This window comes from Indicator indicator, chromosome 12 (assembly GCF_027791375.1).
Source record: "Indicator indicator isolate 239-I01 chromosome 12, UM_Iind_1.1, whole genome shotgun sequence".
Classification (NCBI taxonomy): domain Eukaryota; kingdom Metazoa; phylum Chordata; class Aves; order Piciformes; family Indicatoridae; genus Indicator; species Indicator indicator.
Window position 1 is genome coordinate 7,884,557 of NC_072021.1, and position 71,329 is coordinate 7,955,885.

General features: G+C 47.4%; 1 protein-coding gene across 1 annotated transcript; it reads right to left on the minus strand.

The window, feature by feature from the left end:
- Positions 1 to 5,962: 5,962 nt before the first annotated feature.
- Positions 5,963 to 54,699, minus strand: NIPAL2 (NIPA like domain containing 2). Its single transcript, XM_054385276.1, has 11 exons — positions 54,595 to 54,699; positions 45,443 to 45,511; positions 44,035 to 44,206; positions 30,658 to 30,717; positions 26,274 to 26,395; positions 21,221 to 21,317; positions 14,601 to 14,736; positions 10,259 to 10,347; positions 7,873 to 7,936; positions 6,453 to 6,547; positions 5,963 to 6,084 (listed from the first exon to the last, which is right to left on the minus strand). The coding sequence occupies exons 1-11, from the start codon at positions 54,697 to 54,699 to the stop codon at positions 5,963 to 5,965; spliced, it is 1,131 nt and encodes a 376-aa protein (XP_054241251.1).
- Positions 54,700 to 71,329: the final 16,630 nt, after the last annotated feature.

Here is a 71,329-nt window from a genome sequence, read left to right on the forward strand (position 1 = left end):
GTTCACACAAAAGTACTTGGAGGAAGTTGCCTTCCTGGAGGAGGTGCAGGAGGCCAGGCCAGATGACATTGAGCTGCCTTCTCACATTAGCAGCCTGCTGATCCTCAGGCTGCTGCATCGAATCCTTGCAACAATTCCATGCACCCAGTGTCCAGTCAGTGCTGTCAGGATGTGCCTGGTGGGTAGCTGCTAAATACTGCCTGTAAAAAATAAACACATAGGTAGCTGTGATTCTTGCTAATAATAAATCATATTTCTCAGCTCCCTTCCCTTGTAAAACACAGAACAGCTGTTCTTGGAAAACTGACTAGAAGCTGCAGTGCTTTGTTGTTGTAGGATGTGTTGTTTGATGTGTAACCAGCAGAAGCCTTCGGTGGCAGGTAGGAGCTGCCTCATCAGCAGTCTCTCTGCCTCTCTCCCTCTCTTGGCTGAGGCCATCAGCATTAGACAGCATAAAACACTCGGCACACATGCTGCTGAAAGTCAAGAAAAGAGAGAGAAGAGTCCTGATCTCTCTCTCATGCTGCTCTGGATGTGTGCCTGCCAGCTATCAAGCAGAAGACAAATGACAGCGCTGCTCTTTCAACCACTTTAATGATTCTTGGCTAAAGACCTGCCAGCAGACTCCAAAGATTTCATCTAGGCAAGGCAGTGCCTATTCCAAAAGTGGAAATGTCCAACTGGAGAGCTGGCAAGAGGTGTTTGTACTGGAGGCTTAAATCAGTCACTTAGATTTTCCCCACTGTGATCTAGAAAAGTACCAAAGTTACTCCCTGCTAGATTGCTGCAGGCCACTTCTCATGGGTGAGGTATCAGTGCCATTGGCTGCAGTGAGGCAGTGACACCGTGAAACAGTCACTGTTAGAGCCACCTGCTTCATCATTCCCCTGCAGTAGCTCTGCTTTGGAAGCTGTCAACAAATGCCTTGTTGACACTGCCATCAAGGAGTCCAGGAGACAGCTGTGTGTCAGTGGTCCCCTGGGTTCATTCTTCTGTGTTCATGGGGGAGTGTGGCCAGCAGGTCAAGAGAGGGGATTCTGTCCCTTGACTCTGCTCTGCTGAGATCCCACCTCCAACACTGCCTCCAGTTCTGGTGTCCCCAGCAGAAGAAGGACACAGAGCTGCTGCAGAGAGTCCAGAGGAAGCCACAAAGATGATCCAAGGGCTGGAGCACCTCTGCTCTGAGGACAGGCTGAGGGAGCTGGGGTTGTTCAGAGAAGACTCCAGGGGGACCTTAGAGTTGCCTACCAATAGCTGAAGGGCTCCTAGAGGAAGGCTGCCTTGTGAAGTGACACAGATTCCCCTGGCACTGATACCTGAGTCCATTACCAATCCAGGTGCTACTGCAGATTTATCCTACTAAATGCACTCCCTCTCACAAAGGCTTAGACACACCTTAGGGGCCAGCTGGGATTTAGAGTAAATAAGAAACCTATTCAGCAGCCACCTAACTATTTAGGGTCTGATCTATTGTGCCTGGAAGTTCCTGAGATGCCAACAATTCCTTTCGTATGGATACTCAAAACTGCCCTTGCTTACTTTGGTGGCAATCACAAAGTAAAGGGAACATAGAATGATAGAGTGGCTCAGGTTGGAAGGGATCTCAGAGCTCATCTCCTCCAACCTCCCCACCATGGGCAGGGACACCTCTCAGCTAGACTCAGCTGCTCAAGGCCTCATCCAGCGTGGCCTTCAACATCCCCAGGGAGGAGGCAGCCACAACTTCCCTGGGAAGACTGTTCCAGAGTGTCACCTGTAGGTTTGCACAGTTTCCTTGTAGGGTAGCACTCAGTAGACACTCCCAAAGTGCTGGGAATGCCCTGGCAGTGCTGTAGCCTCTTAGCAGAGTCAGCCTGCGGTATGTACGCACCAGAAGGGAGGACATGACATGAGATGTGCTTGGCAGACAGGACATGCCAAAGAGACAATGATGTGATGTTCAAGATATCCCTTTTAGCTTCAAAAATATGTTTATGTGCAGTCTTAGGGGCTAGACCAGCTAGATGTGCTCTGAACACGTTTAATACATGCCAAGAGGACAAAGATCCTTTCTAAACTGGTCATGACTGCTTAATATGTAGCAAGGTGTTTGCCAGTGCTGCCTCCTCTTGTGTTATAACTCAATGGTTACTTCAGCCAGGGTGCTTGGAAGGTGCCTCCACACATCTCTCAGCTTCAAAAGGATGAAAAATCTCCCATCTGCCAAAGGAATGTCTTATTTCCTCTCTGCTTCTCTAGGCAGGGAAGAGTCATGCTTCACTTCTAAATCAATTAAAACAAAAGAAAAGAAAAAAAAGAAAAAGAAATAGAAAAGGAAAGAGAAAAGGAGAAAGAAAAGGAAAAAGAAAAGGAAAAAGAAAGGGAAAGAGAAAAGGAAAAAAGAAAAGGATAAAGAAAAGGATAAAGAAAAGGATAAAGATAGATAAAGGAAGATAGAAAAAGAAAGAAGGAGGAGAAAAAGAAAAAGAAAAAGAAAAAGAAAAAGAAAAAGAAAAAGAAAAAGAAAAAGAAAAAGAAAAAGAAAAAGAAAAAGAAAAAGAAAAAGAAAAAGAAAAAGAAAAAGAAAAAGAAAAAGAAAAGAAAAGAAAAAGAAAAAGGAAGAAAGAAAAAGAAAAAGCCAAACTGAAACCACATAAAAATACATGTGGAATCACTGTTTATTCATTTGTGTCCCTAATTATATCCCAGAACCCAGGAACACTGCAAACAGAAGATTTCTCAAACTCCTGAGAAGCCAGAGTGTTAAACCTTTCTCTGTCTTTGGCTCCTGAGTTGGCCTCAGGTTGTATTCTCCCAGGAACATTCTGGTAATTGGCCTCTCTGTCCCTTGGGCCAGTTGCTAACACAGCCCAGCTGATTTTTCCAGAAGGAGTAAACAAATAAATTTAAACAAGGCAAAGGCCAAGTCTCAGAGGGCAGCACCAAAAGGGCAAACTGAAAGACAGCTCAGTCTAATTCTCTGCACCTCACCCTTACCAGAGGCAACATTTTCTGCAGACAGCTAATGATCCTGCACTAAGCTGGTTGGAAGGAGAGGTGTAAAAGAGAGACCATTTTGAGCTCAGAAGACTTTTCAGTCTGTCCTTCCAGCACCTTACAGCAAGCAGTCCTTAGAACAAGTTATAGCCACACACATGTTGGGGCTTCTAGCTGACCTTAGGGCACCCTAGGTGACATGAGCTCCACATCTGAGCCCCACATGGAGCCACTCAATGCTCAAGAAGCACAACTCAGTGAGTTTGACTTAGGGTTTTCTATAAGAGTCAGACACTTAAAAGTGCTTCAAGAAGCTCACAACTGCTACGTTTGAGGCAGGGTGGTAAATGAAGAGTGTGCTTGGCAGGATGCTTGCTTTGTAGTGAAGTTCCTCTAGAGGAGAGAAATAATGTAAGGGTAAAGAGCTCTCACTTTCTGCCCTCCTTTCCTCCTCCTTCTCCCTTCAAGGCCCTAGTCAGCCCAGTAGGCTCAGCTCAGGGAGCCAGCCCAGCAAGGAAAAGCAAGTAGATGTCTTCTGCAGGCTGAATGAGTCACAAGGGTCACCAGGCATCACAGCCTGGAAAAGGAAGATGAGACTTTTAGCAGCACTGAACCACTCAACCAGCTTACCAGCTGCCTGAAACCACAGCTTCAATGCACAGAGGCTCAAGCACCTCCAGTGTCCAACCTCTCTCCTTTGGCTTTTGGTGACCAGTGGCCTCCCTTACATGCAAGTCATGAGGCCACCAAAAGCTGGGCTGTGGCACAGGGCAGGCAAGAAGCCTGCCAGGTGAATGCCAGTCTCCTTCCATGGGCAGGAATGGAACTGGACAAATCCAGTCCAAAATGCCTTCCCCCCCCCCCCCCCCCCCCTTTCCCCCAGCTGAAGCCATTTGGTGAATGCCTCCTGCTACTTTCCAGCACAACCTGAACATCCTTACCCTACTACAGAGCTCCTATTTCCAGGCCCAGGGCCAGTTAATGCTTCATCTCTCCCTGCAGCATGACCAGCAGTGGAACAAAGGCTAAATGAGTCCTGCTGGTGCTGCTCTGCAAAAATCCCAAGCTGGAGCCTGGGGGACCACATGAGCTGCTGCCTGCCCACCACACCTTGCCATGGTTTGGTCTCTTCAGGCTCCTTGGAGGATCTGTTGAAGAAAGTTCAGCCTGCAGGTGCAAGTTCTGCAGCTTGTATCTGGCACATGTTTTGGATGTCAGGAAAAACCATTGCAAGAAAAGAGAGAAGGGCTCCAGAGGCTTTTTTTTTTGTATTCCAGTGGCAAGGCTTTTCTTTTGGTAGGCATTTATCTGTGGTGCTTGCAACCCAAATATCACAAGCAGAACCTGAAAATGGCACTGATTAGAAACTGCTTCTTGAAACAAATCATGCCCCTTCCTTGGCAGAGCAGGAATGAATTCCTTTCACTGAGCTTTTACAGTCTTGTAACACATTCATTAATTGGAAAGTGTTCCCATCTCAAAAAAAAACCCTCAAAACCCAAAACATGTCAAATCACAACTTTTAATTGCACATGATTCCTACCAGTGTTTTGCTACATAAATTAATTTCACAGAAGCACAGAATGTTAGGGGTTGGAAGGGACCTCGAAAGAGCACAGAATCACAGAATTGTCAAAGTTGGAAGGGACCTCAAGGCTCATCCAGTTCCAACCCCCCTGCCATGGGCAGGGACACCTCACACTAGAGCAGGTTGCTCAGAGCCACATCCAGCCTGGCTGCAAAAACCTCCAGGGATCATCAAGTCCAACACCCCTGCCAGGGCAGGATCACCTTAGAGTAGGTGACACAGGACATTCCATGACATTCAAGTTGAAAGAAGATATTTTAACCCTTATAATTTTTCATATGAGCTCAGAAGAAGAAGAAGTGTTGTTCAAGAAGAAATACAGTAGTTTAAAATAAAGACTAACTTCTGCCACAGATGTGTTTACATTGGATCTCTTGCTTTAAAGAGAAAATCCTCTACCTGGTAACCCTCCTCCAGCTCTCCTGAGGCATGGAAACAGATTTTTGGCAAGCTGCCCAAGGCCAATCATTTAGAAAAGAGACAACCCCAAATCCTTTCACCCCTGTGTTTCCCAGGTCACAGAATGAAAACCTGTAGGCCTCCTTTTTCCATCTCTAGCACACGCTCTCACTTGGGACTTACACAGCAGCTCACATTTGACTTGCAAGAGAAAGCTAGAGGCATGCTTTTACTCCCTGGAGAGAGCATATGAAAAGAATGTGCTGCTTTTTTTTTTTTTTTTTTAGTTATTATTATTATTATTGTAAACTTTAGAAACTTGAACTCAAGCAGTAAGAGGGGAAAGGAAGAGCACAGCCTGGCAGCTGGTAGCAGTAAGGTGCAGGCACAGCCTTGCCCAGTGCCAGCTGGAAAGGATCCACACTGAAAAAGAGCTTGTGAAGCCCTCCCTGCACCCTGGCTCCCAGCACATTGCTGCTTACAAGCAGCCACACTTCTGCTGCTGCAGCCCAGGCTGCCATGGTGTGGCCATAGTTGGGTATCCTGCACACATGCCCCCAAGTTTGACTGCTGAACAGGGAAGTTCAGGTTTGTAAAGGTCTTACAAAGCAGAATACTTTGAAGTTGGTTATGAAAATGATCCCCGTGTCCCACCTCGGTCTCTAAAGATCCACACAGATCTGAGGGGCTTCAGAGGGGAATTTTTATAATCCTGTTCTACGCCTATTTGCATTTCAAAGCAATTAAGACTCTAAAAATACCCTCCAGAGGCTTCAATCCAAGGAATAAAGGTCCTGTTTCATCAGTGCTTATTAAGTTTTTCTCAGGGCTTCCTTTATCTTCAGAAGACATTTGGCACAAGTATAAGATAAAGGAAGTAGGAATAAAAATAATTCCTATGACTCATCAGCATAAAGGGGTTCAATATATACTTAAAGATGTCCAAAAAAAAACCCCAAAAAGCTGCTGCTGGCCCTTGTGCCAGTGGTGTTCCTCCTGTCATTTGGCATGTAAGGTGTTTTCTCCTTTCAGATCTGACTTCACCACATCATCTTCATTATTCCAAGTGCCATAGCCTGGACTGGGAGAATCTGGTTGTATTTTGCCTATCAATTTTTGCCCTAAGAAAATGGGGGTGAGAGAATGAAAAAACACAAAACAACTCTGTGAATAATTTTAATAATACATTCCCCACCCAACACCCCCTCCCCTTCCCCAGTCCATCATTTAAACATTCTTTGCCCCAGGAATCATTGCTTTCCTTCAACTGGTTGTAACAATATCTTGGAAGAGCCCTGAAAATTTCTCTGGGAAAAAAAAAAATCTGTTTGGGAACAGGAAATAGAAATGAAGGGGAGAGTGGATTTATTAAATCTGACTAGAGCACATTTATGACTCAATTTTCCTAGGTCCTCCCATTATCTGGTATTTCATTTTTAAACAGATACATGGGGGGAAAAAAGGGGAAAAAAAAAAAAGCCCTACTTACCAGGAATACTTCCACAGTCAATAAAAGGAATTTGTAACTCTTCCTCTCTTTGATTTCTTGCAATCACAAACACACCAAGGAAAGCCAGGAGACATCTGCAAAACAGCAGTGGCATAGCATCATTAGAAACAGTTCAGTGCACCTGGGAGGAGAAGTTCTTCCCTTGTTCCCCTTTCAAGGACTTCCCAACCCAAGCTGCTCAGTTTATTAAAGGAACTTTTCTTCTTGGTAGCTCTCTAAATTCATCTTGGGCTGCCTTTCAGTTGAGTTTTTTGCCTCCTGAAGCTTTATTATCAGTTCCAAGATTGCCCTTTCAGCAATCCACACCTAATCAAATGCCTGTGAGTGTGAGACCACAACATTTGAGTCCCTGAGCACAGAGTGTCTAAAGCTAACCTTCTAGCATTTGCTATTCCATTAACAGCCTGGCTGATGACAATTAACATCTCTGTTGTTTTTCTCCTTTGCCTGTGTGTCTCAGGGGCAATCTGTAAGCCAGGAGCAATGAAGAACTGTTCTGCTTGGATGAATCTTCTATCTGCTCCGTGTTGGACACACACCACCAGCAATTCCTGCCTGCCAAACCCATGAGTTGGATTTGCTCATCTCCATTTTCTGTCACTTTTCCTGCAGTCAGACAAGATAGCAGTTGTGTGCACTTCCCCCAGTCCCACTGCAGAGGATGAAGATGTCTGGAACTATCAGCCCCATTGGCTTATTTGACAGCACTGTGGCAAGACACCTCCAGCAGTTCTGAGAGCTGCTTTTAACCATCTCATGCCCATTGCCAAGTAACTGTCACTCGCCCCCCTGAGTTTTTGACCATGCTGGTAGCCAGTAGAAGATTTCTGCTCTCACAAGCCCTAGGGCTGTCTTTAAACATTTATTGTTAACAGCTTCTTAGCATGCTCTGAACTTTTCTGTGGGCACAAGAAGGTAAGGCAAGGCTATTATGGTACTGCCTTGTAGGCAAGCAACTCACATCATCACCCAGACCCAGTGGCACCAAAGACCAGCTGGACACATGACAGGGAAGGTACAACGGGAGAAGATTTCTCCCAGGTGTAGAAGCACCCTCTAGAACATGATCTTTGGTGGAGAGCAGTGATTTCTCCTTCCTGCTGAAGGAAGCACATGCTGCTGCTGCTTTTTCATTCCATCAGGAGATCAGTGTAGTTGATAAGTGTCTCACAGTTTTACCTATTTGCATTCCAACCCAGGCCTCCAAACTCCCAAAGCACAGACATCAATCTTGCCTTTAATGTGTTGGGTTTTTTTTCCTCTACCATCCTCTAATGGCTATTCCATAATCCTTTAATAACAAGGGAGGTTTCTTCTTACTGAGCAACGAGAGGAGGGCGGGAGGCAGCGCCGCTGCTGCAGCAGAAGGCTTGGGCAGGCTTCAGGCTGATCCACTTACCCCAGCAGAAACATGAAGAGGCTCAGCGGAGCTCCACTTTGGAATTCCCGATAAAATACGGCCCCTGGAACGCGACAGAAACAAGAGCTGCAGGTCTTGACTGGCTTCCAAGCGATATGAATTACAGCTGGGAGGGTCAGGAGAAGTGTCATGCTCAGGGGGAGCAAAGCAGTCCCCGGTCAGATATGAATACCTGTCGTGAAGGGTTGTCTCTCTGCCTGGATTCCATTGTCCAGGCTTTCTCAGGGTGCTGCCTGGGCCTGAAGCAGATTGAGTCTGTCAGGCTGGAGCACATGCTATGGTAGTAACTCCACAGATGCAGCTATTTTGTGCATTGTCAGCAACAGTTTTTCTGCAGGTCAAACTCGAGGGCTTATTCACAAGCAAACTCATACCAGCATAGCTAACAGGTTCCTCGTGGATTTAGCTAAGACGGTGTGGACATCCTAACTCCAGCTGGGAACAGGTTTTCAATAACTAGCTGTGGCCCTGATGTTTACACCGAGTTAAGGGCTCCAGCAGGCAAGTGTGCTAAATCTTTCTGGCTGAAGGGATCACCAGCTCTTTCTGGTCACCCCTCTCCCAGGAATTAGCACTTCTGCAGTGGAGGGGACAGAACCAGATGTGTATCTGGAGCACAGCTGCCCTAATTCACAGCCATGTATATTATCTTTACACCACTAATGAGCACCCTTTCACTCAGCAAGACCAGGGTGTGAAGCAGCACAGCTGAAGGGTGACTGTTCCCTCCAAGGCTGTAACTGGGAGTGACGGAATTATGCGACAGGTCCCTTCCACAAGCACCCCAGCAAGAGAGTCAGCAGAGATTGCTCTTCTAAGCCCTGGTTAAACAATGCTTTAACTAACCTGATGCAAATGCATGTGCCCCCAGTCTCAGAGCTATTAAGCCATTCCTGAATAACTACTTGATCTTTTCAGGAGGCACAAGGCCAAGTTCCCCATATGGCCACAAGAATGCACTTCCCTTTTTGGCACAGGTCTTTTCTCAGTCACAAAGTGTAGGTCTCTTCTGACACAGGTGCTGAGGCAATCTGTGCTTGAAACTAACTCCCTTTCCCATTAATGGCAGCTCTGCATGAGAAACTCCTGCATAACAATGACAGGAAAGCCCCCAGTGAGCATTAAAATGAGTCATAAATGTTCTAACAACAGGATCATTCGGGCTGGCTGCTGATGCAGCATCCCAGTCACCCTCCCTGCTCATGTTCTTACGCCCTGCACCCCGTCCAAGATTTGCAGCCCCTCTTGAACAGCGCCCGAGTTCAAAGTTCTCACCCAGAAGAAAATGTTAAATGCTTTAAAAGTCTTTGGAGTCATCTTATTTCCTTCACTTAACCTAGAATTCCACCTTCTGAAACAGAATACACACGAGCTGCTCCGAAACACAGCTGGTTGTCATTTGAGTAGTTTGCCAGGCTGTCCAAATTGCTCTACCAGTTCCGACAGGGAGAGGCTGGCGTGCACATGGTAAAGGCATTTACTGGGTGTCAGGATGAGGCTAGGATACATGCAGGTCCTTCTAGCAAGCCATCAAGGCACAGTAAAATGCAGCTATCAGTTCTGGAAGCACCAACATTTTATTATTTTCATTTTGCTTCAAAATTTGTGAACTTATTGTTTTTTCTTTTTTTTTTTCCTTTTCCTTTCAGAACTTAAACACCTGTCACTTAGGAAACACTTTTGGTTTCCTGGTGAAGACAAACATGCCTGCTCCTTATTGCTATTCACAGACAGCAATTCTGTACAGTCTGATGTTTAGAAACCCATTCACAGAATCATAGAATCAACCAGGTTGGAAAAGACCTCCAAGATCATCCAATCCAACCTATCACCCAGCCCTAGCCAATCAACCAGACCATGGCACTAAGTGCCCCCTCCAAGCTTTTCTGGAACATCTCCAGGGATGATGACAACACCACCTCCCTGGACAGCCCATCCCAATGGCAAGTCTCTCTCTCTGTGAAGAACTTCCTCCTAACATCCAGCCTATACCTCCCCTGGCACAGCTTGAGACTGTGTCCTCTTGTTCTGCTGCTGGTTGCCTGGGAGAAGAGACCAACCCCCACCTGGCTACAGCCTCCCTTCAGGTAGTTGTAGACAGCAATGAGATCACCCCTGAGCCTCCTCTTGAATACTTCAGGCTAAACAACCCAAGTTCCCTCAGCCTCTCCTCACAGGGCTGTGTTCCTGGCCATTCTCTCTAGGGGCAGAAGAATCACAGAATGTTAGGGGCTGGAATGGATCTCAAAAGTTCATCTAGTCCAACCCCCCTGCCAGAGCAGGATCACCTGTACCAGATCACACAGGAACTCATCCAGGTGGACAGAATCACAGAATGCTAGGGGCTGGAAGGCCAGAAACATACCTGAAATGATGGCACTAATGGTGAAGAGCACAAAATTAATGGGCACAACTGCTGGCAAGTCATACAGATGAGTTGCTTGATTCAGGAACCTGGAAGACAAACATTATTGCACCTTATTCCTGCAGGTGGTTCATTGCCCTTTAGCTCAGTTGAAGCCACTTTACATCAATTTAAGTCACTTCACATCAGTTTTACAATATTTAACAATAAATGCAACCAGTTTTCATTTACCACAAGCAGCAGGTAGCCCTGGACAGATGTGTATTGAACTTACCTTCTAGTTCCGACTATGCAGAGCACAAGCAAGCAGGCAAAAGCTAGAAGATAGGCATGGATTCTTCTGACCATAGACTGTCACTGGAGAGTCCTTTGAAGCACTGTTGGAAAACTTTTGTCTGCCACAGGTAAGGGAGGAATTCTTGGGTATTCCTGCTCATGGTCTGCACTGGCTCTTGGAAGCAATGCTGCCTGCAAGCAGCCAGAGACAAGTGGCTCTAATTTAAACAGGTTGTGTGAGGGTCTGTGTCCAGCACAGACATGAACCTGAGAGTTCTCATAGGAACTGTTTCACTTTGCTTAAGCCCACTTTGTTCTGCTGCTCAACCCAAATTGGCTACAGCATCTGTTTGTATGTTTATCCATGCAATAAATACCCCAGACACACGCTGGGAAAGTCCAGGAAGGGGATTCCAAGCCTGTGCTTTCTGGCTTAGAAAGTCTGCTGTGCTCTTTACAAAGTCAACACAAAACCCATCAGGATAATCATCATCACAGGAGCATCCACAGAGCTGCAGGGCTGAGACACTGCCTGTGGAGCAGCCTGCACCACTGCATGAAGAAAGCACAGCAATTAGTGCATTCGTGGAGAGAGCACATCTATCAATACATCAGGTGATGAATCATGAGGATGAACTCTCAGATGCACCAGCAAATATTTTGTTATGTGAAGGGTGCATTTCAGATGGAAAGAGGGAAAAAAAATAATCAGGAGACTGAAGAACGTGTTCATAACCACACTTAAATGTTTCACTGCTGCAGTATATGTGCACAGTAAAAAAATCCAAGCTTGGATCTGGTTTAGCCATTAAAGTAATTGCATGGTAATTTTAGCAACTGCTGAGCAGTCTCCATGGTGCTCTAAAAAATAAAGAAATCCTACATATCCACAGGATAGTCAGGATTTTAAAGTTGTTGAAAACACCTCATTATTTTCTCCCATTTGCAACAAATTTGGTCACAGGGACTGAAACAATGATACCAAGGCCCAGCCTTGAATCCAGGAGGATGTTCCAACACAGGCTGTTCTGAGCTATCCCATGACAGTCAAACAAAATCAGAGAGGAAACAAAGAGAATGAAACATCTGGGCTGACAGCACTGTCTCTTGTAGAAAATGTGTCCAAGAGAGGAGAGATAAAGAGACACTGAGCTCAGGGAATGACATGGGCACATTTTCACTTCTATTTTAAATTTGACCCAGCAAAAAGAAAGGAAGAAAAGCTTGGCAAGAAGAAGGAGAAAAAGGAGAAGAAGAAGAAAAGGGAGAAGAAGAGAAAGGAGGAGAAGAAGAGAAAGGAGGAGAAGAAGAGAAAGGAGGAGAAGAAGAGAAAGGAGGAGAAGAGAAAGAAGAAGAAGAAAAAGATGGAGAAAAAGAAGAAAAAAGCAGAAAAAGAAAAAAATAAAGAGAAGAAAAAGAAAAAGCAGAAGAAAAAGAAGAGGAAAAGGAAGAGGAAGAAGGAAAGGAGGAAGGAAAGGAGGAAGGAAAGGAGGAAGGAAAGGAGGAAGGAAAGGAGGAAGGAAAGGAGGAAGGAAAGGAGGAAGGAAAGGAGGAAGGAAAGGAGGAAGGAAAGGAGGAAGGAAAGGAGGAAGGAAAGGAGGAAGGAAAGGAGGAAGGAAAGGAGGAAGGAAAGGAGGGAGGAAAGGAGGGAGGAAAGGAGGGAGGAAAGGAGGGAGGAAAGGAGGGAGGAAAGGAGGGAGGAAAGGAGGGAGGAAAGGAGGGAGGAAAGGAGGGAGGAAAGGAGGGAGGAAAGGAGGAAGGAAAGGAGGAAGGAAAGGAGGAAGGAAAGGAGGAAGGAAAGGAGGAAGGAAAGGAAGAAGGAAAGGAAGAAGGAAAGGAAGAAGGAAAGGAAGAAGGAAAGGAAGAAGGAAAGGAAGAAGGAAAGGAAGAAGAAGAAGAAGAGGAAGAGGAAGAAGAAGAAGAGGAAGAAGAAGAAGAAGAGGAAGAAGAAGAAGAAGAGGAAGAAGAAGAAGATGACCAGCACAGAGGGAATGGACTTTCGGTTCAGCTGCAAGCCATGTTTTACCATGCTGCCACCCCCAGCAATCTGCAAAGGCAGCAGAAAACAGGCACTGAGCAGGCCAGTGGGTAACACTTGGGTGTCCCCTGCCCAGCAGAAGTTAACTGTTTCCTAAAAAGGTGCAGACATACAGGGCAGCAAAGTGCAAGGTGCAGATTAACACCTTGCGGGGAGAAAGCTGAGATAAACTCTCTTCTTTGGTCTGAACAGTGACATAAGCTGAGGGGTTTGATGGGTGGACCACTAGATGGATAGAGAACTGGCTTGATGGCCACACCCAAAGAGTGGCTGTCAATGGCTCCACGTCCCAGTGGAGGCCAGGGACAAGCAGAGTCCCTCAGGGATCAGTCCTGGGACCAGTCTTGTTCAACATCTTTGTTGGTGACATGGACAGAGGCATTGAGTGCACCCTCAGCAGGTTTGCTGATGACACCAAGCTGTGTGGTGCAGCAGACACACTGGAGGGAAGGGATCCATCCAGAGGGACCTGGACAGGCTGGAGAGGTGGGCACAAGCCAACCTCATGAGGTTCAACAAGACCAAGTGCAAGGTCCTGCATCTGGGTCGAGGCAATCCCAAGCACAAATCCAGGCTGGGCAGGGACTGGCTGGAAAGCAGCCCTGAGGAGAGGGACTTGGGGGTGCTGGTGGATGAGAAGCTCAACATGAGCTGTCAGTGTGCACTTGCAGCCCAGAAAGCCAACCAGAGCCTGGGCTGCATCTGGAGAAGTGTGGCCAGCAGGTCAAGGGAGGTGATTCTCCCCCTATGCTCAGCTCTGGTGAGACCCCACCTGGAGTACTGTGTCCAGTTCTGGAGCCCCTGTTACAAGAGGGATATGGACATGCTGGAAGGTGTCCAGAGAAGGGCCACCAGGATGAGCAGAGGGCTGGAGCTCCTCTCCTATGAGGACAGACTGAAAGAGTTGGGGCTGTTCAGTCTGGAGAAGAGAAGGCTCCAAGGAGACCTTCTTGTGGCCTTCCAGTATCTGAAGGGGGCTCCAAGAAAGCTGGGGAGGGACTTTTGAGGCTATCAGGTAGTGGTAGGACTGGGGGGAATGGAATAAAGCTGGAAGTGGGGAGATTCAGACTGGATGTGAGGAAGAAGTTGTTCACCATGAGAGTGGTGAGAGCCTGGAATGGGTTGTCCAGGGAGGTGGTTGAGGCCCCATCCCTGGAGGTGTTTAAGGCCAGGCTGAATGAGGCTCTGGCCAGCCTGCTCTAGTGTGAGGTGTCCCTGCCCATGGCAGGGGGGTTGGAACTGGATGATCCTTGTGGTCCCTTCCAACCTTGACTGATCCTATGATTCTATGAAAAGAGATGCACAGTAAGGATTAACATGGCTATTTGATTATGTTGAGCAATGAAGGCACTTTTCAATATCTGAAGGGGACCTGCAGGAAGGCTGGGTAGGGTCTTGTAGGTCTAGGACAAGGGGCAATATTTTGAAACTGGAGCAGGATAGATTTAGGCTGGACATCAGGAGGAAGTTCTGCACAATGGGAGTGGAGAAACAATGGAACAGGCTGCCCAGGGATGTGACTGAGGCCCTGTCCCTGGAGACATTCAAAGTTTCTGAAAGTAACCCCCAAAAATTTACATAAACACAAATTTCACTTAATGAATTTAAGACTGTGGTAAAACTAGAAGTAAATTTAGGAAGCCCTCCTGTTAGGGGATCACAACAGGAGGTAGCAGCCCTCATAATAAATTGTAAACTGAGAAATAAAGCCCAAATATTCCACACAATCAACTGCAGGCAATTCATGCATCAAATAAAGCCTAAATAATCAATACAATCAACTGCAAGTAATTCATGCATCAAATAAAGCCTAAATAATCAACACAATCAACTGCAGGCAATTCATGCATCAAATGAAGCCTAAATAATCAATACAACCAACTGCAGGCAATTCATGCACCTGTCAAGGCTCTGCCAGGAGTTTCTTGCCTTTAAGTGCAATTTGTGTCTGGAGCTGACAATATTACAGACTCAAACTGCTGGACAAAACATGCCTGAAAGTTAGGAGATGAATAGAATTTCACTTACTTGACTTGGAAAGCACAAGAAGTCACCATTAAGACAATCATGATGTAGAAGACAGGGTATGTCAGCTGCATTTTCCCTCTCACAGAGAGAGCTATCATGCTGGCCACAGCCTTCACAGCAATGACAGTCAAGGATGCTGAAAGGGAACAGGAGACATCAGTAGGGCACGATTCACAACAGTGGCTTCAAAGCAGTGGGGAGGGAGGATGGGGTTAGAATCACAGAATCAACCAGGTTGGAAGAGACCTCCAAGATCATCAAGTTTTAGGCTATGCCTAGAAAATTTCCCCCCCAGATCTTGAGCAAAACATGGTAGAATGCAAATAAATTACCATTGGATGTAAAAAGGGAAAACAATGATGAGGTCTAAATAATCCCATAAAGTTAGTTGTGTAACCCTGCTCCTCCTCTTTTCAGTTTTCTTTGCTCTAGCTGACACTAGCTGGTAGCTCCTCTGCTGGCTTGCTGACCTTAGCTGCATTTCTTTGTTATGGCTAAACACTAACAGCTACTCTCTGCTCTTCTCTCTCTTTTACCTTGTTTAGAGTGGGGGAAAGGAGCAGGGAGGGGGAAGCTGTTGGCAACCCCCTGGTTTTGTCCAGAGGGTTTATAAATTGTAAATATATGTAAATACTGTAGATTTTGTAGCTATTCCTTGCATTCCACATTCCTAGACTGCAGTTTTGCTTGTAAATATAGCTTCATTTGCTTCCACCTGAGCTAGCCTGGCAATTTTATTTTGGGGGGTAACTCCAACCCACCACAGAGGACAAGGTGGCAGGTCAGAGCCACAGATCTGATCATCTGAAAAGGCACTGAGGTAGGGTTTGGTGACCTAAAATCAGATGTGTGATTTTATAAATGTTTGCTAAGCTCCTGCTCAAACCCAGAGCGGCCTCAGCTCCCTGTCTGCTTTGTGTTTTGCTTTACACTTTTGTAGCACTGATGTAGCCCTTGCATCTTCCCAACTTTTCTTCCCTTTTGACAAGGTAGCTGAAGTTAGAGTGGGATAAAATCTTGCAGGCATGTGTGAGTGCACATGTGCCAGAGGCTGAGCTCAGGGTGAAGAAAGAACTGGAACCATTTCCCACAGCAGTCAGAGGTGGCACAAATACCTCCCTCTCTTCCAGATGTACTTTATTTAGCTCCAGCTGCTAATTTGGAGCCTGTGTTGCATTATTCAGGAGAGGTCTAGGAGATCTCCTTATCTGTTTGAAGCAGCCAGCCTGTGACACTGGCAGCCTAAAATAACTCCTCCCTCCCCCCCTTGGGTTTCTCAGCTGAGGTGGGAGCTAGCCAAGGCTGGCCAAAGCACCTACCTCTCCTCATGGGCTGTACAGAGAGCAGCCAGCCCAGGGGGTCTGTGTTTTGTTTCATGGGCCAGGCTCTTCCAACCTTGTACTGGCTGTAGACCACAGAAGAGGCTGTTTCAGTGGTGTGGTTTCAGGGCATTTAGTCCCTGTCATTGCATCACCACAAACAAATCTCAGAGAGCAGGAGATGGTTTCAGTACCATTCAGTACATTTACCATGCCCCAGCTCAGAGAAGTCTTGCAACATACATCTCACAGAACAAGGCAGGCAGCTCAGCTAAGATTTCCTTTTGCAGGGCACTCTTGCTGAAGTCAACCCAAGCAAGCTGTGATGGCTGAAAACAAAATGCAACAAATCCAAAAGAAACCAAAAATTGTGAGTATACCAGGGTGCAGAGATGGCCTTTGAGGGTAGGTAATGCATTGTCAGGAGCAGCAGCCCCCAGCTGGGATCCAGTTCCATCCTCTCCCAGAGCTGAGCAGCATTAGATTTCAATGGTCTGATTCACCCCCAGGTTGGCAAGAAGAGCTGCACTGTGCAGAGCATTCAGGCCAAGGGTTGGGAGAAAAGGTAGGGGAAGAAGAACAAACTCAGGTCTGTGGTTTTGATTGCAAGGATTCCACTTTACAGCAAGTCCCAAACTTCAGGAAGGGTTTAAGAGCTGCATGCATCTTGTGATGATCCTGTTTCACCTTCAGGAAATTGGCTCTTTTCTTGCTATCCTGGACTGAGTTAGAGCAGAACCAGTTCTGCTCAGTGATTTGACTTTGCAGCTCAGTCTCTTCTAAGTGACTGCACCTTTGGAAGTGAGCAGCAGTGTTTGGGCAGGCAGTGCCTGCTCCTATCAGTGACAGCACTCAGTGTTTCTAGTTGCTACCAAGGGCCAGGGTGCAGACCAAGGTCAGTGCTAGATCTTGTGTAGATTTAGACTGGAGGTTAGGAAGAAATTCTTGACAGTGAGGGTGGTGAGATACTACAACATGTTGACTCCCTGGAGGTGCTGAAGGCCAGGTTGGATGAGGCCTTGAGCAACCTGGTCTAGTGGGAGGGGTCCCTGCCCATGGCAGGCGTGGGACGGGGGTTGGAACTAGATGGTCTTGAAGGTCCCTTCCAACCTAAACCATCCTGTGAATCTCTGTTGGGGCTGCAGAGAAAAAGGCTGTACCTGCAGGGAGGAGTGAAAAGTTCAGGTGAGCCTAAACTGCCCCCCTTGGCCATTCCATTCATTCCAGTCAACATAAAGCTGCAGAATCACAAGAGCCAAGCTCTCTTCTTCAGTGTCTGGAACCAAGGAGGACTCTCTCTGTTCTGCTTTTGATCCCAATCCATGAGTTCCTGAACACAGCTCCTGAATCCAGCTCCTATCTGCCACTGAGCTCAGCATGGGACTACCCTAGTGCCTGCCCACAGCAGCAGTGGTGACAGTGACTTCATTGTCACCAGGGGGGCTGGGGCTGATGCTGGGTTTGTATATTATTGTTGTGAATATTTCCCTTCTCTTCCTCTTTGGGAAGGCAGAGGGGTTAATAGAGAGTGCCACTCCTTTAGAGGACATGAGGGTAGTGGAACACTGGCACAGACTGCCCAGGGAGGGGGTTGGGGTCCCATCCTGGGGATAGCCAGGGTGAGGCTTGTCAGGGCTCTGGGCAACCTGCTCTAGTGGAGGATGTCCCTGCTGAGTGCAGAGGGGGCTGGGCTGGCTGAGCTTTGGGGGTCCCTTCCAGCCCAGCCCATTCTGTGGGTCTATGATGACCCTTCCCACGACAACCTTTTCAATAAGCACTTCACTTCTTGCTGTGCAGTGGGAAGAGGTGGAGAGGTTTCACAAACACAGCAGTAGAACTGGGCAGAGGAGGCAAATGCTGGCCTGTACTGGTGCTAATGGTAGGATAAAAAGCCAAAGCCACACTCAAACCCCAATTAGCAGTCTGCAGAGAAACAGAGATTTTTCACTCTACTACGAGGGAGCTGTTATCTTAAAAGAACAATTTACAGGTGAAAATTAGTAGCTTCGATTGTCCAGCTAAGGCTAAAGATTGCTGAAAAATTGTTTCTGATGAAAGAACAATTCCCCTCCTTTATAATTAAAACAAACAAAAAAAAAAAAAAAACAAAAAAACAAAAACCAAAACAACAGGAAAAACAACAACAAATAAACTCCAAACCAAATCAAACCCCAAACCCAACCCAACAACAAAACCACAGAAAATAAATCATCAGGGTTTTTTGTTTGCTTGGTTGGTTGGGTTCTTTTTGAACAGTGGAATGTTCTTTTTTAGCTAAAATAGCCCTGGAATAAATTTCAAAACCTAGGAAATGGTTTTCCTCTCTCTGATAGAATGACCTTTCCCCAAGGCTAGTGTGACAAATGATGTCACTTCCCAGCTGTGAAGGCAGGAAACTCAGAAATCCCACTTTAATCTGAAATATTTCCCCCAAAAAAAACTTCTGATAACTCCCAGGCTATAGAGGAGGTAAAATAATTCTCACCAAATGAACTTCCAGAGTTGTGCTAAGCAAAACATTCACAGATTCTGTGATCACCTCTGGGTTTTCTTCATCATGAAAGCAGCTCTCACAGCCAGAGAAACACAAAGGCTGCCCTCTCTTTGAACAAACCTTTTGACATGTAATGCCCAGCTGCATCAACCCTCCACTAGGAATGCACCTCTGCAGATATGAGACAGGGCACAAACCCCCTACCAGGAGCTGCCACTCTGACCCCAGGGCACAAATCCCCTACCAGGAGCTGCCACCCTGACCCCAGGGCACAAATCCCCTACCAGGAGCTGCCACCCTGACCCAAGGGCACAAATCCCCTACCAGGAGCTGCCACCCAGACCCCAGGGCACAAATCCCCTACCAGGAGCTGCCACCCTGACCCAAGGGCATAAATTCCCTACCAGGATCTGCCACCCTGACCCCAGCCCTCATCTGCTCCTCCAGAGCAGTGTAGGTGTCAGACAGTGAGGAGCAAGGCTGCTGGGCCCTCTCTCAGCCCCACTTTCAGCTCTGCAGAAAGCCCAGAGACCAAGGAGGAGGCTCGAGGTGGAGCTTTGTGGGGACTGGCAGGCACCAGGACAGCTGCAGGAACTGAAGCCAACCCCAGTTCTGGGTTTCCTGCTCAAGGGAAATGTCAGTATTCCAGAAACTTGCACGAAGCAAGATCTGTTTGTTGGTGTCTTTTTTAAGAGAGCAGAAATAATGACACATTCTTCCTCAAGCTGCTCAGGGTCACAAGAACCCCAGCAGCCACTGGCTCAAGTTGCATTGTTGGCTGACTGCAGGCTGAGCACCCAGCTGCAGGCTGAGCACCCAGCTGCAGGCAGTGCCTGCTGGGGCATGAGCTTTAATAGCCCTGCTGCTGTTCAGCAGCTTCGTGCAGCCCTTTGGCACTGGTGGCATCAGGGTTGGCAGGCTCCATGGCACCAAAAAGAAGTGCCCAGGACTATGCAGCCCAATGGCCCAGGCCTCCTGGAGCCATGTGCTGGCTTTGCTTGTGGTAGCCTTCATGGTGAGTCTGCTCAGAACTGCAGCAGGCAAGTGGAGAAGCCCATCTGGGGAGCTTTAGGTCTCCAGCTGTGCAAGAAGGAGGCCAGACCAGTGCTGCACACTCCTCAAGGTAGAGTTGAAAGCTGCAGAGCAGCTCAAGTGAGCTCCTGCAAATTGCTTCAGCCCTGTGCTAGGAGCTGGAAGATGCCTGGGCTCACACTTCAGTCCTTCAAACCAAGAGCAGCTCAACAGCTGGACCTAAGGCTTTTGGGACTCTTCTATCTCTGCTTCATGCAGAGAGCATGGGAATCCTTCAAGGCTTCTTGGAGCTACAGATCTTAACCTTCCTGGCACTGAGAAACTTCAATGGGAAGGTTGTCCCAGAAGGTTGGTCTGAAAGCCTGAGCTTTTCAGCTGGGTGAGGAGCTGCTTGGGGCTCTGAAGGCAGGCAGTTAATAAATCTGTGAGGGTTTTTCCCATTCAGGTAAATCCAAAGAGTGTAAACAGCAAACTTCAGTGAAATTCTGTTTTATCAAAACACTCAAGGCCAACTCCACTGGAAATGTATTTTTGAAGCCTTTGCAAAGTGATAAACTCCATGAAAAATATAACCACTGACTTCAGTGGCACAGGTCAGACCCCTTTCACTTCAGCCAAGGAACTGTGGTGTCCCATCAAGGTTCCATGGAGAAGGGACAAGACACAAGGTGCTAACAAATTCTTCACATATGCCTGCAAGCAGTGCAGAGCTTCAAAGAGAGCTTCCTGACATCCATCAAAGCTGCTTCAAATTCAGCTTCACTCAAAGCTGCCTGATAAAATCATCTGCCTCATTTCCCTGGGTATTGATTGTGGCAATGTTAACCTGAAGGCAAAACTTCAGTGGCCTTCAGCTTCTTGTTGTGCTTCTGGAGAGGTGGTGAAGTGGTGCGTGTGCAAACAGGCACAGGGAATCCAAAATAAAAGTTCTCCTACAGTCCCAGGATATCATAGAATTGTCAGGGTTGGAAGGGACTGCAAGGATCATCCACTTCCAACCCCCCTGCCATGGGCAGGAACACCTCACACTAGATCACACAGATCCAACCTGGCCTTAAAAACCTCCAGGAATGAGGCTTCCACCATCTCCCTGGGCAACCTGTGCCAGTGTCTCACCACTCTCATGGAGTAAAACTTCTTCCTCACATCCAATCTGAGTCTACCCACTTCTAGTTTTGTTCCATTCCCCCCAGTCCTGTCACTCCCTGATATCCTGAAAAGTCCCTCCCCAGCTTTCCTGTAGTCCCCTTCAGGAAGGCCACAAGGTCTCCTGGGAGCCTTCTCTTCTCCAGACTGAACAGCTCCAACTCTCTCAATCTGTCCTCATAGGAGAGGAGCTGCAGCCCTCTGCTCATCCTCATGGCCCTTCTCTGGACACATCACTGCATCGGTTCCCAGAGTGCTGACAAGCTCCTAAGCTGCTCTGTTTTAAAGAGCTGATTTTCACAGCTCTCCAAAACGGCTTCAAGCAGTTGGCTTTCCTAGGACTTAAAGCTAAAATGTTTAAAAAGTTTCCAAACACCATGGCACACAGCCTATTAACTTCTGGAAATCTGTGAAGAGAGGAAATAGCCTCAGTAATAAGCAGGGAAGTCGTTTCCCAATCAGCTTTTCTCTTCAGAAAGAGACCACAGGAAGAATCATGTGAAATGTTTGAATGATTCTCTCTGTCAGCACACTCATTTGAGATTGCCCTGATCTAAACTAATTGAGGAAAGTGAGCGCCAAGGAATTATCAAGTGAGAGACAGGAGCACTAAAGTGAATCACTCTTACCCAGCAGTGCTACCATCATGGACAGAACCACGATGTGTTTCACAGCCTTTCTTTTGTAGCAGTAGAGGAGAATGCAGAAGGTGATAATTTCTAAGACCTGAAAAGAAAAAAAAAAAAAAAGAAAGAAAGAAGCAGCAGAAAGTTAGAGCTGTGAAAGGATGCAATAAGTGCCTCATTCAGTCGTTGAGATGTCACTTCCATTTTCTCTGCTGACAGTGCAATGGTGAATTACTTAACCATCTTCTTCTGAAAGCTTCCCCTTATTGCAGGTTGACTGAGCTGTCAAGCAGCTGTCACTTCCTCTCACAGTAAAACCTAAACTTCAACCATTTCTTATTTCTTTAGTTTTCCCTTTTCTTCTCCTAGTTTTGTTTTCTTTTGTTTTTTCTTCCTGAGGATAACCAAGCTGAGTGGTGTGGTTGCTAAGTCTGAAGGCTGGAATGGCATCCAGAGGCTCCTGGACAGGCTGCAGAGAAGCTCATGAGGTTCAATAAGGCAAAGTGCAAGGTTCTGCACCTAGGCTGGGACAATCATAGATGTCAATCCAGGCTGGGGGTGATGAGATTGAGAGCAGCTGTGCAGAAAAGGACTTGGGGATGCTGGTGGGTGAGAAGCTGGACATGAGCAGCAGTGTGCACTTGCAGCCCAGAAAGCAAATGGCAGTGTGGCCAGAGGGAGAGAGGAGAGAGGAGGAGGGAGAGGGAGAGAGCTCTGCTCTGCTGAGACCTCACCTGCAGTGCTGTGTCCAGATCTGGAGCCCTCATCACAGGAAGGACATGGAACTGATGGAGCAGGTCCAGAGGAGGGCAATGATGATCAGGGGGCTGGAGCAGCTCTGCTACAAGGACAGGCTGAGGGAGCTGGGGGTGTTCAGCCTGGAGAAGAGAAGCTCCAGGCAGACCTAAGAGCAGCCTGCCAGTACCTGAAGGGGGCTACAAGAAGGCTGCAGAGGGACTGTTTGCAAAGGCCTGCAGGGACAGGATGAGGGGCAGTGGTGTGAAATGAGAGAAGAGCAGATTTAGATTGGATGTGAGGAACACGTTCTGCACCATGAGGGTGCTGGAACACTACAACAGGTTGCCCAGGGAGGCAGTTGAGGCCCCAAGTCTCTGAGCAACCTGCTCTAGTGGAGAATATCCCTGCTGACTGCCGGGGGGTTGGACTGGATGACCTTTGGAGGTTCCTTCCCACCCAAACCATTCTGTAGTTATCACAATTTACTAAATCTGATCATTGTCTTTTTTTTTTTTTTCCTGCCAGCAAACTGAGTCTATCTCCTTGTATTTGTCACCAACATACTATTTCATGGTCCATAATGCCACTCCACTTTTAAAGGCAACAGTAGACTCAAACCCACCTGCCAGAACCTCCAGAGAAGCAACTGAACCCTCAGCAGTGGTGTTACACAAAGCCCCAGCCCATCTCTGCCGTTGGAGAGTGACTGCAGCAGGACAGCAGCCATCAGCAGCACTCAGTCACTAACACTGTCAACCACCCTCACACCACCCCCATTTTAATGTCGTTCAAACACGTGAACAGAAAAACAATTTTGCTTTCATTCTTTTGTTATTGGCTTCCATGCTTCCAAAAGTGACTGAGAGACAATTGTGTTTCAGGACATTGAAACTACAAGTCCCCGGTTTATACCACCTTTAAAAATTGCCAATATTTATCAGAAGATTTAAAAACAAATAATAAAAAAAAAAAGGCAAAATATTGACTATGCTAAAGCATTTCACTGCTGGTTTTCAAAAGTATTCCTGGACTAATCCTTGGTTAATAATCCTTGCAACCTCTTGCTGGTCTCATCTCCCTCCAGAGTGATATCTCTCCCCACCAGGATTGCACACAGAGGTGAAAGCTGGGCCACTGGCTGGTAGAAATGAGGCTTTTGCCTCATTCTCACAGTGAGTAATTTGGCCAAACTCCCCAGCTTTAACAATGGGTAGGAGCTAAGTCAAGCACCAAGGCAAAAGTTGGATTTACAGACAACTTGACCTCCCTGTGGAACAGGATCAGGGTTTTGAGGGAACTCGAGACGAGGAATAAAAGGTAGCAGATTCATTCTTTGTGTCACTGGCAAACACATCTTGCAGCCAGAGGGGAGTATCACATTGTCGGGCTGCAGCTACAGCAGCTCCAAATAGCTTCCATAGCTGTTCTGACAAGCAGCAGTTGCTAACAGAGCAGGAGAAAGCTTCCCTCCCTTGGTGCACACCTGAGCATCCCTTGTCTCTCCCAGCCTCCTGGACTGTTTGCTACAGAGTGTGCAGAAAGCCATGAGGCAGCCCTGCTGTGAGCAGCCATGAGGCAGTCCTGCTGTGAGCAGCCCTGTTGTGGGCAGCCATGTGGCAGTCCTGCTGTGGGCAGCCCTGCTGTTGGCAGCCAGCCACACCTCAGGTGTTGAGTCCTTTGATACCCCCTAGACAGCTCTAAGTACAATGCCAACAGAGGGAAGCACCATCACCTGCTGTGGCACCTGGATTTCCAACCATCCAAAACCAAGCCCAGGGACAACTGCTGCCTCAGGCCACTCCATCACACCAGCTCTGGTGTTCAACTCCCTTGTCCCTCTCACTTCAACCCTCAGAGTGCCAGGCAGTGCCAAGCACCACCGACCTTGGCTGAACCAGGTTATCATTGCTGGCTCTGTCCATCAGCACTCTTTTGGTCCTCATTCTGTCATCAGTTCTTCTCATGCTGAAGCCATCACAAACTCCACTGTGATCTCCTGTTTGAAGCAAACAGACCCTTCTGAAAGGAAAGAGCCAAGAAGTGCCACCAAGGACAACTGAATATGAGCCAACAGTGTGCCCAGCTAGCCAAGAAAGCCAATGACATCCTGGCTTGTATCAGAAATGCTGTGTCCAGCAGGAGTAGGGAGGGGATTGTCCCCTTGTACTCAGCTCTGGTGAGGGCACACCTTGAGTATTGTGTCCAGTTTTGGGCACCTCAATCCAAGAGAGATGTGGAGGTGCTGGAGGCAGGGCAGAGGAGGGCAAGGAAGCTGTGAAGAGCCCGGAGAATAAATCTGGTGAGGAGTGGCTGAAGGAGCTGGGGATAGTTAGTCTGGAAAAGAGGAGGCTGAGGGGAGACCTCATTGCTCTCTACAACTGCCTGAAAGGACTTTGTGGAGAGGCTGCTGCTGGTCTCTTCTCACAGGTAATTACTGATAGAACAAGAGGGAATGGCCTCTGGTAGGTTTAGACTGGACATTAGGAAAAAATTTTTCCCATCAAGAGTGGTCAGGGATTGGAATGTGCTGCCCAGGGAGGTGGTAGAGACTCCAACCCTGGATGTGTTTAATGGTGGTTTGGATGTGGTGCTTGGGGATATGGTTTAGGGGTGAGCCTCGTAGAGTAGGGTTCTGGGTTGGACTTGGTGATCCTGAGGTGATCTCCAACCTGAATGTTTCTGTGATTCTGGGATAAGAGTCCCTGATGGTAGTTTGGGAAGGTCACACAGGTCTGTGTGCCAGGCTACTGGGGAAGCCCCAAGAGCAGCAGAGTTTTAGGGCCAGAGATTTCAGCCCTGTGGTGGAACCCTGGGAGGAAGTTGCTGTTTGCTTTTCAGGGCTGTGATTTAAGTTTAGTCAGCTCTGTCGAGTCTCACACACTAAGCATGAAATTCAAGCTATTAGCTCTCATCTCTTGCTGCCCAGCAGCCAAACCATTCTTCCATGGTTCTCTGCTGCTCAGTGACCCATCAACAAGTCTCCTTCAGCCACAAGCCAAGGGAGAGGCCATCACACTGAGGGAGTTTGCAAGCAGAATGCATGGACCCTAACAGGACCTCAGGCAGACAGGGACCCCCTGGGGCATCCCTGCTGTTGCCTGTGGTTGTCTCTCCAGAATGACACAAAATAGTTCTTGCTCTCAGAGCTGAGAGATGTGATGGTGTCAAACACAAAGTGCAGGAATGGGAAGTGTGTAGATTACTGCAGTTTCACCTTCTCTGTTCAGAGGAGCTGAAGGAACTTGACCTGCTTACAATAATTTTTGCTATTAGAACTAATCTGTGCTGAAGTCTCCTCGAGCCCACATCTCATCAACATTAGTTTGTAATCAGGATGTTTTCCATGTTCCTAAGTACTACCAGAAGGCACCAGAACAAAATGCTGCATTGTCTGCCTCAACTCTTTTCCTGGGACGTGCAGCAGCATAGGAACCAAAGAACCAAGATGGTCTTCTAGGCACTTTGATGGAAAAGCAGAAATGCTTTGAACCTGATTTTACAGAGACGAAATATTAATAACCCTTCAATACTCACTGGGCTCCTAGTCAGGGAAACTTAAGAGCTTCATCCATAATTAACATATTCTGTAGTTACTCAAAATGCACACAAGCAAAAGAGAATAAGAATCCAAGCTAGGATAATCACTCTCAGGCATGATTCTGCTAGTGCAGGGTCTCAGAAGGTGTCTCAGAGTTATCTCATGTGGGAACAAGAGGCTGTTTCTGTACAGCTCCTCTGCTGCCAGTGGAGTGCCACACAGAGATGGTTTATTACCTACCCAGAACATTTTGTACCCTTGGGGCTTTGTAGCTTTCAGCAGACCACACTTCAGGGCTACTTTTAGAAAGGCTGTTGGGCTGCACTGTGCTGCTGTGCTGTCTCCTTGCTATGGAAGCTCTGCAGCTTCTGCTGTGCTTTTTCTTATGTCTCAGCAGCCAAGCTGTGCCAGGCATTGTACAAACAATCACTGAGAGCTGCTTCCCTGCCCAAAGGGAATGTTTACAGCAGGCTTTGCTTAAACTTCCAGCAGCACATCAGGCTGGTAGCTCGGTCTGCTGTGGGACTTTTCACTCCTCCCTCTTCTATGGACAGAGGAAAACCAAAACAAATGAGTCCAGGGAACTAAAGGAACAAGTAAAGCTGGATATTCTGTTGAGTCAAGGAGGTTTGCTGTGTGCTTGCTCCATCCTTCACTGTAACCTGTGCTGTAGATGCAGAATTGGATGGTGAGGGAGACTGGCAAAAAAGAGAAGGGGGGGGAAAGAGGAGTGAAGAGGGGAGGAAGTTATGGAGTTAGTGCTATGAACCAGGTACTCACCATGTATAACACGAAAGGCCAGCTCACCAAGTAATTCTGGACTCGTCTTGCTGTGAGCTCTTGGGGGCCAGTTGGAGCAAATGTCACCAGCAAACATGTCCCTGCCACTGCCAGCGTTCCTCCTTGAAAGAAAAGGACACAAACTTTTGATAATATAATATTTGATAATGCAATATTTGGGTCATCCTTGATCTTCAGCTGAGCTGGAAAGAGTTTCTAGAAGAAACTTTAAGTCCATTTTATCAGATCTGGGCTTAAGAAATTGGTCTGCTCTGCATTTGTGGTCTTATCTAGTGCAGTTTTTATTGAAGACTCAAAGAACTTTGGAGATGCAAAAAAAAGTTCTCAACAAAGCCTCCAGAATTAGGTTTCCAGCCCAGCAGTGCATTTTCAAACATTCTTAATTCAAACACCAAGTTTATGCCAAAGGAAGAATCAATCCTCTGCGTTCCTCACAGGCACGAAGGAGGTCACATAAGCAGATCCTAAGCTGAAAGGAGAAGGTGCTTGCTGAGGCAGACAGCTAAATCATTAACCGGGGTAAATAAACACCCCTGTCCCCCCACGGGGGGCTGCACCAGCCAGGGACCTGCCCTGCAATGGTGAGCTGCAGCACGCTGCCTTGGTTAGCTGCAGCATGCCATCCTCCTTAGCTGCAGCACGCCTCCTTGCTTAGCTGCAGCACGCCACCTTGGTTAGCTGTGGCACACCACCCTCCTTACATGCAACACACCACCTTGGTTAGCTGCGACACGCCACCTTGGTTAGCTGCGGCACGCCACCTTGGTTAGCTGCGGCACGCCACCCTCCTTACATGCAGCATGCCACCTTGGTTAGCTGCGGCACACCACCCTCCTTACATGCAACACACCATCTTGGTTAGCTGCGACACGCCACCTTGGTTAGCTGCGGCACGCCACCTTGGTTAGCTGCGGCACGCCACCCTCCTTACATGCAGCATGCCACCTTGGTTAGCTGCGGCACACCACCCTCCTTACGTGCAACACACCACCTTGGTTAGCTGCGACACGCCACCTTGGTTAGCTGCGGCACGCCACCCTCCTTACATGCAGCACGCCACCTTGGTTAGCTGCGGCACACCACCCTCCTTACATGCAGCACGCCACCTTGGTTAGCTGCGGCACACCACCCTCCTTACATGCAGCACGCCACCTTGGTTAGCTGCAGCACACCACCTTGGTTAGCTACGGCACACCACCCTCCTTACATGCAGCATGCCACCTTGGTTAGCTGCGGCACACCACCCTTCTTACATGCAGCACACCACATTGGTTAGCTGCGACACGCCACCTTGGTTAGCTGCGGCACGCCACCCTCCTTACATGCAGCATGCCACCTTGGTTAGCTGCGGCACACCACCCTCCTTACATGCAACACACCACCTTGGTTAGCTGCGACACGCCACCTTGGTTAGCTGCGGCACGCCACCTTGGTTAGCTGCGGCACGCCACCCTCCTTACATGCAGCATGCCACCTTGGTTAGCTGCGGCACACCACCCTCCTTACATGCAACACACCATCTTGGTTAGCTGCGACACGCCACCTTGGTTAGCTGCGGCACGCCACCTTGGTTAGCTGCGGCACGCCACCCTCCTTACATGCAGCATGCCACCTTGGTTAGCTGCGGCACACCACCCTCCTTACGTGCAACACACCACCTTGGTTAGCTGCGACACGCCACCTTGGTTAGCTGCGGCACGCCACCCTCCTTACATGCAGCACGCCACCTTGGTTAGCTGCGGCACACCACCCTCCTTACATGCAGCACGCCACCTTGGTTAGCTGCGGCACACCACCCTCCTTACATGCAGCACGCCACCTTGGTTAGCTGCAGCACACCACCTTGGTTAGCTACGGCACACCACCCTCCTTACATGCAGCATGCCACCTTGGTTAGCTGCGGCACACCACCCTTCTTACATGCAGCACACCACATTGGTTAGCTGCGACACGCCACCTTGGTTAGCTGCGGCACACCACCCTCCTTACATGCAGCATGCCACCTTGGTTAGCTGCGGCACACCACCCTCCTTACATGCAGCATGCCACATTGGTTAGCTGTGGCACACCACCCTCCTTACATGCAGCACGCCACCTTGGTTAGCTGCAGCACACCACCTTGGTTAGCTACGGCACACCACCCTCCTTACATGCAGCATGCCACCTTGGTTAGCTGCGGCACACCACCCTTCTTACATGCAGCACACCACATTGGTTAGCTGCGACACGCCACCTTGGTTAGCTGCGGCACGCCACCCTCCTTACATGCAGCATGCCACATTGGTTAGCTGTGGCACACCACCCTCCTTACATGCAGCACGCCACCTTGGTTAGCTGCGGCACACCACCTTGGTTAGCTGCGGCACACCACCCTCCTTACATGCAGCACGCCACCTTGGTTAGCTGCGGCACACCACCCTCCTTACATGCAGCACACCACATTGGTTAGCTGCGACACGCCACCTTGGTTAGCTGTGGCACACCACCCTCCTTACATGCAGCACGCCACCTTGGTTAGCTGCGGCACACCACCCTCCTTACATGCAGCATGCCACATTGGTTAGCTGTGGCACACCACCCTCCTTACATGCAGCACGCCACCTTGGTTAGCTGCGGCACACCACCTTGGTTAGCTGCGGCACACCACCCTCCTTACATGCAGCACGCCACCTTGGTTAGCTGCGGCATGCCACCCTCCTTACATGCAGCATGCCACCTTCCTTAGGTGCAGCACACCACCTTGGTTAGCTTCAGCACACTGCCTTGGTTAGCTGCAGCATGCCACCTTGGTTAGCTGTGGCACGCCACCTTCCTTAGGTGCGGCACACCACCTTCCAATACAATGCTTGTTTCAAGCTGTCCTGAAGCCAACGTTTGGGCCACTCCCTGTTGTATTTGCAGATCTATGAAGTGTTTTATAAATGGTTGATTTGCAAAAGACTGCTCAGCCATTAGGCTGCCAGAGTCTCCTTTCAAGGTCAAACTTGCATTATTGTGCTTTTAATAAAAAATCTGGAAGTTCTGCCTTGTGGACAGCCAGCTGACAAACACAGATGTTTCAGTGAGGTATCAAGATAGAAGTGAGCCCCTCCTGAGCTCATAAACTGTATTGGATTAAGGAAGATATTAGCTAAACAATTTCTTTTTTTTTTTTTAATTTTTATATTCAAGTGATCTTTAACATTCTTGGCAAAAACTCTAAATAGGTGTGGAATATAAGGCTCAGGAATACAAAACAAAAAGCACATCCGGAGGGCTTTGCTGGCACCACTCGAGCACAAAGTTCCTTTGGAAAAGCAGAACTGTTCTATATTTATGTGCTTGCAAAAACATCACCATATTTCCCCTCCTACAGCTCATTCCTATGGAATGCAGCAACACTGTTAAATCCTTCTTGCAAGGTTGAACTCACAGAAATAAAATAAATCAGTGCTGAGCACTAGCTAAAGAAACACACAACGTCTAAGGCCATAAGGGAAACATGATCAGTCAAGGGGGGAGGGGGGGTTAAATGTAGCAGCTGAGCTGACAAACTTGGATCCCAAACCTAAATAAATATTCTGTAGTATTCCTGGAACAATACTGAACAGATCACTCCAAAATTTTCCTGGGAACAGCTGGGATGTCCTCTCTATAGGATGCACAATCAAGCCTGGATGCTATGAACCCCACAAAAGTACCAGGTGCCCTTTAGCAACATCAGGCGCACTGTCCCAGCTGAGGTGACTCAGTAGAAAGGCCAGACCCTGAAATATGCTTGTGGTCAAGCTGCAGAAAAAAACCCCAACCCTCAAAACCCCAAATCCCTTGGACACAGACAAAAAGTTGCCATGCTTTTACAGTTTCCCAATAAACCCTTTGACAGTATGATTGCTTGTTCTTTGAAGTGATAAAATTAATACCAAAAGGAAAGTTGTCACTTTTAATTGAGCTTGAATTTTTGTGCAATGCTTATGCAGTAAGAAAATAAAACCCAAAACACACCAAGCCCTCTTATAGTCGAAAGATTAACTCAATAAGTTCATTGTTTGTATTAAATTTGTGCTGTACTCCTGAAGATAATGCTAAATACAGCCTCAGAGGCAAAAAAATAGGCAATGAAAATAAATGTGTCTGAGCATTAAGGACACATAAGGAATGAGTTATTGTTATAAGAGCAGGGGATTTGGGAATGCAGCCTCTTTTTTTTGCACATGCACTGAGGCTTCTCTCTCTTTTTGTCACTTCTTCCCAATTTTGAAAGGATCTGCCTCGAAACACTTGCTCAGGAAAGTAGAAGTGTGAAGGTGGGGGGCTGCGTGAGAGCTGCAGCTTGCTGAGCATATGGTGACACACATGTCCCTACCAGCAAAACCTCACTTACCCAATATATCAGCAGCCCTCATGGTCCTCTTTAGGAAGAAGGCAGAAATAAATGCACTGCCTAGAACAGAAACATAAAGACTTTTTATATATATTTGTTAGAATACCAAGTGCTGTAGCAACAAGTTGCCCTAAGACAAGTTTAAATATATCTGATGGCTGTTGTTGTTGTGCCATACCAGGATATAAGCAGCCAGGAGTCCATTCCAGCAGCCAAACAAGCCTCAGTTCTTGCAAGATGGTAAACAATCCCAGCAGGCTCTCAAGTGGTTGTGCCCATCCCATCTCCCCTGCAGACACTGCTTCAGCTGCTCTGATTCAGTCACGAGTGGAAGTGAAAACCAGGAAACGATCAGCCTTACTCCTTCACTCCCCATTTTGCGACCAACTCACTGTGTGGACTTGCTTGAGATGAATTGCTTCACAGAGGGATAAAAATCTCCTTCTCGAGAATGAAACATATCAGTGACTTAGAAGTAAAGTAGGAGCAAGAGAGTCAAGAGGGAGAAAGTCATTGCAAAAGCAGAGTATTTGGTATGAACTAAGAGTGGTCATGATGTCTCCTAATGAGCAGGTGGAAGAAGCTACCTGTATAGCATCCAGGAGCTCTGCCCATGTTCTTCCAGAGTGACTTGCCATGATGAAGGAAAAACAATGGAGGTGAGCCCTGGCAATGACCTCCTGTTCCCTGGGAAACTCTTTCCCTTGTTTAGCTCTTGCATCTCCTTAGCCCTGCCTCTCTGGCATGGGCAGTGGTGGCTTGGTAAGCAGGAGTAGTGATCAGGCCAGGATTTATGGTGAGCAGCTCAGTGTGGACATGTGCCAGAGAGGGAAGAAGGGGATTGAACCTCATCTTAAGATGGATGAGACTGCTGGCCACCTGGGAGAGATGGCTCTATTCCAGCACACAACATGAGAGCATCTGCCTCTAAGGAGAGGCAAAAGAGGCTGAATAAATCCTATGTCAAAGAGGTGTGGAAATGCCTTTGGGAGAGGTGTATCAGAAATGTTAGATTCATTAAGAAACCTCAAAGAAAGCCTCTGCCCATGGAGGGACAGTGAAGGGACACACTGAGGCTGAACCATGGGATGCTGTTACAAGAGCTCTGCTCCTCCTGCATACAGCTTGAAATTCTTGGCTCATTCTTGGAATAAAAGTGCAACCTTTTCTTTGCAGCCATTTTTGCCTTATCTCTATTGTTCTCGTTGAAAGTTTAATTTGTGGTTAGGCAGTAGGTGCACTCTGGGTAAATCTACAGAGGGTCTTACGAAGAGGCAAACAGAGAACTGGAATTTGTGTCTGTGTTATCCAGTCAGCAGAAAATCAGATTCAGCAGAAAATCAGATACAGCAGAAGCCAGAAATTTAAACTGTAGCAAGAGTGATGGAGATCTCTGCAAATGAAAAGTGCAGTGAAAGAGTCTTCAGCTGAAAATGCCACCCTGAAGGTAACCTGCCTGAGTTTTCTTTACTCAGTGTCTCAGTGCCAGCTCTGCCTGAGAGCAGACACCTGTATCCAGGCAACACTGCAGCAAAGCTACCTGGGTTTGGAGAAGAGAGAAAACAAAAAGCAGGAAAGAAGCAGCAACAATCCAAGACAGTGCAGGAATTAATTACTGCTCTGTCTCCCTGCTGTCTCCCAAACCTCACCTCAGCCAACCTACCTTGACAGTCACTGTCACAGCAAAGACCTATTGCTTAAGGTGCTGATGCCTCAGGGATATTTTTTTTAAGTACCTCACTGTCTGGGCTCTCTGCACTCAGCAAATTCAAACCAGGGCTCAATTCCAGCATTGGTATCCAGCTTGGGGTGAGATGAGTGTGTCGGTGTGAGCTGAAATTCCCCCCCCCACCAACAATAACCAGGCTAGCTCAGTCTGGAAGCAAATGAAAAGCTGTATTTACAAGCAGAGTCTAAAATCTACAGTGAAATGCAATGAATATGTACAAATATACAAAATTCACAACATTCACAAATATATACAATCAACAGAAAAGCACAACCAATCTCCCTTTGCTTCCCCCCAAGGGGACCCTCCCAAAGGGGCCTCCCTCTCCCAGGAGCTTCCCCCCCAGACCCCCCTGGACAGAGAAGCAGAGTTAGTTAAGCAGAAAGTTGTTAACTTAGCTGCCAAGGTCAGTGTGTTATCTTCAGCCAGAAGAGAAGAAGAAACAGCAGCCAGACAGCCCAGCAACTGCTCCCACTGCCGAACGCAGAATGTGCAGAATGCCTACTTTGTTTTGGGTAATAGTTCTTAAACATTTCTATCTGTCCAATGGAAGTGTTTAGAACAATCGTTATTTTGCTTTCTTACACCCAATAGTGACTTATTTACATTCTTTCACTTTCTCTGTTCTGAACTTTGCAAGGAAAACTTAAAAAGACAGTTTCAAACCACCACAATGAGTTGTGCCCCAAATTCCACTGCCTACTTCTCTGGAGATGAAAAATGGCAGCTCAGGGGGATGACAGACTCTGAGGTTGGCAGTGGGCACAGGGAGGCACTGGAGTGCAGCCAGATAATGGAGCTTGTCACTCAGCCTGTCTGCTTTAATAATGTATTCAAAAGCAGCAAGCTCCTGCTGCAGAGGTAGCTGGTGATGCACGATAGCCTAACAGAATTTATGCATAATTAATGCTCTTCATGATGTGTGATATGTAGACAAAGCTAAAAATAGGAGAGGTTTTAAGAACATATATTAGGCCATCTGGGACTGGAGGAAAAACTGAAGTAGGAGGGGAAGGTGCAACACCAAGATGAGGACAGGAGGGACTACGAGCACAAAAGACAAGTGTCCCGGTGCTTAAGCCACCAACACCTGGCATACAATGCAATGAAAGAACAACCCCATGGAGCAGGATGGGTTGGGGACTGACCTGTTGGAGAGCAGTGAAGGGGAAAGGGAGCTGGAGGTGCTAGTGGATGGAAGGCTGACCATGAGCCAGGAATGTGCTCTTGTGGCCAAGAAGACCAATGGCATCCTGAGGTAGATAGGAGGGCTGTGGTTAGTAGGTAAGAGAGGTTCTCCTGCCCCTCTGCTCTGGTGAGACCACATCTCAAATACCATGGCCAGTTCTGGGCCCCTCAGTTCAAGAAGGGCCTCAGGGAACTGCTTGAGAGAGCCCAACACAGAGCCACAAAAATGATGAAGGAAGTGGAACATCTTCCTTATGAGGAGAGACTGAGGGAGCCAAGGGCCCTTGGAGAGGAGGAGCCTGAGAGGTGACCTCATTCTTGTTGATAAAGATGTGCAGGGTGAGTGCCAAGAGGCTGGAACCAGGCTCTGCTGGGTGATGCCCAATGACAGCACACGGGGCAGTGGTGGAAGTTAAGGCATAGGAAGTTCCATGGAAATATGAGGAAAAATTATTTCCTTGTGAGGGTGACAGAGCCCTGGAACAGGCTGCCCAGGGGGGTTGTGGAGTCTCCCTCTGTGGAGATACTCAAAACTTGCCTGGATGCCTTCCTGTGTGATCTGCTCTAGGTGCTCCTGCTCTGGCAGGACGGGTGGACTGGACCTTCCAGCCCCTAACATTCTGTGATCTGTGAAGAAGGAGAGCAGCAGGAGCAAAGCTAAGTGAAGCAGAAGAGAACAGCTGCACAGACTGGATGGGATGCTGGAGGACATACCTGACTGGTCCAAAGCCTGGCCAGCTCTGGCTGTTACATCCAGGGTTGCATTTGAATCAAGTTACTGCACCACAACCAAGAGAGCACCTGGCCATCACCCACTGGCTAACACAGGATTTTAAGGGGATTTTGTCAACATTCTCATTTTAAACTCCATATATTTGACTTTTTAACAATCTTATGCGCTCCAGTTTGTGGGGTGGGCTTGAACCAGGTTAACTCACAGAAATCAAGGGCAGGGTTGTCTTGATGCAGATGGTGGGTCACCAGAAATAACAGGGCAGAAAAGGAAGGGGATGAAGGGAGCCTGTGAGCCCCAGGAGCACAGGATGACATCTGCTGGTTTTGTCTTCTGCTGGCCTTGCAGCTCTCCCTGTCTGGCAAGACCAAAGTGGACCCCAGGAGCCTCATGAGAGATGCACAGCCCTCAGAGCTGCCCTGCCACTCTTTTGTAACTTCCTGGGGCTCCAGCTCACAGTCTCAAGTGGATTTAGCTGCTTAAGGCAGTAACACCTCCAGACAAGGCAGTTTGGCTACACAGCCAACACATTCCCCCCATCATCTCCTGTCTGCCTGGTGGTCTCCAAGCTGACCCTGCTGCAACAAGGAGTTTGGGTTAGGATTTCCAGACGTCTTTCCAACCTGAGTTCTCCCAGGATCCTATGAACCCTTGCCAGAAGGGTCAGTGGGCATTCAGAGGCTGCAGCTACACATACCAGACATACAAGTTGAAGTCTTTATACCATCCCAAATTCAATTCCTAAATGCAGCCCCTCTGAAACCCCTGTGCTTAGCTTAACCCCAGGGCTCCCTGCTGCTTTCCCACCATCTCTCAGACCACAGGCAAGGTGCCTCCTATCTCCCCACCTCACTACTAGTGATGTTACACCCTCACTTTCCTTCTAGCCTCCTTCCCCATGATTTCAACACATCACCACAGCATGAGTCTAACTTCCTACCACCCAGCCTCAATGTTCCCTTTCCCATGCCAGGGTCCACTTGTTCCCCCTCTGTCACAGAAGCTGTATACCTCCTCCTCCTACACCATTATGCTGATGTGGGAAATAAATCACTGAACATTATGTTCAACTCTACAGATGAACAGACCAAGGAAGTTGGGTGATTGCTGTGTTGAGAAGCAGCAGTGTCTGTGCCACTCTTCACTTGTTTGCCTGTTGACAGACAATTGTTAATTGGTCAGCAACAGAACAAAAACAACAGAGAGAAAAAGTTGTGTCAGAGTGTAAGCTGGCAACAGCTTGGCAACAGAACAAGCAATTTATCCTTGGTTTTGAGGCACTGGTTTCAGCAATACAAGACAGACACAGATGTAAGCCTGTAAGGCAGTGAAGCCCAGATTGCATGCCTGGCCATCTGAGGGGGCTTGCACACTGCTGGGTAAATCAGAGCATTGTTTAACTCATTATTAAAGTAAAATTTTCAAAACTAGGCACAGATTCTACTCCCAAAAGAGAAGAGCAGGAAAATCTGGGAGAGGATCTAAGGATGAAACACTGCAGAGTCAACACATCCTCTAATGAAATCCTTAAGGTCACTTCATGGCTTGATTGCATCAGGCTTAGATCAATGTCCACCAGTGGAGAGGTAAATAGGTCCTGTAAATTATCTGCATGACAGAGCCTCTCTGAAGGTTCATGAAGCTCTGCAATCTGGAAACACAGAGTTGGGATTTCTAATGAAAAATATTATGACTTGGCACTGCACCAAAATCATGATAAAGACAAAATATTGGGTAGAACATGCACAAGTCCATAGGACCCAAAGAGATCCACCCATGGGTCCTGAGGGGACTGGCAGATGAAGTTGCCAAACCACTGTCCATCATATTCAAAAAGTCCTGGCAACCTCATGAAGTCCCTGCTGAGTGGAAAAGAAGAAACATCACCCCCATCTTCAACAGGGGAATAAATGAAGACCCCAGAAACTCTAGGCCAGTCAGTCTCACCTCTGTGTCTGGCAAGAGCATGGAGAAAATCCTCCTGAAGGCTTGGCTAAGGCATATGGAAAATGAAGAAGAGGTGGCTGGTAGTAACCAGCATGGCTTCACCCAGGGCAAATCCTGCCTGGTGAACTTGGTAGCTTTCTATGGTGGAGTTACAGCATCAGTGGACAAGGGAAGAGCAGCTGAAGCCATCTGCCTGGACATGTGTATAAAGCATCTGACACTGTCCCACACTGGTCACCAAGTAGGGAAAGCATGAACTTGAGGGGTGGCCACTGGCTGGGTAAGAAATTGGCTGGATGGCTGCACTCAGAGGGTTGTGCTGAAGAGCTCAGTGCCCAAATGCAGACCAGTGACAAGTGGAGCCCCTCAGGGGTCAGCACTGGCACCAGTGCTGGTTGACATCTTTGTCTGTGACATGGACAGTGGCACTGAGGCATCCTCAGCAAGTCTGTTGATGGCTCCAAGCTGTGTGGTCCAGCTTGGCATGCTGGAGGGAAGGGACCTGGACAGGCTGCAGAGGTGTGCCCAAGCCAGCCTCAGGAAGTTCAACAAGGCTGAGTGCAAGGTCCTGCACCTGGGGCAGGGCAATCCCAAGCACAAATAAAGGCTGGAAGAGGGCCATGAAGATGATTGGAGGGGCGGAGCACCTCCCTGTGGGGACAGGCTGAGAGAGTTGGAGGTGTTCAGCCTGGAGAAGAGAAAGCTCTGGGGACACCTTAGAGCAGCCTTCCAGTTCCTGAAGGGGGCTACAAGAAAGTCAGGAAGGGACTTTTAACAAGGGCTTGTAGTGACAGGATGAGAGGGAATGGACTGAAGCTTGAGGAGGGCAGATTGAGAGTGGAAATTAGGAAGAAATTCTTTCTAGTGAGGGTGGTGAGACACTGGAGCAGATTGCCCAGAGAGGCTGTAGATGTATCCTTCCTGGGGGTGTTCAAGGCCAGGCTGGATGAGGCTTTGAGCAACCTGGGCTGGTGGGAGGTGTCCCTGCCCATGGCAGGGGGGTTGGAAGTGGATGAGCTTTAAGGTCCCTTCCAACCTAAACCATTCTATGAATTTACGAAACTATGAAAATGTAAGGGGGGAACAAACAAACAAAAAACCCCCAAACAAACAAACAAAAAACCAAACCAAACCAACCAACCAAAAGCAACAAAAAAAGGGAAGACTTTGTTGGGAAGCTTAATTGTTTTGTTGAACCAAGTTCTCATCCATCAGCATAAAGCAGGCTGGTTTGTATTCCTCATTGAATGAGGACTTGTGCCCTATATTTTGAATGAATGTAGAATGAATATAAATGATAGAATGAATATAAATAGTTACTGTAGCATGTGAATTTCAATTTAAATTGACATACACACACACCCCCCCCAGTGTCCATTTTCTATATGTTATGCAATGAAATGCCTGGAGGGAGGCTTGTAACAGTGCTGCACATAGCTCAGACAGCTGCTCATTCTCTTAGGAGAGGGCTGGTTTACACTTATCTCCATCTGTAGGTTTGCTGCAGTACAAACTGAAATCAAGAGTGGTGTGAAATGTGGGTTCTGCCACTGGTGGTAGAACCACTCAGTGGTGAGAACTCAGCTCAGAAAACAACTCCTCTGCCTCCCAGACATGAAAGCTGCAGTGAGGATTGTTTCTGGTTTCTTTCTTTAAGAAAGGGATAATGCATGACCACAGAAGTTGAAGACAGAAAACACAGCCTGATCTCTAGACTCTATTTTCTCTGCTTTGTCCAAACCAGCCTTGAAAATCTCTATGCCTGGAGATCATAGAATCACAAAAACATTCGGGTTGGAAAAGACCCTCAGGATCATCAAGTCCAACCATCAACCTACTCTACAAGGCTCACCCCTAAACCTTATCATCCCCATGCATCACATCCAAACCACCTTTAAACACATCCAGGGTTGGTGTCTCCAGCACCTCCCTGGGCAGCACATTCCAATCCCTGACCACTCTTCCTGGGAAAACATTTTCCCTAATGTCCAGTTTAAACCTACCCAGTCACAGTGGGGTAATGACCTGTGAGAAGAGACCAGCACCAGCCTCTCCACAAGGTCCTTTCAAGTGGTTGTAGAGAGCAATGAGGCCTCTTCTTTTCCAGACTAACCATCCCCAGCTCCTTCAGTTGCTCTTCATTAGATTTATTCTCTAAGGTATTCAAGGTGAAGCTCATCAGATCCTCTGGGCAACCTGATCTAGTTGAGGATGTCCCTGCTGACTGCAGAGGGGGTTGGACTGGATGACCTTTGGAGGTGCCTCCCAAGCCAGAGCATTCTATGATTCTATGAGGGGTTTTAATCCATCCCCAAACTCAAGCTATTGTAGTCTGTCCCACAGTCTGGAAGATCTGGAGAGATGCTGAGGCAGGCAGGCAGTGACTGCAGCTCAAATGAGCAGGGAGAGGATGGGGAGCAGGTCTTCCTGGGCAAGTACCAATATTTCCACAGGGGATCTACAAGCTACCCACTAAGAGGAGAACAAGAAAGGATAAATTGCCGAGGTTGCTGGTCATGAGAGGAATGTGGTTTAGCTGAGGGATAGCATGAAAACAAAAAAATCTAAACCCAAGTGCCCAGGCATTTTTATTAAGCTCATTCAGAAGCACATTTCTACAAGAATAGCTGAGAACTATTTTTTTTCCCTCTAAAGCACCATCAGGAATATAAATTTTCAAAGCCTAAAGCAATTTCTGGCCCCACAGTTGTTTAGAAGGAGCATATAAAAATGCAAAGGGATCTCAACAACATCAGTTCAAGCGAGTGAAGTGCAAAGCAGCTCTCTACTGAAGGACGAAACTGCAGAAGAAATGATCTCTGATACCACTAGTCTCTGCTCATCCCCCACCCCAAGTTATTTCTGCAGGAAAAAAAAGACAGATAATGAGCTGAAAAAAAGAAAAACCAAACCACAGCAGCCTAAAATTACTCAAGCAATATGCATAACAGGGTTTCTAATTTTTAAGTATAAAAAGCTTTTTAATGATCACATCAAACATGTATTACTCCTCCACTTTTCAATTAAAAATTTGCCAATTTGCCCTCTTGAAGAAAACAACTGCTGTCTTCTCCAACTATTTAAAACCCTCAACAGATGTAGAGCTTGCATCATTGCAACCACACAGAGAAAGACTTCCACAGTAGAAGAAGGAAGAGATGGTCTTTGTAGCTTAATTCTAACCAAAAGCCATGAAAATCTGCTGGTGCAATGCCAGGTCATGGTCTGTGGTGCTGGATTCTTTCTAAACCCAGCCATCATTTGAATTGGGCACAGACTTTTCACTATTTAATTGATAGCAGGTTAAGTGCAAAATTCAGTTGGATGCAGTTAAAGATGGTAGCAGAGCTTAGTAGATGTTGGCCCCATCTATTTTAAGAGCCAGAATGCTTCCCTATCTCAGAGGTCTGGAGATGTATGATGGGTACAGCCCAAATTCATTCTCAGTAGAGACTCCAGTCTGCCTTATCCTCCTCTAAACCCCTGGTTTCTAAGCAAAGAAAACTTTCCATGCAGACCTGGGGAGACAGAGATCTTTGGAGAATCCTCCAGGTGACTGGGCATGTGCAAAGCACATTTGTCCTCAGCACATCATAAGTGGGTACTCAGGACCCAGTGCCAGTGAGAGTCAGGTCTTACCCTGAGGGCTGTGTGCTCACAACATTTGGAAACCACTGTTTGTAAGAAAGGTGGATTTAGAGCCCAGATACACACCTGGAGTTTGTTAACAAGTGCTTCACTCTTCATTTAAAGAAGGAACTCACAAGAGAGACCTATTCAAAAAGACCTCCAAAACCTGCCAGCTAAGCTGTGCAAATTCCACCCTCACAGCATCCCAGAATGCTAGGGCTTGGAAGGGACCTCCAGAGCTCCTGCAGTCCAATCCCCTCCCCAGAGCAGGGTCACCCAGGGCAGGTCATCCAGGTGGGTTTGGAAAGTCTCCAGAGGAGACTCCACAACCTCTCTGGGCAGCCTTCTCCAGGCTCTGTGACCCTCATGGGGAGAAAGTTTTCCCTTCTGTTCCCAAGGCACCTCCTCTGCTCCAACTTGCACCCCTTGCCCCTTGTCCTGGCGTTGGACATCCTTGAGCAGATCCTGGCTCTGTCCTCCTGACACTGCCCTGCACATCTTTATCACCAGCAGTGAGGGCAGCCCTCAGGCTCCTCTGCTCCAAGCTCCAAGTCCCAACTCCCTCAGCCTGTCCTCACAGGGAGATGTTCCACTGCCTTCAGCAGCTTGGTGGCTCTGAGCTAGACTCTTTCAAGCAGTTCCCTGAGATCCTTCTTGAACTGAGTGGCCCAGAACTGGACACAATTTTGCAGATGTGGCCTCTGTCCATCATCTAAAAGAGGACAGAACTTAACGAGAAAAATACTTCTTAATCTCTTAAACTAGAAGCCCATCTGCCTGAATTATCCTTTGCCCAGTTGTTAGCAGATGATGCAGATGTGTCTTGGTCAGTTTGTCTTTGCCTGAAATGATGAACTCTCCTAACATTAATAGAAAGCACTCTCTCTCTGGCTTCAATTTCAGAAGACGGGAAAGTATCTCATGGTAGGAATTGTTCCTGGGAAGTGATTGTTGTAATTGGCTCTCTACATCATTTTTACTTTCCCTTCCTTAAGGGAACATTTGCTAGACTAAATACAATATCAGCTACCTCTGTTGTTTGGGCTAAGAAACAGATACTCTCAGCTGAGATATGGGAATGGAAGAGAAGATATTAAAGTGCTTTATGAGGTGTTCCAGGATAAGCATTTTGGGTCAGTTAAAAGAAATAAATAAACTGATGAAATTTTGATAAGATATAGCAGTTTAGGAAAAGAGTTCCTTGGTGTTTGATATAAGCAAAGGGAAATGGAGAGTGGAGGAAAGAGATGCACCATTTCTTTGCATATTGCAAAGGTAAAGCAGAAGGAATCTGCCCAGATAAAAATTAACCCTAAATGTGACCTCTTCTTTGTAGCAGTTTAATAACCAAAGGATTTTTTTTTCCTTTTCCCACTGATTTTTCACTTCTTTGTGCTTTTTGTATTTGCCTTTCATTCAGTTTGGGAAAATAAAACAAAACATACCCCAAACCCCTGAATGTCCCTTTATGTTCAGAGACATCTGGAAATGTCTGCAATTGTTAAGGATATAACTACTGCCACCAAAATCACATTGGGATATGTCAGATTACTTTACATCTTCATCTCGGGTAACAGCTCGTTCCTTTCTTTGAGAAATCTTTTCTACAGTGGGGACCTACTTCGTTGTATCTCATTCTCCCAAATTTTGCAACAGTTTAACATGAAAGGTTACAGTAAATTGCCTGCAGTTTCCTTCCTCCACTATCTCCTTGCTAAATTGCACCCACATATGGCTGGCTGCCTCCTTCCACCACAGCTGGGCATCCCACAGGAAGGTAATTCCTGTGTTCCCATGCAGAATCACTCACTGCAGCATCACTCCCAAGCATGCAAGTGATAGCTAGAGACAGGTCATGAAATGTTATCACTTGTCAATAGCAAGGGAATGAGCTCCAGCATATGCAGGGCTGATAGCTCAGCCCCAGATATCTCAGCTGTGGATATGAAGCAGCTCAATGAAGGGACACAGCTGCACCCTGAATTCTTGTGTTCACAGCCCCTGTACAATAGTGCCCTGTCCACTCTGCTTTGCATTAGGACAACATGCTAATGTATTTTTAAATGTATGTTTCTTTAGTAAGAAGAAAGAGAATCAGAATGGTCTGGGTTGGAAGGCACCTCCAAAGGTCATGCACTCCAACCCCCTCTGCAGTCAGCAGGGACGTCCTCTACTAGATCAGGTTGCCCAGAGCTCTGTCAAGCCTCACCTTGAATATCTCCAGGGAGACATCTCATACCTGTCAATAATTTAACTACAAAAAACTCCCCACATGGGTAAGATCATATCACATGAGTCCTGAGCATAGGAGTGCTGATAAAGTCCAATGAAGCTGCTCAGGAAGGAACAAATCAACAACTTTTGATAATGTCCATAAATAAAGTAAACATTTCAGGAAATTTCTAGGCCCTTTTTGTCACACACTGCAGAGTCAAAAAAGTTTGCCTGTGTCAACATGATTGGCAGTGATGGGCAGGGGACAGGCAGCTGAAACCACTGGGTGTGAAGGTAACACATAAAACACATTGCAGGGACTCAGGAGCAGAAGAGAGCTCTGTGCACTCAGCAGCATGCCAGCCCCCTGCCTTGGGGGTTTGCAATGCTGGTACAGCTCTGGGTGGCCAAGCAGCAGAGCATAGTGACACAAGAGACAAAACTATGGGAAGAGCAAAAGGCTGCCCTGAGTGGTTGTGGATGCCTCCTCCCTGGAGGTGTTTAAGGTCAGGCTGGATGAGGCAACCAAATCTAGTTGGGCAACCGAGTCTGCTTCTGAGGTGTCCCTGCCCATGCAAGGGGTTGGAGTAGATGATCTCTGAAGTCCCTTCCAAACCAAGCCATTCCATGATTCCATGATCAGAGGAGAGTCTCTGAGCCAAGCGGAGCTTGTGATGAGCTCTCAGCTCACGTACTCACAAGTATACTTCCTTTTAAAACCACAACACCAATGTTTCCCCTTCATGTTCCTGCTGCAGTTCCTGTGTTTTATTGCCTAGACTGCTAAAAAGACCTTTAAGATCACCAGGTGCAATCATCAGAATGAAAAATCACAGCTTCTTCAACTCAAACTCTTGCTGACCTGGCCAGTGTAGTGGCAGACAACAGGTGGGTGTCTGAAGATGGCCACTGTTACATTCTGAGGTGAAAACCTCTAGGACAGATAAATAATTCATCTCTGTTGTCTGGAGAGAGCCAGGATGAGAAGATGCACAACCACACTGGGAACTTTTACTGTGGTATTTTTAGGATTCAGTGGAAAATGCATCTCTGTCCAGACCCCATGGATGCCATGACAGCAGCAGATGAAGAGGACAAGTGGGAAGCGAAGCCTCTCTTCATATTCCAAAGAATTAACTTTCAAAGCAGAGAATGCCAGGAAGTGAAAGCTTACTCAGCACTTACAACACAACACAAGCACTAATTACAGCTGATGTCAGTCAAAGCTGTACTGTACCTCTTCTCTGCTCTGGTGAGACCCCACCTGGAGTACTGCATCCAATTCTGGAGTCCCTATTACAGGAAGGATCTGGAGGTGCTGGAAGGTGTCCAGAGAAGGGCCACCAGGATGAGCAGAGGGCTGGAGCTGCTCTGCTCTGGAGACAGACTGAGAGAGTTGGGGTTGTTCAGTCTGGAGAAGAGAAGGCTCCCAGGAGACCTTCTTGTGGCCTCCCAGGGTCTAAAGGGGGCTACAGAAAAGCTGGGGAGGGACTTTTTAGGGGGTCAGGGAGTGATAGGACTGGGGGGAATGGAGTAAAACTAGAAATGGGTAGATTCAGGTTGGATGTCAGGAAGAAGTTCTTCCCCATGAGGGTGGTGAGACACTGGAACAGGTTGTCCAGGGAGGTGTTGGAAGCCTCATCCCTGGAGGCTTTTAAGGCCAGGCTGGATGTGGCTGTGAACAACCTGCTGTAGTGTGAGGTGTCCCTGCCCATGCAGGGGGGTTGGAAGTGGATGATCCTTGAGGTCCCTTCCAACCCTGACAGTTCATGATTCTAAACACACTCTCAACATCTCCCAGATTTTCCAAGCTCTATGTTGGCAGAGAAGGCTTTGATGGCACATACCTTGGGCTCTGCCTATGCATTCATGGCTTCCTCTAGTCACAAACAAGGGCTCAGTGAAGACCCAAGGAAGAAGCAGCAAAGCATCTCACCTATGACAGCCACACATCCCACCGGAGCGACGAGGGCAATGGGGGCAAACCCATAGGCTGTGAAATTGCCAACCTCTCCAAGGCCCAGGAGGGTAACTCCACACCACCACAGGCTGCTCGTGTAGTAGGGCTGTGGCTCTGCCTGGCAAGCCAGTTGGAGATGAGTGCATTTCTAGAAAAATCAATCATTAGAAACAGAGGTGAGAAGAAAGACTTCTGCTGTGTTCTTGTGGCTGACACAAGTGCACAGAGTCACACAATCATAGAATGGTCAGGGCTGGAAGGGACCCCCAAAGGTCATCTATTCCAAACCCCTCCTGCGCTCAGCAGGGACATCCTCAATTAAATCAGGTTGCCCAGAGCTCTGTTGAGCCTCATCTTGAATATCTCCAGGCATGGGGCCCCAACCTCACCCCTAGGCAACCTGTTCTAGTTCCATAACTAAAGGGGCTGTCAGCTTCAAATTCCAGGTGTGTCAAAGTTTTCTTTTTCAACATGACTTTCAGTTTGTTGTTGCAGACCCTTGCTTTGTGTTAACTTAGAGCTGCTTCAGATGTGGTGGAAAATTAGACCTCAGAATAAACCTGAAAAATATTAATGCTAGGTAGTTCTTCCTAGCTATCACTGCACACCTCTTGAAGCTAAGCTCAGGAGTGATGGTGTGAGGCTGGAAACACTCAAAGGCAGGAGATGGGGCACAATCAGAACTGTGACAACACACTGGGAGAAGGGGACCAGACAACATCATGTTCCTGCTCCATGACACATATCCTGACCATGAGAAAGACAGCACTTAGTCACAGCTAATGCAGGGAGGAGCCTACATTACTTAGGTAGAATTCAGGAGTTGGCCAGATGCTTGTTCCACAGCTTTCTATTCCATCCTTCACAGAAAAAGCAAGGAGTGGCTTTATATGAGACATACAACTCACAAAACACAAGCCAGCAAAATGTCTGTTCTGGTCTTATAGTGATGTTGGCAGTGGTGGCAAATACAGCTGTTTTTCCTTCTGTCTGAGCTACCCCAAACACTCAGCTGTTCAAAGACCAGTGCATGCCAGTGCTAGTTCCAGTACAGGACCTCCCAAGGCATCCTTGTCACTTTTACCAGTGATGTATTAGCATTAGCAGTGCCATAGTGTGTTGATTTGGTGTTGAAAATGGCTGAAGGAGGAGGAGTTGTGAATTTTTATTCTGCCCCCATAGGAGAATCACAGCACAGAACAGGTTGAGAGCTATTACACTGCCAACAAGTACAGCAGGGCTGTGTCAAACCACAGTTAAAAAGAGGGCAGGTTGATGAAATGCAGCAAAATTTGTGTTTTGAACTTCACCTACAAAAACAAACTGTAACTTAAGTTACTTGCTGAATATAAACAACTCTGGATAAAGAGAAATCATTTCCTACCTGTATGCTCAGAGAGACACTAATCAGAAAATTGGAAGCAGCAGCAAGTAAAACTCCCAGGAGCTGAGTCTGCAAGGTGACAAAACCAAAAAATACAGAAACGTTGATCATTTTGAGAAGAGCAATATAATGGTTTCTGATAGCACATCATAACCCAAACAACATCCAATTATTGCACTTCCAGGCTGAAGTGCTAAACAACTGGGAATGGAAAGTGCATCCCAGTGCAGGAAGTGGTTTTGTTGTCCTTCAGCACACAACCCTCAATCTCATGCAGCCCAGAAGGCAAATTGTGTCCTGGGCTGCAGCCAGAGGAGTGTGGGCAGCAGGGCAAGAGAGGGGATTCTGCCCCCTGACTCTGCTGTGCTGAAACCCCACCACCAATCCTGCCTCCAGCTCTGGTGTCCCCAGCAGAAGAAGGACACAGAGCGGTTGGAGTGAGTCCAGGGGAGGCCACAAAGATAATCCAAGGGCTGGAGAACCTCTGTTATGAGGGAGCTGGGGTTGTTCAGCGCCCAGGGGGACCTTAGAGCTGCCTGCCAATAGCAGGGATCCTACAGGAAGGCTGCAGAGGGACTTTTCCTGAGGCTGTCTAGAGACAGGACAAGGGGGGGATGGTTTGAAGCTGAGGGGGATCAGCGTTAGACTGGAGCTTAGGAAGAAGTTCTTCAGTAGGAGGGTGGTGAGACTCTGGAACAGGCTGCCCAGGGAGCCCATGGATGCCTTCTTCCTGGCTGGTTTGGATGAGGCTTTGAGCAGCTGAGTCTAGTTGAGAGGCGTCCCTGTCCATGGCAGAGGAGTTGGAACTAAGTGACCTTTAAGATCCTTTACAACCTAACCCATTCTATGAATCACTGGAGTAGAGGCTGAAATGGGGTCCTGAGCCATGGGCAGGAAAACCCTGGAGGTGTGTAGGGACAGGCAGGGCTGTGGGTGCCTCCAGGCTCCTAACACACACATGCAAATTGTCCCTTCTGCCTAACTTAAGCAAGCTCCTGTGTCTGCAGAGAAGGAAATACAGGGTGTGTGCATGATCAAGGCAAATTCAGCAGCAGCCTGGCTTCCAAACTACCCCTTGGTGCTCAGGTCATTTTCTTGTGGTGCCCACATGTTTCACTGGAGCATTGCTCTTGTCATATATACTGCACTGCCTGCTCCAGGCTGACAGGTGTTAACGTGCTGTGGCTAATATGCTGATACCACCAAGCTTCCAAACCTAGGGCTGGACAGACCCCTAATGATTAAAAGCAGAGCAGAATGCCCTAAGGAGGTCAAGTCTCACATGGATCCATTCAGGGAGATGAAAGTGCAGTAACACCACACAGCTCCAGCATGGCAAAACTGCCTTGTACAGGTTCACACTCAGACGTGCCAGTATGAAAGAAAGCAAGAGGGGAGAGAAATGCAGTAAAGAGGAAACACAGATTGAAAACCTCAGAAATCAAAGTGCATCTTCAATCAGCAGGCATGAGATATGTCATATACAGCAGTGCTGGAAGCAAGAGAGAAAAAACAGCTTACTGTATTCCAGGCTAGGAAAAGCATGCCTGAAACAAAGAGAGCCTGCCACAGAACCATGCCTGAATGAAAGAGGACCTGCAGCAGAAGAAGGCAGATCACCCTCCAAAAAATGGTTGCTATATTGCCCTGAAGAAATGTAGCCAGCTTGGTACAAAATGTACCACAAGCTCAAAAGAATTTGGTGTAAAGATCTCCCTTTAGCAGCTGAGAAGAGGAATGGCATGGCTCTTCCATCGCGCACCTCTCCAGCATCACTCTCCAACAAAGGCAGGCCTGTCTGCCATTCTGCCTCCCCAGCTACAACCAACCCTTCCTGTAATGTGCACAGAAAACATCTCTCCAAGTGAAAATGCTCAGCTCTTGAATGCCAGCACACAACTCCTGGGCAAGGGCTAAACACAGGCTGGAAATGAGGACACTTCCAAGCCAGTGGCACTTCAGAACAGCTTCCAACAGGAGTAATAGCTGGGGAGGGGAAAAGAAAAGATCTGAGTGCATTTAGAATGAAGTTTGATTGTTGAAAGAATTACTTTATGTGAAATCAAGTAATGAGTTGCCCAAAGGCCCTTGCAGTCTGCTGTTCCTGCAGAGGAGCAGCACTGTGCATCAGTCCCTTGCTCTCCTTCCTGCCCCTCACACACATGCCTCTCCTCATTTCATTGTCACAGAGAGAGTTAATCATTTACAGATAGCTCCTAATGCAAAGAAAATGACTGGACTCCAGAAGGCAGAACCTTCTGGTTAGCAACATTACTCATTTGAATACAAACCACAGCTGAGGTTATCAGTGTTGATTTAAAAACAAGAGGTTTGCATTCCCTGAAGTACTCCTCATGGGTGTCTGTGGGTGCCTGCACAAACCCACAGCTGGATGCTTTTAGTTTGCAGAGACTTCTGGTCAAAACTGGAAGATGCAAACCTGGGGATAACAAATTAACTCTAAAGAAATTATCTTATATGCAAATTTCTTGCAGCAGCCTGAGATACAGGCTGGGACAGTTCTGCTTTTTACTACAAACTGTAACCTGGTTTAAAGCAATGGTTACCATTCTGTAGTTGCCAGTGGGGCCTGACACAAGGAGCCCTCCATCTTTCCCCACCTTTTACTGCTGAGCATGACATCTAATGATGTCCCTTTGGTCACTTGGGGTCAGCTGTCCCAGCTGTGCCCCCTCCCAACTGCTTCTGCACCACCAGCAAGTGTATTGATGGAGCAATGTGAGAAGCAAGAACCACCTGGGTGCTGTGGTTCAGCAATAACCAAAACACCTCCATATTAGCAACACCAGTCCAAAACATCACACCACACAGCCTGCTGGGAAGAAGATTAATTTGGGCCCAAACCAGTCAAATAGTCAAGAGATGGAGCTAGAGTCTTGACCAGATGAAAGTTGCAATTATTTGTTTGACTGAAGCTTCTGCAGACACTACAAGTTTTGCTCTCTCTCCTCTTGTCATGATGACTGAGTTATTCCTGCATGCTAACACAGACACTGAATGATAATGGCCAGCGTGCTTTAGGCGCTACAGGGAGCAAAAGATTGCCACTGAAAGAGAGGGACAGGAAAGAGATTAATGTCATTAGAAGCCAATAAATGCAAGAAGTTTGTGACAATTCCAAAGCAGAAAAAAACAAACCAACAAAACCAAGACAAAAACAAAACAATAACACAACAACAAATATCGAAGAGAAACATAAAAAAAAATAATTAGAGCCATAAAATGAAGTAAATGGAGTCACCCAAGAGATAAACTCACAGAAAACATCCAGTTGAAAGAGACCTCAAAACTCATCCAGTCCAACCCTCGACCCAGCACTGAAAGGTCACCACTAAACTATGTCCCTAAGCAGCAGGTCCACACACCCCCCAGGGACAGTGACTCCAGCACTACCCTGGACAGACTATTGCAGTGTTTGAGAATCCTTCCAGTGCAGAAATAATTCCTAGCACCCTAACAGCTTGAACCTCCCCTGGCACAGCCTGCAACCATTTCCTCTGCTCCTGTCTCTTGCCACCAAGGAGCAGAGGCTGCCACTCCTCACTCCAACCTCCCTTCAGGGAGCTGTAGAGAGCAATGAGGTCTCCCCTCAGCCTCCTCTTCTCCAGACTGAACACCCCCAGCTCCCTCGCAGCCCCTCCTTGTAGCCCAGGTGCTCCAGGCCCTTCTCTAGCTTCACTGCCCTTCTCTGGACCTGCTCCAGAACCCCAGTGCCCCTCCTGTCCATCCAACCATTCTGTGCATCCTCTCCATCAAAGTTCCAAAGCCTTTCTTCACTTCCCCATTATGGCAAACAGTTCACATCCCACAGCAAGGCCAAAGCTTCCAGCCTGGATGACGTCAACCAAGCATGGAGCTCATGGAGGAGAACAGTTACAGTGGTGTGGCTGCAGCTCAAGCATTACACATCTGTTGGGTTTGATATTGACTATTTACTTCTGAGCACACTCTGCAAACAGCACTGCCACATTTCTTAAGATCCCTGCTCTGTGTCTGCTGTTGATTTGCACATCAGCTGGCAGCACATTTCAAAGGCCAGATTATCCACAGCATGGAAAGCACATCTCCCAGCTGCTGCCATTCTTCTGGGACAATCTGTGGTGGCACTAGAAACACCAGCACAACAGTTTGTGCATGTCACCAAACCTCAGAGTGGAACAACTGCAGCCTCCAGCTACTAGGTGAGCCAGAGGTCTTCAGCTCCCCTCTGAGAAAAGTGCTCATTCTGCTGCTTGCTCAACCTTCTATAGCCTTGGATTTCGAGGTTGGTCAAAATTCTGTTGGAATCATTTGGATCTTCTTGATGCCTTCAAACAGGAATTTATCAGATCCAGCAGACTGTGGGAGATGTACAAGGATAGGATTCAGACATCTCTTTTGATGATGCCCAAATCAGATTTTAGAAAGATCATATTTCAGCTTCAGAGAGCAATGAAGTCTTCTCTGGGTCACAACGTTGTAAGGGGCCACAGGTGAGATTTTATGAGAAGGGCAACTTTTGTTTGAAACAAAACAAAACAAACAAAAAAAAAAGAGTATTGTCCTGACAATTTAGCCAGACAAGTGCCTCATGGAGGAGTCAAATGGCTGCTAGGGAAAAGGAAGAAACAGCAACATAGATTCAAGATCCATAGGAAGGACACAGAACAAATCCAGAGGAGGGCACAAAGGTGATCCAAGGGCTGGAGCACCTCTGCTGTGAGGATAGGCTGAGGGAGCTGGGGGTGTTCAGCCTGGAGAAGATTCCAGGGGGACCCTAGAGCTGCCTTCCAATACCTGAAGGGATCCTACAGGAAGGCTGGAGAGGGACTTTTCCTGAGGCTGTCTAGAGACAGGACAAGGGGGAATGGTTTGAAGCTGAGGCAGAGCAGGGTTAGACTGGAGATTAGGAAGAAGATCTTCAGTCTGAGGGTACTGAGACTCTGGAACAGGCTGCCCATGGAGGTTGTGGCTGCATCCTGCCTGGGGGCGTTCAAGACTAGGCTGGATGAGACCTTGAGCAGCTGAGTCTAGTTGAGAGGTGTCCCTGCCCCTGGTGTGGAGGTTGGAGATGATCTCTGAGGTCCCTTCCAACCTGAGCCATTCTATGGATTCTGTGATAAGATGGGAGCTGGCAATGTTCTACACAGCAACCTCACAAAATCTCAGGAGCTACAGGTGCTTGCCTGAGCAGGCAGGTTTCACCATGTGTCACCTAGCAACTCCTGGGTGTGGCTGAGAGACACCAAAACCAACACAGCAGCCACAGGCAAATTAATTTTAAATCCATTGTTTTCAGAGCAGTATAGAAGCTGGGGGCAGGGGCACTGCACTTATCCAGACACCTCCAAAGCAGAGTAGGGATTCAGAATTGCCCCATGTCTGGTCTTCTGTACTCAGTGTTGGCTAAGGGAAAGACTCTATCTGGTTCTGCTGCTCTGGATCACTGTGCTGAGGAGCAGTGCCTCTGTTTTAAGCCCTGTAGTCAGTGGCTAAGCTAGATATCAGACAGAAGCTGCACTATGCACCCAATCTTTCCATAAAATACCATTCTGGGAGCAAACTCATTTCTGCACTAGTAGGATATGTAGCACATAGGTATAATTTGTTTCCTGCACCCACTTCCTGACAAATGACAAAAATTGGCATTTATATATTAATATAAGGAAAAACCTTTTCCCTGTGAGGGTGCCAGAGCCTGGAGTAGGCTGTCCAGAGTGGTTGTGGAGTCTCCTTCTCTGGAGACATTCCAAACCCACCTGGATGTGTTCCTGGGTGACCTGCCCTGGGTGCTCCTGCTCTGGCAGGGGGTTTGGACTGGGCGATCTCTGGAGGTCCCTTCCAACCTCAACCATTCTGTGATTCTGTGATTGTAAATTTTCTTATTGCCCAGAAATTTCCAAATTAACATCCTCAAATCCCTTAGACTAGTGCAGTTATGAAGCTTGTGTTACAACCTCACTGTCATCTTAATCATCACCAAAATAAATACTAACCAAAAGCACATGTTCTTCACTGTCCTCAGAAAACCTGAAAAGTCATTTCACCATAGTGACAGCTGGAAGAGGAAGCATTGAAAACAGTCAGAAATTTGGGGAAAACAGCCCAGTGAGAAGCAGGGAACAGGCACTCAGCAGCAGAGCTCTAGCTGGTGCTCAGCATGGCTCCAGTCCTGCCAGGGCTGCAGTTTGCAGTGTCCTGGCTGAGGTGTCCCAGGGAGCCACCAAGACTGCTGCAGTCAGAATGAACTGTGACTTATCAGCCTAAATAAAAAGGCTTTGCTCACCAGCTTCTGTTGGCTGTCAGGTTAGGAACCACTCACTCAAGCAGCTCTGCCAGCAATGCTGAAGAGATCAGAGTGTCCAAGACAGATGGAGAATGAGCTGTCCCATCAGTAGCATTTGCTTTGGGTCTTTGTGCCCCAAGCTCAAAACATGGAGCTGGGCTGCTTTGGTGTATCTGCTGCCTAAGACCACAGTGGGCTTGGGGAGTCCCTCACAGCTGCCATGGTGGCAGAAGTACCAGCAGGGACTGTGCTGCCACTGGAAGAAACCAGGACAAAACCAGGCTTTCGTCTTGCTGAGGCTCTGTGGCACTGAGCATGAAGCCCTTAGTAAGGTGGGACAGGTTGAAGCACTAAAGACTCTCCTCTAAGAGAATGAGCTAAAAACTTTAATTGTGGCACTTCACATGGAATGCAGACTTCATGCCTACAATGGAAGGCAGCAAAAGACCTCACAGGGATGTGTTCCATCCATGGGATTTCTCATCCCACTGGACAGCAGCCACCAGTGCCTGCTGTGGAGACCACCCAGAAGATGAGGTTTCTTGGCTGCACATACTTGCCACCTGTGTCAGGCTGTGATATATTGTCACAGGACAAGAGGCCACAGATCCATCTGAAGGAGCTGTCACCATTTTAAACCTCAAACACAGAGCCCACATGATTTATACAGAGCCCAAGTGATTTATTACCACAAGCCATGAAAGAAAACAATCTCTCGAGGTGAGTGTTCGGGCAGCCACTAACAACTCTGAGTTCATTAAGAGACAGGCAAAGGAGGAAAAAGAAGCAGGAGTTAAAGGAATTTCCATCTCCAGCCCAGCTCCTGCACTTGAGCAGCCCCACACAGGACTACACAGCCCTGTGAAAGACTGAGTCATGGAAGTACAACATCCAAGCTTTCACTGACTGCTCTCACCCAGGTACAGAGTCAGCCCAAGATCAGTGTTAGAGATAAGGAAACATCAAATAATCTTGCAACATATTTTTGCTCATAAACAGCGCAATTGGGAGGAAACAAACAAACTTTGAGAAGTGCTGAGGGAAATAAACAAGCATTAAACTGAGGCAATTACAAACATTTTCTACTCAGTAAGCAAAGTCCACATGTGGTAGATTCTTATATTCATTACCCAAACATATTACAACAACATTAGCTTGTCAGGAAATATTTCAGGAGAGTAAGTACAAATTTCATCTGATTTTAATGCATCATTAAACATACCTGTGTCACACACATCACAGCATGGTTGGGGTTAGAAGGGACCTTCAGAGATCGCCCAGTCCAAACCCCCTGCCAGAGCAGCAGCACCCAGGGCACATCACACAGGAACACATCCAGGTGGGTTTGGAATGTCTCCAGAGAAGGCAACTCCACAACCTCTCTGGACAGCCTGCTCCAGGGCTCCAGAAACCTCAGTCCTGTCTCCACCCATTTTTTCCCCACCCCAATGCCCACTGACCCTCTGGACAACAGCTAGCATCAATTAGCCTGATCAGGGACCTAGCAGGAGAAAAACCCCCACTAAAAAGCCACTCTCACACACACAAACCCCACAAAATAACTCAAAACAAAGAAACAATCCAAACCCAAACCCAAGTGATGCCATCACAAAGAGACATCATACTACAGGGACCTGTACATAGGCCCCTGTGTGAAGACCTGAAACTGGGCTGATCCAGGAAATCCCACACAGGACAGCCAGGAATGGGAGGAAATTGTTTCTGATGTTTCCAAAACTGTCAAACATGAAAACAGGGGTAGGCAGAAGAATTTAACGTGACATGCAGATGGGCATCCCCATGCCAAAGGGGTTTCTTGCAGCAGCTCTGCAAGCTGAGACCTGCACCACAAGAAGTTTCACCTCAACACAAGGATGAAGTTCTTTACTGTAAGGGTCACAGACCACTGGAACAGGCTCCCCAGAGAGGTTGTGGAGTCTCCTTCTCTGGAGACTTTCAAGGTCCATCTGGATGTGTTCCTCTGTGACCTGAGCTAGGTCCTGCTATGGTCCTGCTCTGGCAGGGAGGTTGGTGTCCTTGGGTCCCTTCCAACCCCTAACATCCTGTGACCTATTCTTGGACCCTAACACCCAAACCCACAGTAATCCTTGGCTTCCCACTCTTGTCTCCTATAAGAGATCCCAGCTCTGGTCTTGGGAAGCAGTGCTACCAGCCATCAGACAGCAGTCGTGGTGCTCCATGGATCCTAGCACAGGGATGAACAGGAGGCATTTTCCCCTGAGAAATGCCTCCTGCCACCTGGATATCCACCCAGCAGCAAATGCAGAACCCAGACTGGAACGTTTTGGGGGAACCTTCCCCAAGCCCTGACCTGCTGCTGGGATGCTCACAGAGAAATGAGGGCAGTCAGTTGCCAGCCATTTTATGCACAATTTACCCCAATGCTTTGCCTCATTAAAAAGTGATTTGCCTCTTATGCAGCAAAAGCCAAGCCTGGGGAGTACCCTTCCATGCCTCCTAGTTTATGAAGCAAAAAAAGCAGGGAAAAGGTAAAGGATTTAATCAGCCTCCAATTCATCTTTATTGTTAGCAGATGCTTCAACCTGCTAGTTCTCAGGGGCCACTTGGGTCTCTCTTTCAGTTGCCCAGCCAGTTGTCAGCCAGCGCTGCCAACTGACAGCAGCACCGACGGCAACCCCCCGCCGTGCTGCAGTACAGCTCTCTGCTCGCAAAGGTCTGCTCGGCAGGAGCCAGGGCAGTGCTGGCTGAACGGCGGGGTGAAGAGGGAGCAGGTGTCAGCAGCAGGCAGGCACTGCAAGGGTCTCTTTGGGGAATGATGGCGAGAGGCTGACACGGTTACCCCGCTTGACCCAGCCCTGGGGTGCCCTGCGGAGCAGGCACTTACCTCGTGTGCGCTGTACCAGGGGCCGGAGAGGGGCCCGCTGCCAGCACCCGGCACCACGGAGGTTGCGTTCCAGGGTGCCCGCTCTGACACAGGGAGCATGCCCATTCCCATGCCCCTGCCCCTGCCCTTAGGCCCCGCCGCTGCCCATGCCACGTCCTGGGACAGCTGTCCCTGGGGAGAGGTGAGCTGGCCCCGGACGTGGCTCCTGCTTCCTGGTGTGGGAGAGGCTGCTCAGTGGGGATCACTCCACACGCAGGTGTGTGTGCGGCTGAGGACTGCAGCAGGGCACCTCAGCTGGGGAGCATTAGTAGTGTAAGAGAGGAAGGGGAAGCTGACAGAAGGTTTTGCAGCTCCTTCCCGGGGTATTAAGGTGTCTTCCCCCCCCTCCCCCCCCCCCCCTTTGTCTGACTTCCCCAGTGCCCCACCCTGCTCTGAAAAAGCAGCCTGGGAATTTAACTCCTTCAAATCAGTGCCTAAATTGAATGGTCACTTATTAATTCCTCACTGCTAGGTTGCAGGAGTTGGAAGCTGTTGTTCTCACATGCATAAATTCTTCTGTCAGGTTTGTTTTTTTTTTTCACTTCTGCTTCCTGAATAGTTTCTTTGCAGAGATTTCAGGCAATGAGTTTGTTCCCAGCCTGTGGCTTTATCCATTCCTTCTTTTAATTTTATTTTGAACACTTAAGCTCTTCCAGGGAAAACTGCAATTAGAAAAGCTCATTAAAAGGGAGAGCAGGGCTATGAAGATGATCAGAGGGCTGCAGAACCTCTCCTATGGGGACTGAGGGAGTTGGGGCTGTTCAGCATGGAGAAAAGAAGGCTTCAGGGAGACCTTAGAGCAGCCTTCCAGTACGTGAAGGGAGGTACAAGAAAGCTGTAAAGGAACTTTTGACAAGGGCTGTAGTGCTGGGATGAGAGGGAAGAGATGGGAGCTTGAAGAGGGCAGATTTAGACCGGAGATTAGGAAGAGATTCTTTCCAGTGAGGGTGGTGAGACACTGGAACAGGTTGCCCAGGGAGTTTGTGAATGTCCCCTCCCTGGAGGTGTTCAAGACCAGGTTGGATGAGGTCTCGAGTCACCTGGTCTAGTGGAAGGTGTCCGTGGCCGTGTCAGGGGGCTTGGAACTGGATGACCTTTAAGGTCCCTTCCAACCCAACCCAGTCTATGAATCTGTGAACTACCAAAGTAGGACTTTGACAGAATTAAATGAGAGACAGAAACAGGCTTCTAGAGAAGCACAGAAAAGAAGAATCAAGCCACTGCATCTTCAGGCTCTGGACAAGATAACTGCTTGCAATCCAGAGAGCTCATAGTGTGCCTGGGAAGTTTTGGGCTGTACAAGTTTATCTTGTTGGTGAGCTGGGCTTCAACATGTCCCTAGTCCTGACCAAGCAGTGTAGCAGACAAGGGTCAGCAGGCAGTTATCCTCCCACCTGCCACACTGGAGTTTTCCCCTGCACTTAAGCAGAAGTAAGATTGATTAGTGAGTTCCAGTGGGACTGGTGGTCCTACCATCAGCAAGATGCATCATGAGACAAAAGAACAAGTCAGCATGAAGGAGAGAAGACTGAGGACTGAACTTCCAGCAAGCAAGGATAGCTGACAGAAATGAGCAGCAGCAAAAGTGACTTGAGAGAAAAATGAGGCTACAGCCTTTCAGTGTGATTAACTTGTTCAGAAAAGAAAGGAACATGCAATTACAGGAAAGAAACCAAAGCTAAATTAATGCTCTCCAACTTGACTACCTAACCAGTGCCTGATTAGCCACAAGGATGTTACCTGAATCCAGCCAGGAGCTGATAGAGGAAAGGCAGAGTGGCAAGGTAGTGCTTCAGTTAGATGATGATATAACACCCCAAAACACAAACCCTTACAGCAAGAAATGTTTTGTTCAGGTGTGCAGCCTAACCTGAAATACCTGTTTGTGTGATGGAGGCTCCAGTGAGCCCTCTGTAAATCCTGGAGCTGGCTGCAGCCATCTGTACACAGGTACACTGGGGAAAAAAAACAGCTCCAATATTTCACAGCTACCTAAACTGCTGCAGACTATTTTTACAACGTGGTGTAATTATTCTCCAGAGTCTAAGCTTATATTTAACAACAATAAAAAATACCCTTTCTAGTGAATTGGGGTTGTGTTTGGAAAAAAAAACAAAAGCAAAACAAAACAAACAACCAAAACCCAACCCCAAAACAAAACCCAAACAAACCCCAAACCAAAAACCCTTTAAAGTGGAACTGGAGTGTAAACTGCTGCAGCGATATTTGCCTGGTCTAGAGAGAGTTGAAACAATAGCTCAGAGGGAAGTGTAAATGGAGCCATTCTTCTAACTGGAGCTAAGCTGGAAGTCTGCTGACAATTTAAGTGTCAACATCAGCTACTTCAAGGCGAATCATGTCAGCAGCAACACCAGGATAATGTTCTTATTTGTCATCCTCACTTTGCACTTGTTGGAGAGCATATCCTGGGGCGAAGAGGAAAAGCGGCAACTGGGTGTTGTCGAAGGTTGCTGGGCTGAGGGAAGTCCTCACCAGTCCTCTGCCTTCTTCACCCACTGCAACAGAATCACAGAAAACATCTGGTTGGAAGAGACCTCAAAGCTCATCCAGTCCAACCTTCCACCCAGCACTGAAGGGTCAACACTAAACTATGTCCCTAAGCACCAGGTCCAGAGAGTGCTTGAACACCCCCAGAGATAGTGACTCCAGCACTGCCCTGGGCACACCATTCCAATGTTTGTGAACCCTTTCTGTGAAGAAATATTTCCTAACATCCAGCCAAAACATTCCCTGGTGCAGCTTGGAACCATTTCCTCTCTCACTTGCTCCTGTCTCTTGCCACCAAGGAGCAGAGGCTGCCCCCTCCTCACTCCAACCTCCCTTCAGGGAGCTGTAGAGAGCAAGGAGCTCTCCCCTCAGCTTCCTCTTCTCCACCCTGCAGCAGTTCAAAACGGGGAGCAAAGAGGACTGCTGCTGGGTGTGTTCCTATGAGTAAGGCTCTACCTGAAGGCCTGAACATATGAGCTGGGGAATCTGCCTGTGGTGAGCTGCAGGCAGGGTTCTAGATGTCCCTCAGAGGTCCCTTCCAAACCAGATGATTCTGTGATTCTATGCAGTGTTAGCACAGGACAGCTTGTGGAAGATGTATGCAGACAGCCTGTTGATTTTTACAAGCAGCTTACACCTCCCTTCCCGCAGCAGCTTTGCAAGTCCATGGTGCAAGTATGTGCTGCTCCAGCTGCTATCAATTACAGTCTTGACTGGAAGTTGCTTTCTGTCTTGAAGTCTACAAATGTAAGACAAACAGGAGTGCTGGAATCAAGATGTACATCACAGACCTTGGAGAAGATGTCCTTCCTTTCTGGACAGTGAATCAGTGAAAGATTTGTAGACTTTGGACATTTTCACTTCTGTCTTCTAGACTCCACCTCTTGAATATTAATCCCCATCCCTTTAAAAATCAATGGCAAGGCTCCCACTGACTTCAAAAGAGACAACTTGAGCTCTCCACTACTTTAAAGAACAATTCTAAACAAGCAAACCCAAGATGGACAAGAATTGCATTTTCTCTCTCTATTAGGCATGCAACTTGCTTTCACCAAATGTAAACACTACCTGGAGAGCTAAAGCAGTGATGTGGTTTTTATTATTCCTTTAGGAGGCTACAGTACCCAAAGTATATTCCATGCATGCTTCTTCATTTAGGAGCCAAACATAAGCTATGTAAAGTGAGCAGCTTGTTTACAGTAGGCCCTTATGGCTTGCTATCAAATTAGTGGCAAATCAGGGCTGCAGTAAACAGAGGTCAAAGATCAAACCCACAGTTCCACATAAAATTCCAGACCATGTATACAAAATTTCAAGTGCAACATCTTCAAATCACAAGACCATCAACTGCTCTTAAAACTAATCAAAAGCAGGATAAGGACTGGAGGAAGTGAAATTTAAACATGAGTTTAATCCAAGTTTTAATGTAACAGCTACATCATGGATGTCTTTCAAACCATGACAACTGACTCCACGCTACTTATTCTCACTTGCCCTGAAACAAGGGTTTGGTGCCTCTGACTTGCTCTTGGTACATGCTATTTGACTTCTTTTTCTCCAATTTTAAATAAAGATTAAAAAACGGACAGGAGAATTGTTGCCACCTAAGACTGTACAGCAGCTCTGTTCCTGTGGCAGTTTTGCATCACTCCTTTGGAGTGCAGTGATTCTCTGTGTTCAGAATGGGGCATGGTAAGATGCCATCTGCTCCACTTTGTGCTGGAATGACAGATTTTGAATGCAGCCATGTCCCTTGGCTGTTGGTCCCTTCCATTCCTGGAGGCCAGTGTCTCGCAAGCCATCCAGGGCCATGCCAGCCCCATGTGTGTGTGTGTTAGACCAACCCCTAGTCTGAAGTGGTCTGAGAAGAATCTGCTGAGGCAATAGAAGAATGCAGACTCCTTAAAGCCAAAACTTACTTGTTTAGCAAAGATTTGGTTAGTGAATGCCACCAGATGTCAGCATACACTATATGATTAAAAGCAAGTGCCTAAGACCTCTGAGAAGTGAGCTGATGAAGCTGCCTTCTGTCTCATGGAAATGATCTTCCAGATCAGCTTTGCTGTGGGAAAAATTATGGCAGGGATTAGCTGCAAGAAATTGCCTGGGAGGCTTTGGTTGAATAACTGCTCAATTCTTCCAGCCTTAGGGTGTGCACATCTGCCTTCCTTTCACCCCTTCTCCCTGTCCACAGGCCTGTAAGAGGTCCAGGTCAGCCCTGTCCTCAATCTACAGCTCCCTGGGGTTTCCCAGCACAGTTCCAATGATCTGCATCTTCCTTCAATCCAGGACAAGGGAGGAAGAACTTGCTGAGGATTCAGAGACCTGCTTTTCATACAAGCAGCAAGGAAAGATACATCTTGACCCCAAATACTGCAACAGGATCTGCTCTGCTGTAGGACCATGAGCATTCACCAAGGAGATGAGTAGTTGGTGAGTTGTGAGTAGAGAGTAGTTGGTGGTGATTTAAGGAGAAAAAAAAAAGAAATCTGAGTAGCAGGAAAATTGTGACTTATTTTTTCCTGACATACTCTTTCCTGCTCTGGCAAATGCCAGAAGGACAAAGGTGTCCTTTGGGTCTCTCACCCAGTTTAACACCTGCTAAAACAAGTTTTAGACTATAATCTACGTATATTGAGGGCTCTATTTTCCCCTGCTGAAATCAGTGATGGCTCTCCAGAGTAAGGGCAAACCTTTGGGAACCTTCAGCCAGGCTTTTTCCCTGCTCTATGGCAGGGTCTGTGATACAACCCCAAACATATTCAGTCTACATCCTGATGGCTCGATGATTTGAAGTTTGTATGTAGACACACTGCATCTTCTCCTCTTCCTCTAGTCCTATGCATCTTTAAAAAGAGCTGAAGCAAAAATGTTTGTAGTGTAGGCATGGCCTGATGCACCCCTTCAAAACTCTTTTCCATGTACAGAGCCAAAACTGTTACTCTGCCACTGTAAATTTTGACCTAAATCTGCCACTGTCCACACAGATCCCAAGAGTCCAGAGAGCAGTGGTCTGTCAGAAAGCACAAGTCCAAACCAGGCAGCCAGAGCTCATGGGACAGACAAGCAAGGCCATGTTCCTTTGGAGGCAAAATGCCACACAGATGAGCTTTACATCCCATGTCCTGCTCTTCTCTCTTGGAGATTTGATTTCCTTTTTTCAGGATTTTATTGTGTTTGGCTGACTTTCTGGGTGTACAGCAGCTTTGGTTGAATGTCCAGTACAATAGCTCCAAGTGCACTGGCACCTCTCCAGGCTTCACAGCTACTGTACTGCAGCAGATAAATTCTGCTGGAGGCACATGCTGTTGTCACCATGCTCCAGCACAGCAGATCTGAGGCTTTGGGGCAGTTTTAGAGGTTGCACATTCACTGAGAAGACACAGAAAGCTTCTGGACACTATCAATGCCATTGTCTACGTGTTGTCCAGCTGCTTTGTTGCTGGTTCAGCCAGCCTGGTGCATCCCAGAAGCATCAGACATCGCCAGCAGAGGCATGTGTGTGCAGGCCAGCTGGGCAGCAAGCTCAGCACATGTGTGTGTGTGTGTGCAGTAACACCACAGACACCCAAGCAATGCAAGGGCAAACAGCCTTTCAGTCTCATCCACAGTGTGACTTGGAACACTCTGGGGATGGCTCTCTTGGCACAGTGGAGTCTCACCCAAAGGAGGGCACCTCCTGCTTGGGCTTGATGTGAGTGGCCCAGCAGGGCAGCTAGAGGACAAGCAGTCCTGAGATTGTCTGGGGAGTGCCTGTGTAACCTGGCTTTAGCTGTGGTTTGGGGAATCCCCCTGCTTTGAAGGGGATAAGGCAGGCACCTCACTTCACATCAGTGGAATATCCTTAAACAGGAATTGGCTGCCGAGGTGCCTTTGAAGATCTGACCTGTGCCTCAGAAACCTTATTCCAGTGAATAGCCCATTTACTTCAGAGGAAGGAAACTGCTTGTTATAAAACCTGTGCTCCAAAACCACAGTGAAACCAGCCCTGGAGCCAGATACTTTCTGTATTACAGCCTTGACAGCACCTACATATGGAGGCAGTGAACTGAAGCAGAGTGTGATAAGGTCCAATCTGTATTGGATCTGTCTGGGGGAGGAAAAAAAAAAAGTGATTTAAAAATAAAAATTATGGTATTTTGGTAAATCCATAAAATCCCTGCAATATTAAACATAAAAACTAAAATAACCTGAGGATAGCTGGACTGAGAGCACGCTGGCTTCTCCCCTTCCAGAAATAAATTGTTACCATGAATATCCCATATGGCTGCGTGTGTGAGTGTGCTTAGGAGCAGGGGAAGAGCTCAGAGATGTTTAATAACCAGGCAAATGATATCATGAAGCTTGTAGATACACAATATTGCTTGTTAAAATGTTGGAAGCGTTGGAAGCATTCGAAGCAAGCTTTCTCTATGTTACAAAGGACAAAATCTTTTTATGCCTTTGAGTTTTTGATTAAGATTCAAGAGCTTTCTTTCCTTAGAAGTTCTGTTTTCATACACATACCATTTTGCCTTCTAAGGACAGATAAGTTATCCTGATTCTAAACTTGCTTTTGTCAGTGCCAGAGATCAGACTCCAACCTTCTTTCCAGCAATGCTCACTAGAGTGTTTCAGAAATGCTGCTCTCATCCTTCTACCACCATCCAGGCAAATAAAACCTGCACTAATTTTCAGTGGTAGATGATGGGGATTGAATTTGGGGATTATTTGGCCATCACAGAATCATTAAGGTTTGAAAAGACCTCTAAGACCATCCAGTCCAACCATCAACCCCACACCACCATGCCCAGTAAACCACGTCCCAAAGTGCCATGGTTACATGATTGTTGAACACCTCCAGAGAGAGCCATTCCACCACTTCCCTGGGCACCCTGTTCCAATGCCGGACTGCTCTTTCAGTTAAGAAATTTTTCAACATAAACCTCACCTGACACACCCTGAAACCATTTATCTTTTGTCCTACTGCTATTTACTTGGGAGAAGAGACCAACACCCACCTCCACTGCAACCTCCTTTCAGAAGATCCCCTCTCGGTCTTCTCCTCTCCAGCCTCAGAGCCCCTCCTCTCTCAGCATCTCCATGTAAGAGAGATGCTCCAGCCTGCTCATCATCTTTGTGGCCCTCTGTTGGACTCTCTTCAGTAGTTCCTCATCTTTCATGAGCTGTGGAGCCCAGAACTGGACACCATACTCCAGACGTGGCCTCAGCAGGGCAGAGTAGAAGAGGAGAACCTCCTTCAACCTGCTGGCCACACATCACAATGGTGAATAGAATCACAGACTCATAGAATGGTTTGGGTGGAAAGGAACCTCCAAAGGCCATCCAGTCCAACTACCTCTGCAGTAAGCAGGGGCATCCTCAACTGGATCAAGTTTCTCAGAGCCTTGTTGAGCCTCACCTTGAATATCTCCAGGGATGGGGCCTCAACCAGCTCCCTGGGCAATCTGCTGTAGTGTTCCAGCACCCTCAGAGTGCAGAACTTGTTCCTAAATGATACTAAATGTAGAATACAGTGATAGATTTCTTTTGCAGAGAAAACCTTCACTGAGGTGTATTGACAACTAGAGGATCCTTGAGGTCCCTTCCAACCCTGACAATCCTATCACACAGATGTTTCCTGAAAGAGCCACTAGAGATCCCTGCAGCATTTGCTGCAGCAGTGCAGCTGTGTGTTCTGGTGAGGAGCACTGTCAGGGTGTAAGCAAACAGGACTGTGCAGTGCTGTCTGCTGGGGGGATATCACGTTTTCTTCAGGACAATGATGGATTGTAAGTATGTCACTAAAGAAGCAGCTAACTTCATTAATGGAGAAAATGCCTCTTTAGCCAGTGATTTGGGGCTTTTCTGGACGTGGACAGTTTTGTTACAAGCTCTACACAAGCTCTTAAAAGCAATTCCTATAGAAAATGCCTCCCTTGGGATGTTTCATGAGTTTTAACTTCCTTTGGGGAAAGTATTTCTTTTCTTGCCAGAATTTTGCTTTCTCATTCAGAGCCTGTAGAACATTCCTTCTCATATATATTTTTTTTACCATATTTTACTAATTTTAAGTTTATTAGATTTTTTTTTTTTACCTTGGACAGTGTCCCTTTTCAACTTAGACATGAGGAACTGATCTCTCTTCTGAAAATACCTTTTTTGTTATGAGAAAGCCGTTTGCAATAGAGTGCACAGACTGTCTGTAATAGTTCTGAACATGATGGAAGGGGGGAAAAAAGGAAAAAAAAAGCACAGCATAAATTGAAATCAAGCTACATCAGACAAAGGAAATGTATTAGGGAAGGGAAAGATTTACAGGATTTCAGTCAAGAGTGGCTCATGTGTGTGCAGAGCTTGCAGTTTGCTCGCTGTGGATCCTCCAGTCACTCATCAAGCCTCTCTGCACATGTGGAATAACTGGACCCAACCCAAGCCTCGAGCCTGCAAGGTTCTCCTTATCCCTGTAATATACTTCCCTGAGCAGAATAGGGTTTGTGGGTTTCTCCTAAGAGTCAGTGATCAAATCCCAGCAGCATGTGTGGGTGGGCAGAGTCCCTTGTCAGTCCCTAGTGGAACAGGGTTTGTTTTTGTTTTTTTTTTTCCAGCTGTTAGCAGAGTTTCAAGCAGCAGCCTGCTCAGGTCTGTGTGAATGAAATCATACAATCATAGAATTGTTAGGGTTGGAAGGGACCTCAAGGATCATCCAAGTTCCAACCCCCCTGCCATGGGCAGCGACACCTCACACTACAGCAGGTTGCTCAGAGCCACATCCAGCCTGGCCTTGAACACCTCCAGGGATGAGGCTTCCACCACCTCCCTGGGCAACCTGCGCCAGCGTCTCACCACCCTCATGGTGTAAAACTTCTTCCTAACATCCAATCTGAATCTACCCACTTCTAGTTTTGCTCCATTCCCCCCAGTCCTGTCACTACCTGACACCCTAAAAAGTCCCTCCCCAGCTTTCTTGTAGCCTCCTTCAGATACTGGAAGGCCACAAGAAGGTCTCCTGGGAGCCTTCTCTTCTCCAGACTGAACAACCCCAACTCTCTCAGTCTGTCTCCAGAGCAGAGCAGCCCCAGCCCTCTGCTCATCCTCATGGCCCTTCTCTGGACACCTTCCAGCATCTCCAGATCCTCCTTGTAATAGGGGCTCCAGAACTGGATGCAGTACTCCAGGTGGGGTCTCACCAGAGCAGTGTAGAGGGAGAGAATCACCTCCCTCACCCTGCTGGCTGTGCACTTGGTAATGCAGCACTTGCTGCTGTTTCCATGAGCACGGTTTAGAGTGTCCACAGATACCTTCACTCATCACCAGGGTTATACAGGTTAGCTTTCTATCCCCCAGTTTGCTAGCTCAGGACTGAAATGTGCAGAGACTGGCTTTATAAAGGGCTGAGATACAGAGAGAAGCTGTAAGCCAAGGGGGGAAATTCAGGTCTTTGGCATTTTGAGGAGGTTTTATTTTTTCCTAAAAGGTGATTTAGATTCTCTTTCAGAAATGGTGTTTTAGAGTTTGAAAGATACAACAGGTTTCCCTGACCTTGTTACATGGGATGCAAGCTGTGTTTGCCATTTCTGTAGTCTTGTCTCATCCCTCTCTCTTTTCTATGTTTGTGTGGCCCTTCAGGATGAAGCTTTTGCACATACACATCCTCTCTTTTCCCCTCTTTCTTGGGATATGGAAACGACAAAGTAGAGATCACAGAATCACAGAAATGTTCAGGTTGGAGAAGACCCTCAGGATCACCAAGTCCAACCCAGAATCCTACTCTGCAAGGTTCACCCCTAAACCATATCCCCAAGCATCACATCCTAACCACCTTTAAGCACACCCAGGGCTGGGGACTCCACCACCTCCATAGGCAGCACATTCCAATCCCTGGCTGCTCATGCTGGGAAAACGTTTTCCCTAATGCCCAGTCTAAAATGGTGATATCATCAAGTTTGTGGGGGACTTCTGAAGTCCCATTTATTTAAGCTGTGCAGCTCCTGAGTTTGCTACTTTGGAAAATGTGGATGAAAGCTACTAAAAATAAATTTTTAAAAAAATTAATTGCTTGCTAAAAGTATTGCAGGGCTCTCCTGGGAAACAAGAAATCCTAGTGGACAGGCAGGCAGCATGCCAATGTCACAGCCCTTCCCAAGCCAGACAGGCATGGCCAGGGAAAGGAATTTGGCACATGCTGCCTTTCAGCTGGGCTTCTGCTGCAGGCTGCTGGGGAAGCTGCCTGGGGTGCTGTGGAGCTGTGCAGTGCAGGGGCTGGGGCTACAGGCTGCTGGGCTGCACTTCAGTTGGGTCTGTAGTGCTGCACAGACATTCAGGTCAAAGTGGCCTAAAATAACCTTTAGCTATTTCTGTCTTACACACCATTGAATAGACGAGAACTCCTACCATGAGCTCTCATAGCACTCAGAAAGCTTCATCACTGCATATGGATTTCCTACCATGAGCTCTGAGAAATCCTCTTGCAAAAGTTCTATTATTTTTTTTCCCCAATGGTGTTTTTGTTTGTTTTTTTGTTTGTTTCGTTAAATTAAACCTAGTAAAAAGCACAGCTCAGGCTCAGGTTTCCAAATGACTATTTGAAAGTTGTCTAGGAAAGGACATCTTGCCACAGAAAAAGGCAAAAATGAATGAAGAAAAGCAGATTTTTTTTTTTAAGGTGAAAAATTTCAATGGAAAATACATTTGCCAGGCATTTTAATTTCTGTAGGTCAGCCACCAGGCTCAGGGATGGCTTGCAAGTGTTCCCTGTGGAGATATGTCTGTGGCTTTAAGTAGTGTGTTGAAAATATCAAGTTTTAATAAGTCAGTTCAGTACCAGTAGCTCCATTTTATGCTGTCTGAAGATGTAAATACAGATCCCCCCCACCCCTATATTATCAACCAAAGAAACACCATATTTGGTGTCTGCTATTGTTCAAAATTTGCTTTCTGATAGCAACTACAATTCCCCAGCACAGACCGCAGACTCCACTGTACAAACATGAGCAAAATACTAATTCTTTCCCTTAATAATCCCAAGCACAAATCCCAAGCCCAAATCCAGGCTGGGCAGGGACTGGCTGGAAAGCAGCCCTGAGGAGAGGGACTTGGGGGTGCTCAACATGAGCTGTCAATGTGCACTTGCAGCCCAGAAAGCCAACCAGAGCCTGGGCTGCATCTGGAGAAGTGTGGCCAGCAGGTCAAGGGAGGTGATTCTCCCTCTCTGCTCAGCTCTGGTGAGACCCCACCTGGAGTACTGTGTCCAGTTCTGGAGCCCCTATTACAAGGAGGATCTGGAGATGCTGGAAGGTGTCCAGAGAAGGGCCACCAGGATGGTCAGAGGGCTGGAGCTCCTCTCCTATGAGGACAGACTGAAAGAGTAGGGGCTGTTCAGTCTGGAGAAGAGAAGGCTCAGTAGTGACCTTCTTGTGGCCTTCCAGTACCTGAAGGGGGCTACAAGAAAGCTGGGGAGGGACTTTTGAGGCTATCAGGTAGTGATAGGACTAGGGGGAATGGAGTAAAGCTGGCAGTGGGGAGATTCAGACTGGATGTAAGGAAGAAGTTCTTCACCATGAGAGTGGTGAGAGCCTGGAATGGGTTGTCCAGGGAGGTGGTTGAGGCCCCATCTCTGGAGGTGTTTAAGTCCAGGCTGGATGAGGCTCTGGCCAGCCTGCTCTAGTGTGAGGTGTCCCTGCCCATGGCAGGGGGGTTGGAACTGATGATCCTAGAGGTCCCTTCCAACCCTGACTGATTTTGTGATTCTATGATAATGGAGAACAGGAGCAGCTGCTCTCTGCTTCATACAGTTGGACTCAGTGCTCTAAGGTATTTGAAGGAGCTCCTCAACACCATGCCTGAAGCCTGTTTGTTTAGGATCCCCCATGCACAGGCTGTCTGCTGGTGCATACTTGTTTTCCAGCACCTGCTGCTGCTGCTGAACTCTCAGAGAGGAATTCCTTCCTTTGCAAATGCAGCATTACTCCTGAGGTGCTTCATGGTGAGCTGCTTCTCACCACTGTGATGCCAACCACCAGGGCAAAAAACCCACCAAACCCGGACAGGAATTGAAAGGGAGGTGCTTTTAAATTGAGTGAGGAGAAACCTCCTCTAGGGATGGCTGAAGTATTGTATCCCTAAGAAGCTTAAATTCTTGCTCACAGTTTATGCTTCCCATTTATCCAGTGGAAAAAAAATGATAGACAAAGACTTTCAAGTGACTTGAGGTCTCATAGGTTTTTGTTTTGGGTGGTTCATAGAGCAATGCTCTATGGGGACCTAGCTTTGGAGGAGGCTTGCAGACTTCATACTAAAAATCTTTTAGCTTTGAGGCACTCCAGCCAGCCATGGAAGGTTCTGGAATCAGTCTGCTTTCTACAGGACCTTTAGTGCTAAAACATAGAGCTGAGGGAACAGACTGATGTAGTTCCCAGACCACTTTCCATGACACATGAAAAGTCAAAGTTGAGTGAAGTCCTCAGTGACTTCCTACCCCTTAAAAAAGGATAGAAAGAAGGACCCTGGGGACTATTTACCTGTCAGACTCATCAAGAAGATCATGGAACAGATCCTCCTAGAAGCTATGCTAAGCCATGTAGAGGACAGGGAGCTTTTTCTGCTTGCATTTACCTTGTCTTGTGCACACTGAGGTATGCAAAAATAACACTTTCAGTTTTCTTAAGAATCTGGTGTGAGAAGTCATCATAGAATGGCTTAGGTTGGAAGGGACCTCAGAGCTCACCTCCTCCAACCTCCCCACCATGGGCAGGGACACCTCTCAACCAGACTCAGCTGCTCAAAGCCTCATCCAGCCTGGCCTTCAACACCCCCAGGGAGGAGGCAGTCACAACCTGCCTGGGCAACCTGTTTCTCAGTCTCACCACCCTCAGACTGAAGAACTTCTTCCTCAGCTCCAGTCTAACCCTGCTCTGCCTCAGCTTCAAACCATTCCCCCTTGTCCTGTCTCTAGACAGCCTCAGGAAAAGTCCCTCTGCAGCCTTCCTGTAGGATCCCTTCAGGTACTGGCAGGCAGCTCTAAGGTCCCCATCCCTCACCATGACCCTGTCTAAAGTGATGCAGAACATGCACAGGGTGACTGAAAAGCTATGAGCAGAGAACTGAATACTTTAGCAAGACCTGGGTGTAATTAACCTAATCTAAAATACAACCAATTACCCTTTGGTATTTAACCTTTTCTTACATATAATTAAACCATTTAATTTGCATTTTAAATGAACAGTTCTTGTAGGTGCTATTTTTGCTTTCTTCATAGTTGCCTAGTGGCAAGGAGCCAATGAACCCTTAGGGTTTTGAGCAAGTGAATTGTAAACAGTGGAGACACAAAGCCTGCACAATGCTCTGCCATATTTCTCCTTGCCTAATAGCAGTGGCTGCCCATTCAGTCACAGAACTGAGCATACAGAGCCTGGTCATTGACACTTTCCTAGGCTGATCTTGGTTGCAGCCTGCCAAAGTTATTAAGAGAAGAAAGGAGATGTTGCTTGTTTTGAGACTGTAGAAAATAAAACCAAACAGTATGATCTGGTTGTCCAAACTAGAACATGAAAAAGAACACACACAAACAAAGAATCAACCAACAAATATAGCAAAACAAAACAAAGCAAACCAGGAAAAGCACAAAGCTACACATCTTGCCTGCACTACACCATTGGGATGGTGCTGAAGGCTGGGGCTCAGCCCTGCCCTGGCCTGCAGCGTGTGGCTGAGTCATCTGCTGCCCAAGGAGTTCAGATGGGAGCAGGATTAGCCCAGTCCTCTAGTGCCCAGCCTCCCAACAGCTGCCTCCCAGGCCCTGTCTGTGATGGGAAATTCCACTGTGGTAGCCAGCAGGAGTCTCAAGCAGCATGTTCTAACATGATGTGATTTCCCCCTGTAAACCATCCCATGGGTGTCTCTTCCCAGTTGCAAGGCCAACAAACACCATTCGTGCTGGGCTCAGTTGCTGGTACTGTGAAAGCATCAAAAGATGCCAGTGAGAGGAAGCATCTCTGTCCTTCCAGTCAGGTAACTCCAGATCATCCTGAGTGATCTAATACAGCTCAAATTGCTGCCTCAGGCTACAAAGCACTTCCACCTTCATCCCAAAGAGCAAGATGCAGGCATGAAGAAGATGGACATCTGGCAGAGGTGTCTTTTCTATCAACACAGCTAGATCCTGAAGAGATCAGCTGTCCCCACTCAGGAGCGGAAAGGTGCTCTGGGTACCTCCAGGGAAGAGCAGAGCAAGAGAGAGCAGGGATCTCAGCAGCAACACTACCTAGTAGTGCAGGCACTTGCACAGTCTCACAGCTCTGAGCTACTTTATGACCTCTACGGTATCCAGCACACCACTGACATTCCCCCAGCTCTCCATCTGACTGGTGCTACTTAATGATTTCCTACAGGCACAAGCAGATGCTTCAAAACCACGAAGTCTGTGCTTCACATACAATTTGATACTCACACTTCACAGCAAGCTCTCTCAGGGTGGTGTGCAGAAGGACAGAGAAGCAATGACAGGAGAGCACAGAAGGAAAGGGACATTGAAAATGGCTTCAGTGTACCTGGATGAGCTATACAGGAAGAAAAAAACGTATTGTAGTAAAAATAATAATAATAATAATGATACTTTGCAGCTAGCATAGTGCAAGGGCCACACCATCAGCAGGGACACCAGAGGATTATTTGAGCTGTTTGCTCTCACTCATGAGATTTTTTTCCTTACCTAAAACTCCACTGACTTACTCATTCACACCTGACTAAACAAAAGCAGAAGCTGCTGCACTTCCTTGTTCTTTAGAAGACAGAGAATCTAGAGTTAAGAGCCTGCTTTAAGAGTGTTTTTCTCTTTCCTAGCTAATTGATAGGAAGCCAATATTTTCTGTCAGAACAATGTCACAGTGTGGTAGCAATAAACATTTGCAGAACTAAGGGATCACTGAACACATCCTCAGCACAAAAGAGATTAAGTTATCTTTCTTTCTTCTTTCCAAGCTGGCAAGCAAAGGCACAACATCACGAAGTGCTGTATCTCCAGGGACAGCCTGGTCCTCCGTTGCAGCTGTGATTTCAGCTGGAGAATTTAGGAAACCTAAATCCCCCAGGATTTGATAGGCTCTCCCTGACTCCTACACTTGGATTTCTCACATTTTATAGCTACTAGGGACAATATCTTTATGCTTCTGGGTGCAAACCCAGAACACCTGGCCATGGAAAGGCTGGTGTTTGCTTTGCAGTGCTGTCTTATCCACAACTGCAAGTATTCCCTTTATGTGTTGTATGAACCCACAGTGCCTGTTTGCCAGGCTGCAAGCATTGCTAAAGCCTTGCAGTCCTTGCTCAGTGCCCTCAGCTCCACCCCTGCCATGTTCACTGGCAGAGATGAAAGCCCAACAGTAGGTGCCCATGTCCCCATTACCTACCGTGCTGGTGTGCAGGACCATGGGAGGCTGGCAGCAAAAATGGGAGCCACAGGTGATGTTCCCCTCTCCAAAGACTTGTTGATACTTCAGAGATAACAATCATGATCTCCTTCACCTGATGTCAGTGGGAGGGGAATTCCATAAATACCCATGGAGTGAAACCCACCCATCTGCAAAACCCTAAGTGCCTGAATTACATTGAAACACCCCTGGCCAGAAGGGAGTTTCCTCTGCCGAGAGTCTCTTTTCAGGCAGCAAATCCTGGTTTAATACCATTCCTTCTCACCACACACTCACAATTCATTTGTACCAGCAAGTCCTGTTACCATAAGCCTGGTCCTCTGTGGATGGCAGCTGATAGTCATTACAGGACGGACAATGTAAGCAAGCCCAGGAAAATTGATGAAAGGCAAAATATTGACTCTATTTTGCCATTACAGCACAATGACAAGGAGCAAAATGTGCCATTTGTTGCAGGGTAGTTGGATTTAGTACTGAGATTGTCTGGGCTTTTGTTGGAAGCTTGTATTTTAATCCTTTGCCAGGCCTGGAAGAGTGGGTGGTACTTGCTGAGTGGCTCTCAGTGGAGTACTAACATTGAGATCTTCAGCTTGCTTGCAGAATTGCCATCAACTGATTAAAGCTTACAAAGGAGACAGTAGAAATCCACACATCCTGCATGAAAACCACTGATCTGCTCCAAATTTGTCTGGGTGCCTGCAGGGGTGTCATTAAAACTGCATGGTGCTGGAGGCTGTGGTGCCCAGGAGCAGCAGGCACAAGAGCTGGCTCTGAGGTAAAAC

Coding starts and splice junctions, on each gene's coding strand:
- NIPAL2 (XM_054385276.1), bottom strand. CDS start 54,699: ATGGGCATGCTCCCTGTGTCAGAGCGGGCACCCTGGAACGCAACCTCC. Junction 44,207..45,442: donor GTGTCTCTCTGAGCATACAG/GTAGGAAATGAT, acceptor TGATTTTTCTAG/AAATGCACTCATCTCCAACT. Junction 21,318..26,273: donor GGCCTTTCGTGTTATACATG/GTGAGTACCTGG, acceptor TTTTCTTTTCAG/GTCTTAGAAATTATCACCTT.